General features: G+C 34.8%; 8 protein-coding genes across 10 annotated transcripts; 3 read left to right on the top strand and 5 right to left on the bottom strand.

Moving 5' to 3' along the window:
* Window positions 1-2,803: 2,803 nt before the first annotated feature.
* LOC143466797 (immunoglobulin-like and fibronectin type III domain-containing protein 1) lies at window positions 2,804-14,072 on the bottom strand. Its single transcript, XM_076964989.1, has 27 exons — window positions 13,937-14,072; window positions 13,707-13,808; window positions 13,394-13,556; window positions 13,133-13,198; window positions 12,876-13,051; window positions 12,529-12,670; window positions 11,991-12,136; window positions 11,447-11,677; window positions 11,091-11,301; window positions 10,542-10,705; window positions 10,297-10,426; window positions 10,027-10,175; window positions 9,797-9,947; window positions 9,402-9,548; window positions 9,127-9,270; window positions 8,870-9,027; window positions 8,632-8,782; window positions 8,372-8,473; window positions 7,591-7,791; window positions 7,213-7,400; window positions 6,924-7,038; window positions 6,733-6,821; window positions 6,024-6,216; window positions 5,798-5,919; window positions 3,741-3,918; window positions 3,281-3,442; window positions 2,804-3,208 (listed from the first exon to the last, which is right to left on the bottom strand). The coding sequence occupies exons 1-27, from the start codon at window positions 14,012-14,014 to the stop codon at window positions 3,030-3,032; spliced, it is 4,038 nt and encodes a 1,345-aa protein (XP_076821104.1). The 5' UTR covers window positions 14,015-14,072; the 3' UTR covers window positions 2,804-3,029.
* A 237-nt stretch (window positions 14,073-14,309) lies between these two features.
* LOC143459303 (alcohol dehydrogenase-like) lies at window positions 14,310-16,549 on the bottom strand. The gene is made up of 8 exons (XM_076956398.1): window positions 16,395-16,549; window positions 16,122-16,287; window positions 15,890-16,022; window positions 15,623-15,783; window positions 15,410-15,519; window positions 14,975-15,157; window positions 14,709-14,858; window positions 14,310-14,527 (listed from the first exon to the last, which is right to left on the bottom strand). Exons 1-8 carry the CDS (start codon window positions 16,488-16,490, stop codon window positions 14,417-14,419), a joined length of 1,110 nt encoding a protein of 369 aa, XP_076812513.1. The 5' UTR covers window positions 16,491-16,549; the 3' UTR covers window positions 14,310-14,416.
* Window positions 16,550-17,265: 716 nt separating this feature from the next.
* Window positions 17,266-25,440, bottom strand: LOC143459951 (large ribosomal subunit protein uL3m-like). Its single transcript, XM_076957275.1, has 10 exons — window positions 25,208-25,440; window positions 23,679-23,795; window positions 23,066-23,600; window positions 21,384-21,673; window positions 21,104-21,195; window positions 20,609-20,707; window positions 20,305-20,465; window positions 18,111-18,294; window positions 17,477-17,618; window positions 17,266-17,390 (listed from the first exon to the last, which is right to left on the bottom strand). Exons 3-10 carry the CDS (start codon window positions 23,188-23,190, stop codon window positions 17,284-17,286), a joined length of 1,200 nt encoding a protein of 399 aa, XP_076813390.1. The 5' UTR covers window positions 23,191-23,600; window positions 23,679-23,795; window positions 25,208-25,440; the 3' UTR covers window positions 17,266-17,283.
* A 1,645-nt stretch (window positions 25,441-27,085) lies between these two features.
* On the top strand, window positions 27,086-36,367 carry LOC143462543 (aspartate aminotransferase, mitochondrial-like). The gene is made up of 11 exons (XM_076960756.1): window positions 27,086-27,240; window positions 29,387-29,543; window positions 32,487-32,609; window positions 32,677-32,736; window positions 32,800-32,873; window positions 33,253-33,340; window positions 33,434-33,502; window positions 34,605-34,791; window positions 35,148-35,313; window positions 35,420-35,570; window positions 35,642-36,367. The coding sequence occupies exons 1-11, from the start codon at window positions 27,164-27,166 to the stop codon at window positions 35,762-35,764; spliced, it is 1,275 nt and encodes a 424-aa protein (XP_076816871.1). The 5' UTR covers window positions 27,086-27,163; the 3' UTR covers window positions 35,765-36,367.
* Window positions 36,368-36,926: 559 nt separating this feature from the next.
* Window positions 36,927-40,829, top strand: LOC143466142 (calmodulin-like protein 4). Of its 2 annotated transcripts, none has more exons than XM_076964775.1 (6): window positions 36,927-38,514; window positions 38,788-38,886; window positions 39,344-39,484; window positions 39,564-39,661; window positions 39,808-39,898; window positions 40,460-40,829. In XM_076964775.1, the coding sequence occupies exons 2-6, from the start codon at window positions 38,862-38,864 to the stop codon at window positions 40,555-40,557; spliced, it is 453 nt and encodes a 150-aa protein (XP_076820890.1). In that variant the 5' UTR covers window positions 36,927-38,514; window positions 38,788-38,861; the 3' UTR covers window positions 40,558-40,829. The 2 variants fall into 2 exon arrangements, with proteins under 2 accessions (XP_076820890.1, XP_076820883.1); XM_076964768.1 differs by having other exon boundaries at window positions 36,930-38,514; window positions 38,788-38,818.
* A 924-nt stretch (window positions 40,830-41,753) lies between these two features.
* LOC143471087 (ras-related protein Rab-24-like) lies at window positions 41,754-45,891 on the top strand. Its single transcript, XM_076969438.1, has 5 exons — window positions 41,754-42,121; window positions 42,670-42,817; window positions 43,071-43,238; window positions 43,364-43,492; window positions 45,468-45,891. The coding sequence occupies exons 1-5, from the start codon at window positions 41,996-41,998 to the stop codon at window positions 45,527-45,529; spliced, it is 633 nt and encodes a 210-aa protein (XP_076825553.1). The 5' UTR covers window positions 41,754-41,995; the 3' UTR covers window positions 45,530-45,891.
* A 1,317-nt stretch (window positions 45,892-47,208) lies between these two features.
* On the bottom strand, window positions 47,209-50,938 carry LOC143463133 (uncharacterized). Its single transcript, XM_076961515.1, has 4 exons — window positions 50,538-50,938; window positions 50,134-50,312; window positions 49,903-50,044; window positions 47,209-48,454 (listed from the first exon to the last, which is right to left on the bottom strand). Exons 1-4 carry the CDS (start codon window positions 50,677-50,679, stop codon window positions 48,303-48,305), a joined length of 615 nt encoding a protein of 204 aa, XP_076817630.1. The 5' UTR covers window positions 50,680-50,938; the 3' UTR covers window positions 47,209-48,302.
* A 135-nt stretch (window positions 50,939-51,073) lies between these two features.
* Window positions 51,074-60,608, bottom strand: LOC143463117 (inhibitor of nuclear factor kappa-B kinase subunit alpha-like). Of its 2 annotated transcripts, none has more exons than XM_076961505.1 (16): window positions 60,337-60,608; window positions 59,806-59,940; window positions 58,485-58,597; window positions 58,042-58,180; window positions 57,705-57,891; window positions 57,438-57,604; window positions 56,609-56,797; window positions 56,325-56,429; window positions 55,602-55,692; window positions 55,415-55,522; window positions 54,014-54,200; window positions 53,755-53,855; window positions 53,567-53,663; window positions 53,271-53,406; window positions 52,981-53,087; window positions 51,074-52,052 (listed from the first exon to the last, which is right to left on the bottom strand). In XM_076961505.1, exons 1-16 carry the CDS (start codon window positions 60,514-60,516, stop codon window positions 51,773-51,775), a joined length of 2,322 nt encoding a protein of 773 aa, XP_076817620.1. In that variant the 5' UTR covers window positions 60,517-60,608; the 3' UTR covers window positions 51,074-51,772. The 2 variants fall into 2 exon arrangements, with proteins under 2 accessions (XP_076817620.1, XP_076817612.1); XM_076961497.1 differs by having other exon boundaries at window positions 55,602-55,758.
* Between the last annotated feature and the right edge of the window lie 340 nt (window positions 60,609-60,948).

Below are 60,948 nucleotides of genomic sequence, written 5' to 3' on the forward strand. Positions count from 1 at the left end.
TGGGGGTCTCGACCCCCGGGTGGGTCGTTTGCCTTTTCTCTGGTGGTCGCGAAGACGACAATTAAATACCAATCACTATTACGAGAATGCCAATTAACAAATGCCAATTCAATAAATGAGTATATTTTTCAACAGAGTGGTATCATAATTTATGTTATTTTTAGTTATATTTTTTTGTGCTATTGCGCATACACAAATGTAATACATATGCCTGAATCAACATTTTTTGAAGGGGGTCGTTAGTTACATTGGGTTGTTAAAATGGGTCGCGGTATGAAAAAGTTTGAAAACCACTGAATGTAGCTAGTTGTATAAAAAGTGAAAAATAAACTTACCAGTGAAGAAAACTATCCGATTAGCGGAATCGAACTGGCAGGAACGGATGAAGGATTGAAACAAGTTGGGTTTGTCACCAAAATGAAGAGACTTATCTTAACTTAATTTATCTGTTGAATTATAATTATCTGACTCTATTGATGCGTGCGGTTAGAATACTCTATCCTTTTGTCAGCTGAAAGGTACAAGAAAAGGTTTTTATTGTAGGTGCTGTACACTTTCTCAATATTACGAATAACCAAGAACATGAGTAATACTACTGCTTATAAGATGTCTAATACATGAGTTACAATTGCCATGGCTAGCTCAGACAGCTCGTCTGTTGATTTCGCTGATTCACGCAGTTAACGCTTTCTATCTCGATGATTCACTTGCCTAAATCCCCTCGCTGGTAGAAGTGTGAGCTAATAAAGCGTGAAAGCGATGGAAGTTAAAATGCTCGACAAGAAAGGCGCTGCGAGTTGTTGCAGCTGTAACGGGCAAAACAATATTTTTACAATTAATGTGAGATACATGTAGTTAAAGCTGACACATTGAGATATAGACAAATAATAGTCAGTGTTACAGTTAAGAAGCGGGCATTTCCAATAAAGACTTCTTATCAGCACAGATGCTAAAAAACAACCTGCGGGAACGTTCTAAAAGGAATGTTCACACGAAGTTATTCTGAACAAGCTTCCAAATATCAATTGATATTTGAAGTGTTTGCCAAAAAACAAATTCATAAATTTCAATCAATAGCTAGAAAACACATTTGCAAGAAATGATGTAATGGTATTAAAAAATACCTCCCTCCTACAAACTTCAATATAAAGCATGTTCAAGACGTAAACATAAATTACGCTATCCTATCCCACACAACCAATCATTAATTATATTCTTTTCTAAAAACCATTGTACACTTTCCTGGACATTTCCACATCAGCTGCTCACTTTGTTGAATACTTAAACCATGGCTTCTTTACAGGGCCTTATGGTCTCCCGTGGGACCATGGGGGGCGTTCCACGGGGTCCACGAACAGATGCCTCACTAGTAAGCTATGCTGTGATAGTAGGGGAAAACGAGGCAAAAGGGGACACAAGTATCTCACGTTTTTTTGCTTGCTATGCAAAATTAGCGAAGGCTACTGCACAAGCAGAAGTGCAGTAAAACTGTTTTGGAATGAACAAATTTACATTTTTGATTAATGGACAGGGGGCCACGGATTTTTAAGGTCACTGTAAAGGGGCCACGATCTATGAAAGGTTGAGAACCACTGACCTAAACTGCTATTGATTAGTTCACGAACAGCAGCCTGTCAGTCACTGAGCAGCAAGCAACACCAGGGTACCGTTGGAAAATAGCAGGCTGCGGCACCAGCTCTTTTGGTTACCACCACGCCTCCTACTATTAGCGGCAAAAACATTCACGAGGTTACCGAACCAGCTAATCTACCGGAATGTCGGCGTTTGGGTACTACGAATGTGAGCCCTTTAGAGCCTATAAGCCCCACTGCTTCTTGTTCTTCGTGCCTTTTCAGGTACAGCATCTAACAGAGCGGCCACCACTCTTTTATTGAAACTCAATGCCAATGCTCAACGTTATACAGCGGTAAACGAAATCTGTGAAAACCATCGATTTCTCACATTCAAGCGGCAAGGCATTCTAAACAAACGTACTGGTCCCTGAACTCGCTCTCCTCGTCTTCGACACGACCTTACAAACGCCATCGTCACTCACATACAGCGAAAAACGGGATGCACGAGTGGAGGGAAAGCAAGTCCTTTATACTTGTAGCAAAGAAAGTGTTTGACCTGTGGAGGGCAGAAATATCTCTGGTGATTTCTCCCCAGAAGAGCTTGCCAGTTTCCTCGAGCAAATAAACCCAAGCAAAGCTCAGGGCCCAAGCATCATTTGCCCGAAACCCATACTAAAAGCTAGACTTGCCATGAAGTTTTTGCTGTGTAGCTTCTTGTTTTTCAGCTTGCAACACCACGATCTTCCTAAAATATCTTGATAAGAGTCTTTGCAGTCGCGTTATGAAACCTTAAGAAGCCGTATGGAACTCTAAGGTTTATCTAACTTTCTATATCTTAACGTAATTTGCATTTGGTGGCCGTGATAACGCTAATAACTTTTTAACATTCTCATATTGGTCCGTAATGCACATTTTTGCCCCCGAGGCCTTGTCACATTTGCCTGTCAAATTTATGGAAATTATTGTCATTAACTGCTAACATGTTTGCGACCACCTGCGTCAGCGCAATTTTTCGTCCCCCACATTGAAAACGAAAAATAAATGAATGAATGAACTTTGTAAATATTTCAAAATTGAGCTGGCTGGATTTCAACGTGGTAAGTCCACGGTAGATCACAGGTCATTCTGTGAGCCAAAACATCAAAAACATAGCTTCGAGGTTAAGGAAAAGGTCGGCATAAAATTTTGAAATCTAGCTTTACAGTCGCCTACGACCACAACACAATAGGCAACGACAGCGCGATTTTATTTGCTTCTGTTATTGCGATTCTTATATGGACCTAAGCCAACGGCAAATAATTCATTTTAGCGTAAGTTGAAATAACTATACTGTATAATACAGTAGGCTTTATACACCAAGCATCATATAATCTACACACATAGCTTCAATATTGTATCAGGTGCCAAACTAATAACTGAAAATTACACAAGCAAACAAAATTATTCCGCATTTGTTTAAAACTTTTCTGCAATGACTGTAAGGTTAGCCTCGCTGCAAGCTCTTCCAGTTGGATTAAGTGCTTCGCATTTATATATGCCAGCATCACGAGGGCGACAATCACTGATGGTAAGAGTACATACTCCATAATGATTTCGCATCGAATACTTGTTATTTGCTCTCAGACGCACACCATCTAAGAAACAAAGCAAAAGGATTTTTTTCTATTCTAAAAAACATTTATGCACATGCTCTGGACTTTAATTACCTTTATACCACGTAATTTCCGGATCCGGCTTTCCCATGACGGCACAAGTAAATTTCGCTGTGGATCTTTCTTTTACGGAGACTGGCTTCAATGCCAAGTTGATACTAGCCGCCTTGTTCAAATTTATTTTGCCATATTGAACTCTTTCAATCCTTAATGGAGCTGAACATTAAAAAATTGTTTTTATTTGATGTGCTTCAAACCTTGGTATGTTTACACGTCAGTAGAACATTTGTTCTCTAGGCAGTGTAGACAAGCCTGATTGAAACTGGGTAGGGCCACTCTATCCATGTGGCAAGGTATTAACCAACCTTGATCCTGCTTGGTGGTTTTAGCTCGTGGAATGCTTTATTCAGACAGAGGAATTCAGATTTAGGAAGTAAAAAGACAATTAAAATATTTTCCCGTCTGAAAATTGACAGCTAAAGTCGGTAACCAGAGCGTAACGTTTTATATTCACCTCGTCGTTGTACAACTGTTAATAAATTGGACTGGTGTCCGTCTCCTCGACCAAGATCGTTCTCAGCAATGATTCGAAAGTAATAAGTGCAACCTGGTTTCAAATCTCGCACGTGGAAATTTGTTCCTGTGATCTTGTCTTTAATTGTCTGGAAACTTCTGGAATATGCATCTCGTTTCTGTTATTATAAAAAAGCTTTTACCTTTAGTGAACACTTTTCAATCAAGAAACATAATGGTTAGTTAGAAGCCGTTTGTAAACAGGGTGGGCTACGTATCATTTTCCAAGTTTAGAGTCCTAGATTTAAGGAGGCCTAATTCTATTTTTATCGACTCAAACATTCGATTAATAAATAGGTTTTCAACGGCATTGGCTGTGGTGTTCGTTCTAACTCGAATGAGTCGTAACTACCAACATTTTGATCTTAACGTAATTATTCTTTAGTTTAACCATGTATTTTCTTGAGATCAATGATGTCACCAGAAAAAGCAAATTGACACCAAAACCAAGCCATTAAAGTACTCAAAGATATTTTATGCGATATATTTTCAATGCATTTAGGTACCTATGAAGAAAACGTTATTGCCAGTTTTGGCAGGATATAGTTGAAAACATTATGGAAAAAAAGTAACGCCAGCAAATTAAAGGCAACAAAGTAACACATCATGAAGAGTCTTACGCCAAACAATTTATAGCTTATTATCAGCCTGGTCGGATCTTATTGCACGTAAATTCAATATTGCACTCAGATCCTATTGCACTGATTTACTTTATTAAAAGCATAGAAAGCGCACGAAATAACTTAAAAAAGAATAGAAGGCACCCTTGATTATTATAGTCGGCAGATGAAATTTTGCTAAAAATTTACCGCATGAAAAGCCCCACTTTGTATAAGTATGAAAAGTGAAAACGGTTTCTTATGCATTTTCCTGCATTCATCGCAAGATCAATGAATATTCAAGCCAAACATTTTGTGCTATATATGATTTGATGATAACAGAGAAACCAAATGTTTTATAGCTAATTCACATCACACATTATTCGGTAATATGCTGGGGTCCATGTCGTCCCTATGCAAGCTGCAACACTTTACAGTTTACGCATAAAGAAATCTACGCATATCGAGTTACACCTCAAAGCATTAAGAGGGCCTATGCTAATCTGATGGGCCTCCTACTATATATAGGATAAAAAATTTTGTATCATCGAGCTAGTCTACAGATGATGGTGAAATATATTGGTAAGACCGGGGCAAGTCGTAACAATTTTTTTTTTAAATCGCATTGTCGAACAACTGTTCAGCCATATTAGACAAAGTCATTTTTTTAGAAGAGTAGTCCATTATTAATAAATCATGTGGACTGTTGATAATAAGAAATATATGGTGGGATAAATTGTAACATTGTTAACAAGACGTTCAACCTAACACTTCCAAAGAGTTTCCTTTCACACGGACTTAATTGCTAACATTTAGACGACAAAATAAGCATTTTCCAAAAGTACAGTACTATTCTGTTTAAAAACCAGAAAAAGTGCTTTTAAAATCTTACCACTCATGGGAGAGTCGCAAAGCTATGTATATCATGTTACAAGAAAATAAATACTAACACTGTATGGTGCAAAATATTTGTTCAATCAAAGTTTTCTATAAAAGTTATAGGGAAAATAACAACTACCATTGTTACTTTTGGCCCTGCGGTCACCCTTTTATTTAACATCCCCAAATCGGCAGATCCATAACATAAACAATAAACATATGCTACCCAGTTCTACGAAAGAATACTAAATCGGTTGTACTCCAGTTTACTAACTTCGTGAAAATCCAACATCGTCCCCTGTAATACGTGTCGGCTGTTTTGGCATTAAAATTGTGTTACTAAGTTATAATTATATCCTCAGTAGGCCTATACTGTTTATACAGTATACTAGTTTTTTTATATCCTCACTATACTATATATAGTATACACTACATGACTCTACGTCACTGGTAAATACGTTCTACCAAAGGTTGCAAATTAGCAAGACCTAATAGTTTGCAAGAAAATAGAAGAAAAAACCTGTAAACAGTAATGCTTTATGGCATTTCCACCATCATTTTTCGGCGGATCCCACGTGATTAGCAGCGACCCATCGTCCTGAATTTCACCAAGTTTAATATTGCATGGTGGATCGGGCGAGTCTAAAACATGTTTGGTTTTACAACTAGCGTTTATGGATTCATAACTTAGCATAGGCAAGCTTTAAGTGCCAGTTATGATAAACAAAAAGTAATGTAGTTCTTGCCTTTCACAACCAAGCGCACGGCCTTCTGAATAGTTCCACTCGGGTTATGAGCATCAAGCGTGTAAACACCAGAGTCTGACTTTGCTAAATTTCGGATGGTAAGCGACGTAACACCACCTTGTGTTTGAATAACACCCCGCTTGTCAAGATCAACACCATCCTTCCTCCAGCTAATTGTAGGGGTTGGTTTTCCCTTTAAAGTACAGTATTACGTTCGTAATAAACTCAATATAGCTAATATTGCAGTATATTAATGTGTTTAAACAGGGTTGCCCATGGGAATGGGACTCCCATGTGAGGAATCACATGGAATGGAATGGAATTGGACAATAGAAAAGAAATTTGTCCTACAGAAAGTTTTTTTAAGATATTGAGCTATTAAGCTTATAAAACATTTAGGCTGAGAAAATTGTCATGATTTAAATTTTTTATGGTTGCTCCACATGTAACAGTATTTAATAGTTTCTTTCCATACCAGAAATTGCCTAACTCTAGTCTACAGCCACAGAAGATTGGAACATTAAAAATTTTATATGCGCATACAAGTTAGTGTTAAACCAATATATGGGCTCATGGGACGAGATGGAGTAGTCACAAAGTGCTATAGGGTGGAAAAGAAATGTGACAGAAAACAATGCTTCAATGATGATGTATCACAAAGTATGATGTATAACAAAGTATGCACTCAAAGATTATAGTGGCTAAATACCGATACTGACGCCATAAGACGTAGTGTTCCACTTGCAACAACTTCGATTACTTGTCCGAGAGATGAGTCAAAAGATATCTTAGGCTTTTCTGCAAACCATAATTCATGATGATAAAAATGTTTTGGTAATTAATTGTGTATGATTCCTTCAGTGCAAAATCTTTGCTAAATGGGAAATAGACTATTCTTACCATGTAGTTGTTTAACCTCAATAAACTCGTTAACTCCGCTTGATGAACTGTATCCTCCGTCATTATAGGACCGGACACGAAATTTATATTTATCCCCAGTCTTAAGTCCGCAAACCTACAAATATAAAATAATGAATTCATATAGGTTACCTTGATCATTTTATAAGTCCATAAGTTAGGTTCAAAATTTGTGAGTGTCCTGATTCCATACTGCATAATGCCATGGCATAGCGTAAAGCATACTAAGTAAAATACTATTCTGGAGTATTCCAAAAACCTTATCTTTTACCATAAACTTTGATGATCTGATGGGTGTGGTGTTACACTTTTCCCACTGCTCCCTACCCTCCAAGCAACGTTCCACTGCAAATCCTTTGAAATTTTCAGATTTTAAATCGGATGGCGAAGTCCAACTGAAGCTTACGCTCTTATCAGTTTTGTCAGTAATCTGAAAATCGGTAGGTGGGGGCGGTGGGGCTGCAGAAAGTAATATGTGCAAACTTTTAAAATCTATCAACTTCTTTTAATTAACGCAGTGTGAAACCACCAAATCCGGTCAACAACTCGTTAGATCCTTTTTAGATTTTCTAAGTATCCAGACCTAATTTAAATGGTATTCTTTCATACAGGACAATTTGAATGTTACAAAACTATTGCTTCTACTCACGTATGGGATCCATTGCGGTAATGATTTCACTTTCTTTGCCATTCGGACCGCTACCGCCTTCATTTTCAGCAGTTATTCGAAACTGATATTCGTTCCCCTGTGATAGGTCTTTCACTTTCAATGTTCTTTCATGTACCAATCTACCACCATTTTGAGGAACCCAATTTCTCCTGCCAATCCGTTTCATTTCCACCAAATACCCTATCGAAATTCTAAAATTATACAATCATAATATTGGAAAACATGACGTGCAAACGATTCCACCGTGAAACAAATTATATCAATGCTCATGATATTGCTTCAAGACAGAAATAAAGTGTTTGCTATACCATGTTTTTCAGTATTAGACAAATATACGATATACGATAATATAGACTATTTTACAGAAAGTTTTGATTAATAGGAGAGACTTTTGAAATAACTTCGGTGGATAACTACCGGCATTAACCGCGAAATTTGTTGGTTACACCCAAAGTTTTCAAAGGATGTTTTTGGGTACCGAAATCATCTCTGAAATGTTTTCCTAAGGTTTCTTAAAATTATACTTTTGCAATTACAGCAGAAATTTAACAGTTCGTTTAGGTCGCAGTTTCTCAAAATTTCTTTTTTGTCGACAAAGTTATACCTTTAAAAAACTGATTACATCACCAACACTTATACTCCAAGTCATAATTCAAACAAAAGGTAAATTCAGTAAAGTCTTTAGGTAAATACATGTAGTTAGCCTTTGCACTGTATCTTAGTTTAAAAACAACAACAAGGAAAGGTACTGAAAAAATACCGGTTACTGCGCTTCCACCATCATCCGGTTCTGGCCAAGACAACACACAAGCGGATTTAGTTAGTTCTGAAATCTTTGGTGCTTCACATGCCGCTGGTGGTTCTAGAATACAGAAGCAAATAAAATACAAAACAATATTTGCTGAAATTTTTATTTGTCAATATTTTACTGTAAGAATCAATGTTAACCAACTTTTTGTCGATCATTCATAATAGTTACCATATTTTACAATAACTCTAAATTGGAAGCGCATCACTTACTGTACTTATCATCAGCCAAAATATCATTTGATATCAAGTAAGGGCTGGTGCCAAAATTGTTTGAGGCGTTAATCCGGAACTTGTATGACTTTCCTTTTTCCACGTGATCGGTCGTCATACGGAGATCTTCTCCAGGAAATACTTTTCCAAGCTTTAAAGCATAAATTGCCACGCATTCATTTGCACATTTTTCACAGAACTACACAAATATAATTTGAGTAATTGTCCTCTCGCTCACCCTGGACCATTCGTCGTCTGTTCCACACACGGTTTTTTCCACGACATATTGAGTAATATGTAAACCACCATCATCAGAAGGTGGTGCCCAACCAATGTTGATTAGTTTGGATGATGCCTTAAGAATCTTAACTGGGCCACCTGGTGCTTCTGGTGCACCTGTTAAGCACAGAAAAGGCTTTGTATAGTAGACGCAGAGACGCCAACCATATATGTTAAAGCAAACAACAAGGAATATGCAAGAAAATATCAACATACTTGTAACATTAACGGTAATATCTGCATTCGCTTCTCCTTCGCTGTTTTTGACGGTGACGCTATATGTTCCAGAATCCGATCGTTTTGCGTCAACCAGTCTAAACTGTGCCACACCTTTAACCACTTTCGCTTCAGCCCGTTCATCTTACAATTAGTTATTAAAATTAGGTTTTCAAGATGCTGACCTTAAGTTATATTGGAATCTTCTATCATTGTGATATAACTTACATATAACGAAATTATACGTGCTGCACGATGTGGTAAATGATAAAAACCTTTTAATTCTTTTCCATTGTGACTCCACGTCGTGGTGGGTTTAGGAATGCCAGATGCAGGAACTTTCAGAAAAATTTCATCTCCGGCTTTAAAATTTACTGGTTTAGCCAAACTTTCTTTTACAGATTCTGGGATTACAGGCGGTTCTGAAGAGATATAGAAAACAAATTAATAATTAAATTAGCCCAATGCAGTTCAATGTTACAAGCTTATATAAAAAAATTTGGTTCAGAGTAAAAAATTTACTTCCATTTATTTTAACTGCTGGTATAGATAGGGAGAGCATCGAAACAGCTACATTTAAACATTCTTTTATAACTGGCTTCCAGTTTATCGGGAAACAAATATCCTAACTTTTCTATCAATAAAATACTGTGCCATCATGCTTAACAACCTGGTGCGTCCATTGCAGTGATCGGCTTTTTGCTTTCGCCCCAATCACCTTTGCCAGTGGAATTCTTGCCACAAACTCTGAACTCATAATCTGATTCAGGAGTTAAATTCTCCAAAGAAGCAGTTGTACCTTTCACAGCGGAGCTTGGAACCTAATGAAAAGAATTACACCACATGCAAATTATCACCTTCTAACAAGTTATTTAAATTAGGCTCGGCGTTTTTTCTTACTGGAAACCACTCTCCACCATCCTGCCTAGCTTCAACATAGTACGCCGTTACTGGACTACCACCGTCACAGGTCGGTTCCTTCCAAGCAATACTGATAGCAGTGGAAGATACTTTTGTAGGTTCAGGAGCTGTGGGAGGACTAGGAGGGCCTACAAGTCATAAAGTACCTTTTGTGTATTGGTTTGCATAATAAAAAACTCAAAGCTTGAAAAATTTGAAAAAATATTATTGAAGGAAGCACCAAAAATAAAAGCTTCATAAGTAGCTTACCACTTGCGAGAACAAGTTGTGAAGTCAGAGGTTTGCTTTCTCCTTCCGAATTACAGGCTTTCACACGATATGAATATTTTAATCCTTGTGTCAAACCAGTGGCCGTATAAGACAACGTATCCGGGTCCACCTATAGTTTAAAGTTAGAAATTATTTTGACACTCAAACGCAATTTGTACAAATTTGTTTAATATTCAATACAAACACCGAGAAAGCATGTAGGCCTATACTAAAGTAAAACCAACTTTTGTCAATGGTGTCCATCCAGGTGATTTTGTATCTTTACGTTCAATCATATACCCATCAATAGAACAACCCCCATCAGCGGTTGGTGTTTTCCAAGAAAATGACATTTCCTTGGCGGAAACCTTTGTCATTTCTATTGGACCTACTGGAGGTGAAGGAACATCTGGAATGAACAAACGATATTTTACTTGGGCATAGGTTATACCTTGATTGAAACAAAAGTGTAAATTAAACGAGCACAAAGATAGGTGGCGTTTTCGTTTTCACATTTTTTAAACGAAGCTTTTTTTTAATATTTTCAGATAATTTAAAGGTTTGATCAAAATCTGTGAACGTTTGCAATTATATTGCAACAACAATTTGTCAATATAACAACAATAGCACTGTCTACAAAAATCAAATTACCGTCCCCAAAGGTCAAATTTGATTTTCTGTGTAAATGTGTATAGCCTATTTGGGTGCAGTGAAATCACACTTCTCATAAAGGGCTATTGTTTGCACTTTACAGTATAATATATTGTTACAAATTGTATTACAGTTGTTCTTACCAATAATGACAATCTTGAATGATGCTTTAGCACTTCCTTCTTTGTTCTTTAGCAACAGTGAGAATTCTCCCGAATCTGTTGCATTAAGCCCGCTGATCGTAAAAGATGTATCAACATCACTAGTTTCACTTACAATCCGCCCTTTAGTTGTAAGTTTCTTTCCGTCTTTGCTCCATTGAGCTATCGGAAGGGGAAAGCCAGTGTAGGGAATCTACAAAAATAAATAACAATTTAAAAAGATAATGCAACGCTAAGATGGTCCTGTCGGAGTCAGGATTTTCTCGATTTGATTTTATTTGAAGGAATATAGACCAACTCGTTCAGTCATTATAAAGTATAAGTCATCACTATTTTACTTTGAGGCGGAAATCTTTGCCAGACTTCAGATTTTTCTCTCCTTTGATCTTTTCCACGACTTCTGCATCCAGAACAGGAGGATTGGACGGCTTTTGCACCGTAACTGCTCTTGATTCTAGGGCTTCGCTCTCTCCTGCTGCGTTCTTTGCTTTGATGCGGAAAGTGTAGCGCTTGCCGACAACTAAACCTTCGACTTGAACGGTTTTATCGCCGGGTTTGAAAACGGCGCACTAAAAATAAAAATGTTCAAATCTATGCTATATACTTACACGGTTAGGCTAGCAATCATAACATCTGGGATTTCATAAATTTAGTTATTTCCGATAGGAAAGAGAAAACTTAACAAATGGCTCCCATAGGCCAAACCTACAAAATACGGCCCACTTTTTTGGTGAACATAATTTTCTTTCTTATTTAGTTAAATCAGAAGCCGAAAAGATTTAGACAATTTATCTTTTCTTGCATCCTACAAGAAAAACAAACTATCGCAATGTACGCAATATGTTGTCAAGCTTGAGGCTAAAAATCGTTTTAAACAAAAACCTGCTCCCAGTTGTTTCCACCGCTTGATTTCTCCACGACGTAAGATTCAACATCTCCGCCTTTGCTAGTTGTGATAAAGCTTAGTATAAAGTGATTAGCCGACATGTTGTCAAATTTAACATTTCCAGCTGGTTTGGATGGTATTTCTGATATGAAGGAAAAATATATGTAGGCTATACACAATTAATATAAAATATATTCTTGACACTTATATTCTGAAATTATGTTACCCTTTAATATCACATGTTGGTTACGTGTCTTCTTTACTTAGAGCAAAGATTAGCAAAGAAGCAGCTGCATGTATTACATAAATAACTTAATGACGTCACTTGACGATTAATGCAAGCCGGCGGGTTTCATTTTCCCATGAGCATATTTAGCCAGTCATATGTGATAATAGCACGATAGAAATACCTACTAAAAGTAGTAACTACGTTTTCATTGGCTGAAAAAATAGGAGACTCTTAAATATTAAAGCGAGACATTGTTAATTTTGGTATAGAAATTTTTGCTGTGATTATTACAGCTAATAACTTGCCTTGTTGTTCAATTATCATAGTGGAAGATTTTTGAACTGTCTCTCCTGGCACAGTCATCGTTTGAAAGTTAACACCCGATACATTGGAAAGTGCAACTTCGACAGGAACTTTGGTGTTTCCAAAAGCATTTTCCAAAAGAACCTTTAAATATACAATATGTTTGTTGTTTCATACTAAAAAGATTAACCAAAATAACAGACGGTTATATCAATATATTCAAAGTGTGGTAACAAACAAATAATTTGCAAGAGTATACAAACACAAAAATAAAACTGTCTCTGAAGAAGTACTTAGTTTAAAATAGTTGTTTCATACATTTAAAATTTGAAATTCGTTTTATTATCACCTCATATTTTCCACAGTGTTCCGGTTGAAAATCTTCCAAAGTTAGCTTGGTCTCCGATGAAGTTGTTACAATTTTAAATTGTTTGTCATAGGATCTAATTTTTTTGCCATTAAAGCTCCATGTTGCTGTTATGCCGGAGGCGCCAGAGAAGGGTACACGCAATACCATGGGGGAGCCTGCAAAATCAGCACGCGTTTCCGCAACAAAACTTTTCGAATTTCTTTGCATTAATGTGTATTTAATATTTATACTCATACCGGTTTTCAAGTCATTTAGTTCCTGGGCGAGACTTTCGAATTTTACTGGGTCGATTGCAGGGGGTTCTAAAAATTATAGTAAATAGATGAAAACTTGGTTAAAAGATTGAGTAATCTGAAATTTTTTATATTAACTTAATACACTGATTAGAAGTTTTAAAGCGTCATACACTAGGGTTTTATTTAATGAAAGTTTCCGTTGACAAAAACTGATTACATCGTTGTAGAGTATAAACATTAATTGAGATAAAAGTTTCGAACCTGTCACGGTGAGTTCAAAAGGCACTTCAACGTTTCCTTTATCGGTTTTAAATACAATCTTTCCTTCATCATTCTTCTTAGTTTTGGTTAACACCAGAGTGTGTTCAGCATCTGACTGAGATATCAAAATTCTTTTACCGTCATCCTGGAGTGGCATTCCATTCTTTGAAAATACATGATTCGGCGTTTAGAACTTATGAAACGTTTTTGTCTTATTTTCTATTGTTATCGTTAAATGCATTGGAGTCCAAAAAATGTTGTTACGTTGCTTGTGTACACGTGTTATATATAGTAAGAGCTGCAAGAAATTTACTTGTAACCATTTTCCTGTGAAGGAAGAATCCGGCAGCTCGCACGCAAAAGTTGCCTTTCCACCTTTCGAAACAACTATTTCTGACATCTTGGAGTGAATAGTCTGCAAGTCAACGGAGGTAACTGGACAAACTTACACGAATTTTCTTTAAAATCTTGAAACGCCTTTGACATATATCTTATAATCTATTGACTAACTATGAACTGGAAAGCTTAGTTTTGTTCACTTACCTGGAGTTGCTTTGATAATGGTTGGCAAGCTGCAGCCAACTCAGTCGGCTTATCGTGAAGACGAGCCTGAAGAACCATTAACGTTGACTATAAAAGGATACCAGCGTCTTATTTTCCCAAGAGGCCAATGTATTTTCAGATGGGAAAGCCGCGAATGCTGGATGGCGATTTCGGTATTAGCAATGTAATACGTTGGATGTTTTCCTTTTTTACTTCGCTTTTCAAAATTCATTTTCAGTGTTTTACAAATACATTTTTTCAAATAAGTTAAACTTTTTTATCATTTACTGTCACTTAATTCTGACCTATAATCTCCCGGTGAACAAGAGATACTCTTAGAATGAACAAAATCTCTAATACCAACAGTTGGAAAACGTATCGATTTTTTCATTTATTACGTTGCAGTAACACAAACCGAAAAAGCTTTAAAACATAGGCTTATATCATAGTGCTTTGTCGGAATCCTCTTGATCAGTAGATCTATTCGTCATATTTGATGATCCCACGGCCTTGCAGTTTTCCTTCGTTTAAGCGGCACATTCCTTCGTAAGCGTCGTCCAAGGAGAAGTAAATAATAGGTGGTGGAGTGAGCTGCTCATAATTTGGAGCACAGTTAAGATTGAACTAAGTTATAACAACTTTATGTTGAAACATGAACAATTTAATGGAAACATACAAATTAAGAAAAATACCCAGAATCTCAAAATGCCTGTGAAGAGGGTGGTACTTTATACTATGCATTTAAGTTGTTTTGTTAACTGTTGCGACTTACACTCTTCTTTTCGACAAGTTGCACTAACTCTCTGAGATCAGGCAAAACACCAGTAAGCACCCCTTGCAGAGTTCTGGCGCCATGAACCATTTGGGGTAAAGGAAGTTTAAATGCTCCCCCAAACAAACCTACCATCACGATGGTACTTCCCTGCAACACAGTGGACAGTGTAAGAAAAGTTGAACACACACACTTACAGTATGACATTACCGATCACGTAGATAACCGATTTATAACTCTTGATATTAAAAAAATGTTGCTTATACCCTATGTGAGCATCCAAAAGCTTTTTCAGCAGTCCATGATGAATTTACAACGTCGATGACACAGTCGTAGGAGCCATCGTAAGATTTTGATGCAGCCATCTTTGACGCCTCTTCCTTAGTCATCTCCAGATTCCAATGGATGCATTCAAAACCCTGCTCACTTGCAACTTTTAAACTTTTCTCCTGAAAGATTTTTTTGATAATTTACTTTTTCGTATACATTTTTATATTCACGTTCTCCAGTTACAAAGGTCAATTCAAACAAGACAATCAAAAGTTTCCCTACCAATTATTTGGAACTTCACCAAGAATTTCTATCTACAATTTTTTAATTAATTGCGCAAAATTTTCTTTGCACGCAGCATGTCAAATTTTGAAAAACTATACAGTACATTAAAACTCTGATACATTAAAAATAAAAATTTATCAAAATACATTAATATCTGCAGCAACAATTTTCGTTGTTGGGGGTAGAAGCGATCTTGCTAATTGTAAACACCAAAGCCCAAGCCCACCCGAACCAATAACGAGCAGGGAAGCTTTTCCTGAATGTTAACACAGAGAAAGTTGGCTTTACTTATTTATTTATAATGGCAAGGTCAATTTCCAGGTAATTACAAAATATTGAATGATGTTGTTGTAAATAACCTTTGTACAGTGTCGTTTTTTCAACGGCAACCTTCGCAACCTTTACAGCGCTATAGGTTGTCAGTCCAGAGCAGGGCAACATGCAAGCGACATTTAATGGCACAGAATCCGGAACCTTGACTATAAACTTCGTATCAGGAACTTGTACGTATGTTGCGTAACTACACAGTTATTGGAGATTACGCAAAAAAGTCAAAATATGTTCATGGAAGTGCGCAGTCATCTTACAACATAAATTTTCCATGTGTCAAAACCTAATATAGTTACCCTCCTGGTGCTCCGATTCCCACGCCGTGGTGTCGTCGGTCGCACAAAGGTGTATTGTTATTGACACAATATCCGCATGTACCACACCCGATCCACGGGTATACTACCACGCGGTCACCTACCTTGATGCTTTCTGTATACGCAATTAAAAAACAAGATATTCTTTTGGACTTGCAAGTATCTTTTCAAACATACTTGATCTCTAGTAATACAACTTTTTATTCTCTTATACCTGCGGATGCTTCCCCGAGCGAATATACAACACCCGAGATTTCATGTCCAGGGACTATTGGTAGAACATAGTTTGGGTTATCTGTAAAATGCTTCTTGAATTCGCCTTGGTCTATGTAATTACGCCACTGGTTCAAATCAGAGTGACATATACCACTGAAGCATGTCTGCAAAACATTTCAGTTACAAATTGCGCGATACCTAGCCTGGGAAAAATATTGCAAATGCTTCTGTGCAAGGTTACAAATACACATAATTTGGCCACACCACACACCTTAATTACTGCTCCGTTCTGTGGTGGTTTAGGAATAGATATTTCAGTTATTAGAAGGGGCTTCAACGGTTCAACTATTTGAGCACGCTTCATCATTTGCAGCCAAAACCTGCTAAACTTTTTACAGCAATCCTCATTCAATGTGGTGCACTGAGCAGCACTTCATTAACTAAAACATCGTGTAAGGACTTCAAAAATTATCGGTTAATCATCAACATTATGTCAATATTAACGTTTCTCATGCCAATTTTTATTCAAGTCTGTACGAACGTTTTCCCAGCCGTACATCATACGTTGCTTGTCATTGGTTTAGACTTTAGATTGACGAGCCATCATACTTGCATGTCATTGGTTCAGATATTGTCCAAACCAATGAGCGATCATATCCATAGTACATTTTTTGGTGGCTGCTGTTTCTCTGTTTGACGAGGCACACGTGAATAAAAACATTCTAAGCATTAAATTCTTTTAGTATTCCAAGACGAAACTTATCCCTTGGTAATCTACAACTCTACATGACATGTTTCATTATTTTTTGTTACCATTTCTAACCGTTAACCATATAGTTTGGCATGCATCATGCGTTGCATTCGCGACAATAGCAGTGCTCGCAATCTCGTTTGAAATGGTGACACCGTCATTGCAAATCAGTAATCACGAAACTCTACCAAACATCCGACAAAAGAAATCGTCGAAAGAATTTTAACATCTTAATTCATGTTGGCATAATATTTGCAAGAGCTATTTTGTTTTTCCGAGTGATTAACGACCTTGTCTGAGTTACCTTCTTGCAAAAGCATGTATGTTTCATTTATACCTTTTAACCTGATCTTTAAAATCACTAATATCAAAGCAATCGGACGGCCATAAGTAGACTTTAAATTTTATTTCAAGAAAAGGTGATTGAGGGCGCATGTAAAGGAACAACTGAATCATCGTATATTTCTTCAGGTAGGTCTTCGTTCGTTGACTCCGGAATATAGCAAGGAAATGGCCCTACGCAGAAAAACTTATTAGTTGCGAAAATGTTTGGCCAGTGTACTTTATCGGTTTTGTACACGCTTACGACTACATGCACAAACCTATGAGCTTCTTTGCTTGTTCTTCAGTTTTTGGTCGATAATGAGGTAACGAAGAATCGGCTATTTTAACAAACTGGTTGATATGACCTGGTATTCTTCCTTTCACGTATATCACATTATATCTGGTGTTTACCCGTAGCACCTGTAAATGATTGTGGCATGATACTGATGATTGCATTGAAAAAATACCATGCAACACCTAATTGCACCCTCCTGCCGGTACGCGATGACACAATAAGGTTACGGCAGTTGCAATAAATTAAACCAACGTGGCTATTTCGATTTATGAATAATATCGTAGCGTGTCTCGCATAATTGCATTTCCTGATTTTACACACATTAGTATATCAGTACTGTCACTACTAATTGCTGATGCTTAATGAGAAGATGATCGAAAATTTTTACACTTTAGCATCAAGGAGAAGACAATATACATTGTTTCAACCGTCAAAAAAGTAAGACATACTTAACACAGGCTAATAAAGGCAAACAAAATCTTAATGCACATAACGTTAGCTTGCATATGAGTAATAATTCAAATGATACATTAATTTGCATATCGACGCAACTGATCAAACAACCTAAGTTGTTGTTCATACTTTTGATGCAAATAACACTGTTAAAATGCTATTACCTTTAAACCTCGAATTGTTTCATATGTTCCTCCAAGCTGGCCAGGCATCTTTTTGCCTTTTTGGACCCAACCTCTTATGTGACTGCCAATTGAACCAACCCTTCTCTGCCAGTGCTTGTTTCGTCCAGCCGGACCCCCTGCCATGTGCCATCTTTGGACTACACCAGCCATACCATATCCAATGCTTAAAAAAAGATTCTTTATGAAGATTTACAATAAATGGTAAATGTTGTTGTAAGCCACATATCATCAACACTGTGCAAAACAAAAAACGTCTTGTGTGTATAATATATGCAGAGTTCACAATGTTCTGTTAACTTTCAGACCAATTGCCTTGGATCCGCAATATAAAGGATAAATGTGTCTATCCGTTTGTCTATCTCTATGTCTCGCTCTCGGTAGACAATTAGATTTATTATACCATTTTGTATAATAAATTAGATTTATTACAATGGCATCACTTGATTTGACTTGATTATATTTTAACTTGACTAGACTTGATCCAATTAGTCACTTGACTTGACTTAAGTCAACTTCCCAAATAACTTGACTTGAGTCGAGTCTTTAAAAAAATGACTGGTTACAGCACTGGTCCCAAGTCCCAACTACTGTGCCAATAATGGACTACATGCAATTTGCTACTGGATGTACTCAGCGTTTTTAAAAGAGCAGGAAACCCAGTGGAGTAGAGAAAATGATAACCAAAAAATTGAAAAACTAGAAAAGCATTCAGAGAGCACAGACCTTCGTCAAGAAAAACTTATTATATGTACAGCCTTACACTCATATTGTAATGTCAGAAATGTAGCTTAGTGTTATTCCAAACCGCTTTTTACAATTGAATTTTGGAGTTGTGTGTATAACAATGCTTGTTAGCTGCAACTATATTAGAACCTAAACTAAGTGAATTTATTACAGGAAAAACCTGATATAAACATATTCCTTCACTAATTGCTGTAGTTTATGCAAAACCAAATTGAAAAGGAAAATATCAAAAATTTGATGTGCTAAAACCTTTTGAATTGTCACCACTGACCAAACCTGCCTTGAGTAAATGCAATACTTTCAAGTCGCCGTCAACTTTAAGTTTACTACAACTTCACACAACCATTGGGCCGCACATTTGTATATACTTCTTCCCTCTTGTTCTCATCTGTCACAAAAGTTTGTTTTTTTCTTTTTTTGCCTAGAGGGGTGAGTAGGTAAAGCCTTGGACAAATTTTTATCACTTAGCATAACACCCAGTTTTCCAATCAACCCAAAAATTTTATCAGTGTTTCTTTTACCATTAGGAAAATGTGTTAACAGGTATTATATGCTATACCAGTTGAATTGCCACAAATAGTGACAAAACAATTTTATGGATTTTGAATTTTATTTATGGAAGGTCACTAATAGCGATGCTCTAGATGTACAAGTAGCTTTTAAAAAATGATGTAGCTTAAGATAGGTCGAACTGAAGATTACATTTCGTCAGAAGAAAAATGCTTTAAATATGCATGTTATCAATGTCTGCCGCTTCGAGAGCATCGTGACACAACTGTCCTGAACCAAACTGACCCATGGTACATACAATGTTTAGAACCAATGCTGAAGGGCCTGTTATAGGATTTTTAGCAGTTTTGAAAAGGCAACATGATGATTGTGATGAAGGTTGCATGCTGGACATCACTATAGAAAAAGTAGAAGTAATTCCATTTTAGCATGCATACGAGTATAATGTGTGATGGTTTGTTGTTGTTATGACGTTTGCTGAGTGTGGGTCTAGACTAAAGTTGACATTTTATGGTTCAAAGTCTTTTTGAATGTTATTTTTTGAAAAATGTTGTCGAAATGAAAGGAAAAAACTTGTTTAAAAGTTTAAGCGTTTGACGTAAAAATTCCAGATAAGAGAATTTTCTCAAAATACGGCATTTAGCTATGTTATCGTATGTCTTGGTGGATACAAAAACTAAGTTAGGTGAACGGGCTCGTTTCTCAGTGAATGCAAATCGTACTTTGCATTGTTCAACATAGAGCTTTATATAGGCTTACACCCCCTTAAAACAGTAAAAGTAATTAGTGTTTTTGAGTTCTCACTATAATTACTGCAATTTCTGTTAAATGGTAACATTAGAAATTAAAATTAAATATCAAGTATATTGAAGTGCTTCAATGTACCAAAACTTTCCTTCTAAGTTGTAAAGTTATTTACCTCATAGCTGTGCAGTCAACAAACTGACCAGTTCTAAAATGCATTGCATTGAGTTGCGTACCAGGCCTCAAAGCTGCATTTTCACTCAGATAAAATCGAAAGCACTTTGCTTTAATTGGGACACCAGCTTCCAGGCAGAACTCATGGTATTTTTCAGTGCGCTTCATTAACAAAATTACATTATAAGAAATTATGTCGACAAGAAAATTATAATAAAATATGATAACAGTACAGCAATGGCAATAAACAATCGTTTTTAAAAGTGTGTTCAATGTAATAACACTAAAGCAAATACAGCACTCACATAAAAAGGGCTTGCATTTTTTGCACCAACTAAAACAGCTGCTTTCTTGTTGTTGAATTCTTCTTTTGAAAAATTCTTTATCACATGACAATCTGTGATCTGTATTAAAACCCAACTTAAAATTTAGATTAGTTAACTAAAAAAATAAATTTTATTCTAAAATAAAAAAACACATACACTATATATACATGAGAAATAATGTGGAAAGTTCATGCAAAACTTCTACCAGTATGAAAGTAGATTTAAAGAAATAATTTAATTAAATATTTGAATGCAACACAATAATTTTGTAAATAGTATATTGTGGTAACTTTTTAAGGATAACACAAACAGCAAAATCTGCTCAGTTTAGCGACCTGCCTTTTAAAGTTGCTCCATGTTTACTGTTTTTTAGCATGAAATTCAAGCTTTGTTTCCAAAGGTTGAGCAAAATGAAAGTAGAATTGGTCTAATGTACTGTACAGGATATGTATCGTTTAGAAAGTTTATTTTAACCTGTAGTAGTGTAGTATTTGCGTAAGTTCCATCTTTAAACCACAGTGGATGAACTCCTAATTTAATACCAATGGCTCCACATCTGTATGAGCCTACAAAATAAATAAAGGAAAAAGATGCAGAATAATCGGAATCATAGCAATATTGTGATGAAATTTTACCTGCCTTTTCTGCAAAAACACATTTTCCACCTAACCTTTTCGTTAACATGTATACATCTCAAGCTTATTTTTGCAAACTGAATCCATAGCAGATTACTTTAAACAACCTGCAAATATACCTGGGGTCCATGATTGAATTGGCCATTCATCTTCTTTAAAAGGTGAGTTTAATTTTTGATTATATTCAGCAGTAATTTGTCCAGCAACGCTTTTTATAAATGCTGTGCTGTCTTGTGTTAAATCATAGTCCCAGTGCCATCTTGGGGCAGGCAATTTATGTTTTGGTATGAACTTGTCAGAACGCACACCATATTTGTCAGTATATCGATCAATTTCTTTTTCTCTACGTTTCACAGCATGCAATGTTTCCACAGGAGCATAGAGAAATTTCTTTTTTGGACGACGATATCTAAACACAAACATAAATTATCTCAGTAACTAAGCAGCATTGTCATAAATTATTATGTTTGCAGCTAATACAATGAGCCCACCTGACAATTTACGTTTACAAATTTTTACACTGAAACTAGATTGCCTTATGACCATTTTCTAAAACAAATACAACAGGACTAAATGCTTTTATCTGTGACTTGCATTTTCCAAAAGCAATGTACTGTATTTTTAGATATATTGAAACCTTATGTCCATTTTTTCCAAAATGGTTCAACCAAACAGCGTGGAGTCTTGGACATTTTATGTTGTGCAGATTTTTTTTATGCATACAAATTTCAAACATTAACAAACTTATGTTCAAAAATAGATCGGAAGGTACAAGCTTAAAAGAATAAAATTTTCTTAAATTCAAAAGGTCTGAGGTAAATAATGAAATATGAGAGTTCCTAGCTGTAACTAAATTTGCACATGTACATAATTAACAAAGTTCATATTTCAGTGAAAGAGCAAAACTTTCCAAGAATAATTATAAGTTTTTAAGGGTCAACTGAAAGCACAGATGAACTGTGGGGCTTTACTGCTTAAAAATATTAGCAGTGGGACAGGGGAGTAATCAAAAAGCTTAAAAGGAGAGGGTACAAAAATTTTGCTATAGTTATACAAACATCCTGTAACATTCAAGTAATGAGTTTGTCCATTGAAGCTTAAGTTCAATACTTATACAGCAAAAGTCGTTAAGTAAATCCATTTGTCTAATGAATCAAGTTTGCCTTGGGTCAGAATTTTCCAATTTAAAACACATCGGAAAATCCCTGGTTTAAGAAAACCCAGACATAATTTTATAAAACTATTTTCAATTTTATGTACACTGAATTTGCAAACGGAAAATGTCTCATTCTAATGAAACTGACTGTTTTCAGACATATCAATATTGGCATGATAAAGATATGGAGGTATTTAATGTTGTGAAAACCGAAATAGATTTTCACCTTAGAAAGACATTTCAAATTAAACAACCATTATGATATATTTTTCTGTGTGGTACCATCCGGGTTCATTGTTCTGTTGCTGGTCTAGGTGCACTGGATAATAAAAATACTGCTAATTAAAGCAGAAATTGGCTGGGTCTAAGATGGATTTATTAACCGGCATCTACTGCATAATGTATTTCCATAGTGTTACAGATAAAGCATTGTAAATTGTTGAACAAACATAAACTTAAAGCTACAGTATAATATATAATTTATTACAATGAAAATATCTTAAAAGCCTGAAAATATCATATTTTTAGAATCAATATTATATAAAAATTCTTTCAGAATCATATTAAATAGCCTCAAAATATTTTTTCCATTGACCAGCGAATTATATCTAGCGTAATTAACAATTATATAATATTGCCATGTACCTTTTAGCAAGAAAGCTTCTATTTCCATGGTACTCTCTCTGACATCTCAAACAATTACCAACATAATATAAGGAGTAGGAATAAAATCTGTTTGAAAACATTCTGAAAACTTTTTTATTAATCATGATTATTTACTACCAAATAATAATGAGTATTATTCCTATGAAATAGTTAACATGTATGTGAGCCAAGCATACAGTGCATTAGTATTTATTTAGGAGTAAACAGTAATTTTCTTATGAAAATTGGTCAATAAGCAATACAAAGTGACTATTTCACCAGTGTCCATTGCTGAATCTTACTGCGGTGAATCATGCTGACAGTGAGATTTTCACTGATGGGTTTATCACTTTCATTCTGGATGAGGGGAAAAAAGCACTGCGGTTGATTAGTGGTTAACGATAGGGTTCACATGCTGGAGGTTTTGGGTTTGAATCTTGCTGTAGACCCTTTCCGAATTACTGCCTGGGTGGCAAGATTTTTTCAATCGCCTATATTCAGGGCTGCCATCGGTCTGGACTCAAAAAAAGGAAGACTAGGAAACGAAAGAAGAAACAACCTAAAACAGTGCAATGTTCCTAAAAAAAGCGAGATACTATTTGCATGTTCTTACTTTTGGTATTTGGTACAAAATGGTGCCTACAAGGTACAAGCTACCACACTTCTGTAGTACGCTATTCTGAGAGAGCAATCAGTCCATTGTTATGATAGAATGCATCATTTTCATAATCTGGTCAAACAACTCATAAGATGAATGAATAAATGATTAAAAGCACTGTAAAACAATAACTAGACAACATATTTCTAAAATATTTTTTTATAGCGTAAAGGGATTCATATGCAACTATCCTGAGCAGAATCTTTACAATCCAATGCTCAGAACGTTAGTAATTTAAAAAAGAATCAACGTGGGTCAACAATTTTCATTGTTAAGTATATAAGAACAAAAAAATCTTTTCATCCAAAAAAATGGGCAGTGGTAACTCGGAAAAGGTTTGTTTGACTTCTTTTTTTATCCAAATTTATTTTTGATCGAATTTAGTCAGGAGATAATGAGAGTTTAGGTTGGTGGGGATTAGTTTTCAATTAATTTTGACACAGACTAGCCTAATTGCCGTTTACCACGTTCGTATTTTCTTACTTCAGTGAATGGCAGTTGGTAAAATAGAACTAAGTGTCTACTTCACCCGCCACCGTTTACCGAAGCAAGAATAGGCTACATCAACTGTGTAACCAGCTAGCTGTTCAACGAAGGAGCTTTGTGGGAATTCGGTAACCGGTGAAATAGATGCTGCATTTTAAATATCCTTGAAATAAATATGTATTCTCATATTTATACATACAATAACTAATAATTTATGGCGCATAATTTTGAAACGATATGTATACAAAATCTTAAAACGCTGAGTTGTAGCGGTCTGGGTGGTATTTTTTAATGTCATTACATCATTTCTTGCAAGTGTGTTTTCTAGTTATTGATTGAAGTTTAGGAGTTTGTTTTTTGGCAAACACTTCAACTGTCGATTGATATTTGGAAACTTGCTCTGAATAACTTTGTTTGAACACTCCTTTTAGTACGTTCCCGCAGGTTGTTTTTTAGCATCTGTGCTGATAAGTCTTTATTGGAAATGCCCGCTTCTTAACTGCAACACTCATTATTTATCTATGTCTCAATGTGTCAGCTTTAACTACATGTATCTCACATTAATTGTCAAAATATTGTTTTGCCAGTTACAGCTGCAACAACTCGCAGCGCCTTTCTTGTCGAAAATTTTTAATTCCCATCACTTTCACGTTTTATAAGCTCGTACTTCTACCAGCGAGGGGGATTTAGTCCAGTGAACCATCGAGATAGAAAGCATTAACTGCGTGAATCACCGAAATCAACAGATGAGCTGTTTGGGCTTGTTATGGTGATTGCAACTCATGTATTAAACATCTTATAAGCAGTAGTATTATTTATGTTCTTGGTTATTTGTAATATTGAGAAACTGTACAGCACCTACAATAAAAACCTTTTCTTGTAAACTATTTCTGTTGTAATTTGAAAACCCTTCGGCTGACAGAAGGTTAGAGAATTCTAATCGCACGCAACAATAGAGTCAGATAATTCAATAAGGAACTTAAGTTCAAATAAGACACCTTAATAAGTGAAAGTGCTCTTCAGAGTAACCTTCTATTATCCATAGGCCTATAGGCTATAGCCTATTGAAAAGTGTGACAACAGCCCACATGAGATTTATCTATCTGCATGTCAAACTTTTTTATCTTCACATCTGTATCTTCTGAAATCGTCAAATTAAAACAGGGACTTCACTACATTAAGTTCGGACTACAATGCTCAGCAGCATTCATCGCACTTCATGAAAACAAGGCCAGAAAACCATCTTTCTAACAACTCTTAGTTCGCCATAGGTTCCATGAGTTCCCTGGGTTCGATGAGTTCCCTGGGTTCCGTGGTTCCTTGAAGCAAAGATTTTTTAATGTTTTAGTTAAACCTGTAATTGTTTTACTCCTAATTTCAAGAAATGTAAGAAAATCTAAAAAATCCCATGAAATTTAAGACTAACCAATGAAATCAAGTGAATCTGGGATAAACCCAAGGAGCCTGATGAACCCAGGGAACTCAGAATACCCAGAGTGCTTAGAGGTGCCCGTAGTATTATTTTCCAATACACCAGTTTGCAGTTTGCATAATTACAAACAACGGCATTTAGCACTACATTAACGAAGTCGAGAAAGTATTTTGGTCGTATTTAGGCCCGCAACAGAGCAAAAAGTAGCTTGTAGCGCAAATCGTAAATGATTTGTGACTTGTGACGTGAGCACGTGCCATACTCGGTGCGCAAGGAGTCGCGTTCACAACAAATAAATAAAAATGCGAAATTATGTAGCGCCAGGTGGCACCAGTAAGCTGTTCTTACATCATCATCAAGTTTATTAGTTTATACACGCATGCACTTGTAGTTTTTCACCAAATTCGTCTTAACAAGTATTCGGTTATAGATGAAAATTACCGTAATACTCGACTTCTACTATAATAATGAAACAATCCAAACTACTAGATATTCAGAATGCTTATGTACGGTAAATAACTCAGCCTAACTCATAAAAAGTACGACAGAGCAAGACAAGTCGAGGCCACCAGTGCAAGACTTGCTCCACTGAAGCATGCATAGGCCAAGTTTCAAGGTCATCCCAAATGACAATGCTTTTATTGAAAACCTAAACCATTTAGTATGGTAGGCTATAGCTTTATGCCCTAATCATTATCCTCGGACTGAGAAAAGTCTTCTTTGCACAACTTCAACTCAGCGCTGAGGAACTCATCGCTCAACTATTGTTTAGCTCAGGGATGTCCAACCTTTTATTATAGTGGGCCGTATTGTCACTTGAAATAATTCAATGGGCCGCAGAGAATTTATGGCATAATTCCTCAATCCTAATGTGGGAATGGATAAGTAAAAGAGTCCTCAGTTGCACATCAGTGAAAAATCATGTCAACTTGAGTCATGTTTTTAAATAGCTTGACATGACACAAGTCAATTGTCCAAAAATACTTGACATAGCTCAAATCAATCTCAGAGTAACCCTAACAGCCAAAATTGGTGCTATATATATTTATATTAATATGAAAATATGATATATTTCCAAGGCAATAATATGAAATATGCTTAACAGAAACAGCCGTAATGAATGGGTACAACTTGATACAGTGCAGACTGTGATGTCAAAAAAATCGTGAAATAAATGCCTTTACTTGACTTGACTTGATTCATATTTTAGACTTGTTCGGTTTGTCTCCACTTATTCAGCTATTTGCCAACCTAATTGTATTGGTTCCCCCCTGGTGGATTTATTTTGCACCCTTGCCCTTCTTGTTCTTATAACGAGTTATAACAGTAATCGGTATTTACACTAAATTTATTATGTGTATCAGTGTTCATGTTATAGGCCTTTTCACAAATAATTTGACAAGTTAGTATCATAAACAGCCCCAGAGATGGATGGATTATATACTTTTTTTGTCTTATTGTACAGAGCTTGCTACAATAAATATAATTGTATCATATATATTGTAGTGAGGGAAGTTTGATCATGGCTCTGCATGTGAAACATGTTATGTCAAGGGTATTAAATACTCCAGTTAACTGCCGCATAATCCTACGACCAAGGTTGGTTAATTATTATATACATTCTAAGTGTGTGCACAATATTGGTTAGATTTATATACAGCATAGCCTGTAATTAAGTTGGAGGACTGACTTCTGTACGTTGATGTGTTTATGTGTAATAGTGGCAACGAAAAACATTGCCTGTTCTTTCTTAACAGGTTCAATTCAACTTTATGCAGCTAGAGCTGCATAGTAAATAGCATTTACAATATTTTTTGGTTGTATTACAAAAATGCTGTACTTTCCTTAAGAAAATATTAATTTATATATTTTGGAAATTTACTACATTTGTAGAGCGTTGAGGCAGTAATAATGCAAGGCATTATGCCAATAAGGTGAACGAAAGACATGTGCAGCTTGTATAGCAGCTATAATCTCTCGCGTTCATAGTTTTTTGATGCCTTAGCAGAAGAATAAAACGTGAAGGTCGCAGTGCATTATGTTATGCTTAAATGTTTTGGAACGGAAAGCAATAACTTGAGTGCCTTAAGCAATTTGTTAGGTTTGTAATTTACTTATGACATAAAATATTCGTAATTTCTGTTTTGTCCCTAGTGCAATGGCAATCAAATTTTCTACTGGACATCCTAAATTCAGCTGAATGGATGCCCACTGGGCACCCATTGTTTTCCAATAATGCCCTTTACCTGCACAATGGTTTACCCATGTGACAATTGTCCCATTGTTTAACCCTTTTTCTTTGATAGAGCATGCCATGCGCACAGCATGAAAAGATTGTTGGACAAAGTTGGGCATTTAACTTTTTCATAGGGCACCCATTTTTAGAGAGCCAGGATGCCCAATCCAATTCTGTCAATCAATTATTGGCAGTAAGCCAAAGTTGCAAGTCAACTAAATTGCGCTGGCATACGTAATACCACGATTAACTGATTAACCGTGTGGTGAAACACAACTTTTTACATCGCATATATTTACTTCACTTTTAATGACATATTTATCTGGCACAGTTGCAATTTTCTATGCTGCTCAGTGATCAAGTGATGTCACCCAAGTTTAATACATTTCTAAACGAATTGGCCACAAGCATGTGGTCTTCCATTACCTTTATGCATTGCATTATGTTTACATTTTTTCAAAATTCTTTTGCAATAAGACAATATATTGTTTTGGAGCATTGTGTGGGGAAATTTAACCACATCTCTTCGAGACACTGTTTATATTAAAACGACTGTTTAAAGAGGTTGAAAACTTAACCATAGGAGACAATTCAAAATGCTACGATTAATATAAATGATAACATAACATTCTATGGTAATCTTTTTGTAAAGGACATTATTCAAATGCTACGATGTAAATATCCAAAGTTTAATGTCCCCTTAAAACATTTCAATCACATTGATTGTCAATGACTTTCAACAACACGTCAAACAGACTTTAACAATGAATTCTTGTAGAAATTTCATTACTTTTGTTACATTAAGGATAATGACCTGAACAGTGGGCACTGTTTGTTGTACACATTGGATTAGGGTTATTTTAGGTCAAGCTCACATGTAACGTGGTTTCAGATGGTGTTGCTGCTTGAAACTTTGCAGAAGTCTTTAGAAATCTGTTGTTCAAAAAACAATAGTAAATCTTTTTGGTTAGCTTGTTTGTATGTTGCAATTGTTCTTTACTTTGTAAGAAATTTTAAACACCGAATCATAAAACTTTCTTTATGAATTTTTTGGCGTGAACACGAAAACAGTGTAAAAAGCAATGTTATACGCAAAATTGTTTTAGGAAGCAGTACACAGTTGATACAATCGCCCCCTTCACACCAATGAAGACAATTCACAGCTCCCCTGCCAAAAATTATGTGGCCTAAATAAAATACGGCCCCACGGCAAGCAGTTTATCCGATGGTATGCAAAATGCATTTGTTGCACCGCCTGGACCTACTGGACGCTTTATGTTGTCCTGTGGGAAAGAGTATTTTTATTCTTTAAGTAACAGGGTGGCCACGTCACCCTGTAGCAGTGGTCATGGGCTGGCATGGCCACCCTGTTACCCCCGTAAATCTGTGCCTATGAACATGTCTACACGTTATACAGCCTTAGTAAAGTTTGGATTAAGCAAATATTGGAACTTTGGAGATACAAATTGTTTACTCTTTCATGTTACTAATTTTTATTGATATGTTTAGTTCATGGTGGAGCAATGTGGAAATGGGACCTCCTGATCCAATTCTTGGCGTTACAGAAGCATTTAAAAGAGATACCAACCCAAAAAAGATAAATCTCGGAGTTGGAGCGTATCGTGGAGATGACGGAAAACCTTACGTTTTGTCTACAGTTAAAAAAGTAAATAGTGTGTACTATACAGTAAATTGTGAACCAGTTCAATAACAAGATATTTTCAGAAACTGTGATTTTACATACACACAAGATTGGACAGGGCCAAAATATGGAGATTAGTCAATGTGGAATATTGCTTATTATTAACTGTATGGATGTACGACCAATTTTTTTAGCTATTATAAACAACAGACCAACTTCTAAAAAAAATTTTGTGGCATTACGTGCACAGTATTTAAGTACCGTATCTATATCAAATAGAACCAATTTTACTTTTAAAAAAAAGTATGTCATACAGTCAACCCTCGATTTAACGGACAAATGCGGACCAGCAGCAGTCCGTTGCTGGAAAAAGTCCGTTAATCGAAAATACCGTACTCCCACTACCACGGGCGCCGAACTTGGGTGGACAGGGTGGATTTTTCCGCCCTGGATTTTTCTAACAAATAATAGCGATTTTATGTTCAAAAGGTTATACAGTCAAATCCGGTTAATTGCATTCTGGATAATCACATACATGTAATTCGTTTTATCGCATAAAGGGCGCAAGTCCCAAACTGTAGGCGTAGTCTATCATTTGTAAAGACAATACTTCGGTTTATCGCATAACGGTTTATTGCATAATCCGCTTAATTGAATAAAACTGAAGATAATTTATTCGATTATTCAAAAGTTTTTAAAAGATAAAATTGAAAACAACGCGCACTGGGAGCGCACACGCAATGCGTAAGCTTTGTGACTTGTACTGCGCTTTGTTACGAAACAATGAAACCAACAATGCTCAATTTAAGCATTAACACGTGGCTGTCAATACGCTCACATTAACATTCGCATTCGCACTGTTTTAGTTTCATTTAAGCGTTGCGTTAAGATGATGCCGTAATATGCGAAGAAGTTTTACGAAACAAACAAGTTGAAAAAGACGACAACAATAAAGAAAGCTCTGCTGACGCAATCGTTGTGACAACACCAAAAAATAAAGAAGTTCTGCATGTACTTCATACAATTCGCCAACGACTGATGTTTCGCCATTCGCTAATGTCTGAGACTGTTTGTTTTTTGACACCATACTGATCGCAAACACTCGCAACGCTGGCCCCTTTTTCAAGCTTTTTGATCAGTTCTAGTTTCTGCATCACCGACAAGTTCGCACGTTTACGTTTTTCATTTGGCTTAGACATAATGCACCGTACTAAACACAGGCAGGTTCTAACTGATTCTAAGGTGCACCGAATGAAGGCTCTTGCTAACAGAGTACAGAGTACGCTGATAGATCACAATACGCTGGTATTGTGACGTTGTGAGAGACAGCTTTCTAATCGTTTCATGCATTCACGAAAGTAGCCTGGCGAATTCCAAAACAATAAAAACCGTTCTTTTGGTACATTCTTTTACTCATAGATCTGCGCATATTGAGTCCGTTAAATCCGAAGTCCGTTAAATCGAGAGTTGACAATAACATTCAAAGAAACCAAGAATGAAATTGAGAAAGGGCGGCGACATTGCATAACAGAGAATTGGTGATATGTACAATTGTACCAGTACAGCCACATAAAAGTTTGAGGAAAATAGGAGTAGGACAATGTCAATTTGAAATTAAAAACAGAAGTGATCTTCTGTATTGGGAAGTTTCAATATATTTACTCTTAAGTTAAACATACGCATTACTAGTTGGGGAATTATGTCATTGCAAAAGTATAGCAACAATGTTTGTTACGTTATTGTTTTACATCAATGTAATTGTAAGCAATTAAGAATAGAAAACATAAAGCAAAAATATTAGAGCTTTTGTAGATATGCAAATTGTAGATATCTTGAGTAGTAGCTGTACTCATTTTCAATGCAAAGTAAAAATAACTAAATGAGGGGACTGAATTATATATAAAATTATTTGCTAGTTAAATGGGGAAAGTATGAATAAATTAAATGTAAAATCAAATGGCATAGAACCATAAGATAAGGTTGTAGCTGCAGAGATATTCGTCTATATTAGTGGTTATCAAACAATGTTATTCAGTGGTACACAAAGGCATTCTAGGTGGTAAACGAGCAACTTCTGGGTCATATGACAAGTTTAGTGTCAGATAATGTGTGAGTCTTTTATTTTAAATTTACAAACACCAGTGTATTTAAGGGGTATTGGGCCGTAGCCCCCTTATGAACCCATTTTTTGAGCTGTTGGTATTTTACATGGTTAGTCTGTTTTGTTCATTTCATCAGATTTCCTTGTTTGCAACTACTTATTGGCTATAACTTAGGAAAACATATATAGTAATAGGCGTCTAAACCGCGATTCAAAATTGAACAGCATAAGTTGTACGTCTAAACATAAACAACGGTATACCTTTCATTTCGAGGCATTTTAGAGTAGTTTTTGAGGCTTAAAAACCCAGAATTTTTCACATTTTGGGCAGGTGGGCAAGCTTGGGACTTTTACACCCAGGTTTTAAATACTTTTGGCCCCGTAAAGTCAAACTTATTTGCGCCACTGTTTACAAGTCTCTTTGCATCTCAAAATTAATTGTTGCACATGTTTACTCACAGTAAGTTAAACAGTTGTTGGTTTTTGTAAAATATATTTGTTTTTTGGCAGTCATAAATACGTTTGATCAAATTAACTCAATAAGTTATTCCTGAATCTAGTGGTACTGAGCTACAATAAAAAAAACGTCTACGCAAGCAGAATTATGTTGAGAACCACTGGTTTATATTGTATCCAACACCATCAACTTAAAGTTTTGCCAAGGTTTCAAATGCAAGTTGCTAAAATTGAGGTTATGTTGTCATAAGAATTGTATGTTGCAGTACTTTTTCTACAAGTGAAACTGCCACAAGTCCAAACTGACTTATACTAATATGTTTAAAATATTGGTAAACTTGTTGTTGATTTTATAAAAGCAAGAAGTTTTCAGAATACATTGTATGATATTAGATACTATTTGCTTTCAGGCACAGTCTCTTGTAATGGAAATGGACAAGGAGTATCTTGGAATCACTGGATTGCCCGCATTTACTAACGCTGCTGCAGAACTTGCTTTTGGTTCTTCCAGTTCTGTTTTATCTGACAAAAGAGTTAGTTACTTATTAAGCAGTTATTATAAAGGGTCAGCAGAAATTATTTTTATTTCTATTATTTCAGAATGTCACAGTGCAGGGTATTTCTGGAACAGGTTCGCTTAGAATTGGTGCAAACTTTTTGGTAAGGTTTTTTGTACCTTTTGCACTGTAAATAATATTTAACCATACTTTTTGCTACTTTCAGGAAAAATATTTTAATGGAAACAAAACAATTTATCTTCCTACTCCCACATGGGGGAACCATGTTCCTTTATTTAAGTAAGTTTGCTGGAATTAATATTTTCATATGGATACAACTAAATTTCACTGTTTGGATTAATACAGGTACTTAAGAAATCTTTGCACACATCCTGTAATGTGGTAAAACACACACACACACACACATATAATCAGTGAAGTCAGCAGAGACACTATTTTATAAAACTGTATCAGCAATGAATGTTTAAGATATTAACGTAATTACATAGCACCTTTATGGCGTATTAGCATGAAGCCATACATTTATAGAACTCACTGGATACTGAGCATAACATCAAAAAAATTGGAAAAACTTGAATAAAATGAAGTTTAAAAAGTTTGAATAGATGTAGCGTGACTTACCCTCAATTGCATCCATAAAATTCTAATTTCTGTGTAGACATGCTGGTCTTGACATTCAGTGGTATAAATACTACAAGCCATCTACTTGTGGTTTTGATGTGGAAGGGGCGATTGAAGACTTAAATGTCAGTATTTTTTCTTTTCCATGGCTATTCAAATTTATTTCATAAAAACTACACAAAAGTTAAAACTTCAACTGTCAAAATATGTTTTTGCAGAAAATTCCTGAACATTCAATCGTGATGTTTCATGCCTGTGCTCACAACCCAACAGGTGTTGATCCTAAGGTAACATTATGAATAACATAACCAGAAATCTGTTAGGTTGTTATAGTCAAGTTTTAAGAAGTTGCTGGCAATTTTACCATGCTTTTTTCTCTGATACTAATTTCTTAAGGAAGTATTTCATAAACTAAACTAAATGTGTAAAAAAAACTAAGTTAATGGCTATGTTTTACAGCATTCATAAAATTTAAGCAACATTGGAAGATTGTTTTTTAAAGTTTTACTTTAGAATTTAATTTTTTTAGTTTAGTTTTGAAGTAGTTTTAAAAGTTTAGTTTGTGGTTTGGTCAAGCAGAAATGGTGTTAGGGTTGTTTTATCTTTTCTTGTCGATTTGACCAATATGGAAATGAGAATAAAAATTGTTGTTACTGGTTCAATTTAACGTATCAATGGTGGTCATGGGCAAAATTCAATAATTTTTTTTGTCAATCCAACCATCAGCTTCATCAACATGCAACGGTATGTCTGATAAAAAGACTCATACCATAAAGTTCTGAATTTAGAAAACAATGTGTAGTTGTGTCTATATACTTGAGGAGCTTTAGCATAATCTTAAGCTGTACTTAAACTGCAACATTTCAATTATGATAACAGTTGCATGCACAATATTACAAGTAGAAATATTTTTATTCAAATATTTTTTGTTACGATATTGCCTAACTAAGACTTTTTAAAAATACAATAAGGATTTTAATAATTTTCTAGTGATCAGCTCTGCATTGGTGATAATTTTTTTGGATTTTTCATGCTTATAAACCTTTAACTTAAAACTCCCAGCACTTGTGTTATGTTAAAAAACTCTTTTTCGCCATAAACTTGTGAATTATGTGGAATTTGTGTTCATTTTGGGATGTACATCAAATTTGAACAATCAATAGAGTGATTATTGCACTAAGCATGCTTAATAAACAGTGATCGGGCTAAGTTAATTGTGGGTTAATTTATCATATGGTAAAAATCAGGTTTTCTTAATTTCTCCCAGCTTTAGTCAGTTATTAATTTTACTTTTGCCTTCTAATAACTTGGCATTTTAGTGCTGGTGCAGTAAATAACTTCCTTTTTTGTTATTGAATAATAATGAATATTATTTTATCGTTTTTGTAGCCTGAGCAATGGAAGGAAATGTCCAGTATTTGCAAGAAACGAAAATTGCTGCCTTTTTTTGATATGGCTTACCAAGGTTTTGCCAGTGGTGACATCGATAAGGATGCAGCTGCCATGAGGATGTTTGTTGCCGATGGTCACAACATATTGCTAGCCCAATCCTTTGCAAAGAATATGGGTCTTTACGGTGTGTTATCATTAATTTTCAACACGTGATTGTACATTCTGTATTGCAAGAAACTATGTAGCTACCCTAATCCTCATGCTGAAGTAATCCAATCTATTTAATTAGAATCATAATTCCTTGCTTTCTCAATACTGTTGTTCAACCTAATCTTAGCTCACTTACCCTAAAACGTAGTACTAAACAAAATATAATACTTTTTATACGCAAATTGAAATTTTTGTGTAGTGGGATTATTTTGCTCTAAGTGTATTCATTAACGCAGTCCTAGAAAAATTTTTGGCCGCTAACAAATAGTGGGATTAACTGATTATTGTGTCAAACTTAAGTCTATGAAGAAACCTTACACTAAATTGCAGGTGAAAGAGTGGGAGCATTTTCCTTGGTTTGTTCAGATCAAGATGAAGCAGCTCGTGTTGAAAGTCAGTTAAAAATTTTAATTCGCCCCTTGTATTCAAATCCACCATGTAATGGAGCAAGGATAGCATCTATGGTTTTAACAGATCCTGATCTTAAAGCCTCTTGGTACTACGTCTATGATTTGGTTTAAGCACAGTGTTTAGTTGCATGATTTTCACTAGGAATTAATTAGATTCTATGTGACTTTAAATTAAAGTTTTAAACCTTTCAGGCTTGCTGAAGTTAAGGGTATGGCTGACAGAATAATTTCAATGCGAGAGCAGTTAGTGGAAAACCTTAAAAAGGAAGGCTCACTTCGCAATTGGTCACACATCACAGACCAAATTGGCATGTTCTGCTTTACAGGACTCAACTCAGAAGAGGTCTTAACTTATTTTAAAATCCGTATCTACATCTGAAGTTAAAAATGAAATTAATTTGTATATTTAATTAGGTACAACGTCTCACTCAAGATTTCTCTGTTTATTTGACAAAGGATGGAAGAATTTCTGTAGCTGGCCTGTCTTCAGGCAATGTAGGTTACTTGGCGCATGCCATGCATGAAGTTACAAAATAACTGATTATGAATTCTTAATAATACTTCAGTGCAGGTTGAAGGAGCAATTAAAAGTGTTTGATAAATATTTGAAAATACTATACTTGTTACGCAGGCATACTGGCGTATCTACATTACATGCGTTTGCAAACTTTTTTGTTTATTTTGAAACAGCTCGAGATCATTACAGTTATGTTATCATATTTTATATATCGTGTGACCGGTGCCTTTTCAATGTACAATTTTCTGAGAGACACAAATAATTTTGTTACAAAGTTTATTGTGCGTTGTTAATGTCATTGTTATGTGATATGAAATACCATCAATTCCAATATCAGTCTCCTGAACTGTACTACATGTCAGTTGCTTTTGCTTGGCTAGTGACAACTTTTTGTAATGTACTATAGCAGATGTTGTAATTATTGGTGTTCTAGTTTATTCTTTATCTGTAATCTTTGTAGTTACATTTCACACATTTAATCCTCCGTGAAGTGTAGAATACATGTCAAACCATTTCATAGTACTTCTCGTCATAAAGAAATACGGTGTTTTTGAAATGTAAAATGAAGTTCCATGTTGTTGTGTAAAACACAAATTATTCGAAAATACAAGCCTAGATTTGTGGCTTTGCCTCGCAGTAAATACGGCTCGTTTTCGGTACCCAGTTGCGCTATACTGTCGTTACGCACTTGGGCAATGCACAACACTTGTTCCTGTTCGATGGACCTGGTGGACTATTTTTAATTTGGGCAGCACTATATACAACAACAAAAAATGTGTAACAATCGAAACTTGCACAAATGCTAGCATTGTAACCCGGTTTTGAGTCGTGCAAAGACTCCTCAGTCCGAAGATAAACAACTAGGTGATCATAGCAAGCATGCCGAATACGAGCCCAAAGGTGAACTTAAACAAGCAAAGCATGGTAGAGCTTTTTGGTAACAATGTTATTGCACCGTACAAAGCTAAAACATTGGATTTTAATATTTTATGGTTGCACAGATATCGGAAATACAGATATAAACACACAACATAGTACCAAGTAAGGACAGCTAGAAATAATATCAACCATGTGACACTATAAATATGTATGTGTTCATATTTCCGATGTCTATGCTAAGATGTTAAACTGAGGTCACGCTTGACCAGGCAAGTAAAAGTAGGGGAAGTGGTAAAGTGAAGGCACAGTTAAATAACACGGGTGGGTAATTTTTGCTTTTGGGGTTTTCTTCAAACCATATATGCATCAACGACGTGCAGCATTGGGAAGCTTTGTACAGCCATATGTGCATCAACTACGTACAGCATTGTGAAGCTATGTTCAACTTAAGTCTGAGGAAATTGTATTCCTGTTTAAACATTCCACAAAGTTTAGCTTAATATGGTATGGTATGATAATGTTTACGAAGTGACTATTTTACCGGCGTTCGTTTACTGACGTTGCTGAATGATAATACAGTGAACGGCATATTTCTCCTAATGGGTTTATGACTCTCGTTTTGCACGGAGAGAAGAAAGCAATATGTTGGCGTAGTGGTTAATGATGGGGCGTGTGTGCTGAAAGTTTTGGGTTTGAATTTTGCTATTGCTTTAGTTTTTTCTCCAGATTTAGTTTTGATCTAATTTAACCATGAAAGGCGAGAGTGTTGGTCGGAGGCTACTAGTTTTAAATTAATTTAGTCTTTGGAAAAAAATGTGATTTTAAGTTGAAAACAAGGGTTTATTTCAATTTGCAGCCTAGCTATGTATATTAATCATGACAAATGAAAGTTTGGGTCAGAGGAGATTAGTTTTAGGTTAAATTACACTTTGGAAAAATTAGTAGGTCGTTTTAAGTTAAAAATTAGAATATAAATTTTAATTCACCAGCTAGCATAATTGTCGTATACAGTATTTGTAATTTCCTACTTCGGCAAATGGTGGCCATTAAAATAAGTCTCTACTTCACCGCCTGAAAACTTTTTCAGATTTTGTTTTGATATGTTTTGCTTTGTTGATCAATGGCTACTTCCAAACTCAAGCAGTTGATTATGATAACGTTTTTTTTCTATGGCTAAATTAGTTAGTTTGAACATTAAAGCATTTGAGCAAGATCCTTCACCACAGCGTTGGATTAATTATTGGAGAAGTTAATGATTTCGCTCTTTAGTGGTGAAAATGTTAAATCTTGAACAACTTTAAAACTAGATACTTTTGAATCACTAAAATTGGTGTTCCTGCTTGGCAAAGATTAAATTCATACGAAGCTTTTTGCAGGTTTTTTTGGTAAAAATGTCCTGTACTGTTGAGAAAGTGTTTTATGGTATGAAATTGTTTTTCTTACAGTCCTTTGCTGGTGTGAGATTATATTATCTTGCAGATTTTTTGTTTGGGCAAGATTATCCATTGGATCAAGTGTTGAAGTGTTCTCTTGTTTTTGTTGTTTTAATTCATGTGAAAACTGGCTCCATCCCTTGTATTGTTTTACTTAGTTAACATTAGTTTAACAACATTAACACGAATTAGTTAACATTTCCCCTGGATTACAAAACCACATACCTAATAATTGGAATTTTCAATAAACAATTTTCCTACCACAGCTGTAAAATTTTATGGTTTTTCCCTAATTACGTGTTAATGTTCTGCATTGGTTTTAAAAATTCCATTAGGGTTCTGCAACTGAAAAAGTTTGGGAACCACTGCTATAGGTTAAACAACAAAATTTTGCGTTGCTAAAACAAAAGAGCTCTCTATCTTCCAAGGATTGAAAAATAATACAATACTATACAATGGTATGTATCACCAGTTTTTTTTAAACTTTGGATACCTTATGTTGTCTCTACATGCATTCATTTTCAGTTTTAATTTCCGTTTATTAACTTACTTTTCTTGGTTATACAATGCCACTGCCCACTGGCATGCTATGTTACTTCTACAAGTGGTAATGACATATCATTTTAAGTGATATATCATAGTATATGCTTAAAACTATAATTGTAATATTGGCCAAATTAGTTTAAAATATAATCTAATTTAAGTGTATGCTTGCTTTTTGATATTTGCAGGCACAGATTCCAAAAGAAAAGGAAATTGAAGGTATGCGCAAATGCTCTCTAACATGCAAAGTTAATACTTCATAATGAATAAAACTAATTTCGTTACAGGTATGGTAGTTGATAACTCTCTGGCCTTAGCTCGATAATAGTAGCTAAAACATAATTATGGGCATTGTGTAAATTACAAACAGTTTTATTGAACGGTCATCACAACATGTGCCTCAGCACTAGAAAATCAGAATGACATCCATATAAGTCATATGTCGGTTTTCGTGTCAAAAAGGAAAACCTTTGAAATTTGTGAAAAGTGCTGAATCTACAATAGAAACCTTTTTATGTTAAAAGAGGCCTTTTGTGCTATGCTATACAGCACTTAAGACACTACAGCTCAATCTATTAAAACAAGTAACAACAGTTTCTGGCAGAATTAGCAAACTAGGTTTATTTTTTATAATTATCAGCTACACTTCTTAAGCTTTTACATTTTTTCTCTTCTATAAAGTTGGAATTATCTTTGATTTGTTCTATAATTTTTTGTGCAATTTCGGTGTACTTTTGTTTACAGATTTGCGAGATTGCTTCAATTTGTATGACAAACAACACAATGGCAGGATTTTGTGTTCAGATTTGATTACAGTAATGAGATCTCTTGGTGCAAGCCCCACATTGCGAGAACTGAAGTTACATCTCCAAGAATTAAAGAAAGGTTTAAATTCTAGCGCCTGCAAAATTGAAGATGAGTGTGTTTTACGTCAGTAACAATTGCTTTATATGGTTTTTGGCAGGTAAAACTGATTACTTGGATTTCTCACAGTTTCTGAAAATATGGCAAAAGCAGATGTCAAAAGAGAACATAACAAATGAAATTACTGAAGCTTTGAAGGTACGATGCAATAAAAGTAGCCATTTTTTAACAGTTTTGTTAATTGTCTTGTTTGAATAACGTTTGGTATGTTGCAGCAACATTTAAAGTATAAAACAGAGTATGAGTGTTGTAGTTGTTTTAATCAAATCTTTTACATGCAAAAGTTGACTGATGACTCCAACAAGGGTTTAATAGCTGCCTCAGAACTAAGACGTATCCTCATGAATACGGGAGAAAAATTGAGTCACAAGGAAGGTTTGTTGCTTTTTCTCAATGTTTGGTAATGATCAAAGTTGGTTAGTGATTAAAAGGTCATGTGGTGATAAGTTTTAAAATATGGAATTAATGTATGTTCATTTAGAATGAATAGAAATCATGCCATTATAATCCGTTAAGATGTGAAAAATTGAAAGAAAATGTTGGGATTTGTAAAATACTAATATTAGATTTTCATATTTGTGCGAATCAGAATCTGCTCACTTTTATTATTGTACTTAATGAAAAGTATCTGATGAGCAAGAGAATCATACTTAAACTTGTCACTGTTAGTCATTGAAAATTAGTTTACAAAAATTAACTCTGTTTTATGTACCATATGAAATTTTGAAAACAAAAACATTTCACCATTCTTAAAGTCAGTTAGAAACTTAACAATTGGAAACTTCAATGTTTTGCTTTTGTTTTCAAACTTTTAACAAAGTAAGACATTTGACCTGAATCTGCCTGCAAGATTTGGATTCGTGAGAATAACAAACATAGTCAACATTTGTGCTTGATTTAATACATCCCAATTATTCATTGTACAATACTTTGCAGTGGATCAAATCTTTCGAGCAGCAAATGTGAGGAACAACGGTTATATTAAATACAAAGATTTTGTAACCATGGTTACCATTCCTATACCTGATTACTAAGGAAAAGTTTTTTATAATGGTGCAATTACTTTGTATTTGAAGTGCTATTTTGTTTAAATCACTGCGTATCAGTTATTTGCTGTGAATTAATGATTTGTAATACTATGTTTTGATTTTGTACTTTTACTAAATTTGGTAGTGTTATTGAATGTTGTTTCAGTGATTTGCTTTACGTTTTAGTATTGTTTATTCATTAGTTAATTATGTCAAGTGAACCTTATAAATCAAAGGTGCCTTTAATTATATCAACATTAAATGAAGATTTCCATAAATTTTGTTCACTTGTTGAGGTTAAAACTTCATTACTTGGGAGCATCAGATCAGTTTAGTGGTAATTAATTGGTTTTTATTTTTGTAAACATATTGGAGAAGATTGGTAAGAACTTCAGAGTGGGCTCACCGTTGAAACTACTCTATGCGGACGACTTTGTTGGTGGCATCAGAAGATGGAATAAAAGACAACTTGAGGTTATTGTGGGTGATGGTGCTAGAGATTAGATTCTTTAAGAAAGCATAGGCAAGACCGAATCTTGAGTTAGTTGGAAAACAATTAGAAATTAGGTGGTTATTTGGGGTGTCCCATGCAAAGTTAATACCAATTCACTTCTGTCAGGAGTATCAAAATCTGTCATAAAACATGATGGGGAGAGAAGCAGCTTTCGTTATCATGGCAGTAGACTAGAAAAAAACAAAGGTGGGCAGCCGCTACTGAAAAAGTGGTAGGCCAGCTCAACCTACTGCAACTTCACAAAACTAGCGCGCTTATCTTGCGTTACCGGTACTTTTTTCTCGTTGGCTTTGGATGTAGTTACATTGGTTAACACATTTTTTTAAGCAATGATTTTTGTAGTACAGAGCGCACTTTAAAGTTGTTTTGATATAACCTACACGTATAGGACTTTATAAAGTTTTATTTTATTGGTAAGAAACTAAGAAACAATAACGGCTGAACTCTGAGATGTATTTAAATTAATGGTATTCATAATTTTTAAACAGAATTTAAATATGGCATCTGCAGTATGATCTATGAAACAGTCATAAATACGCAAACAGGTAACATGAAAATGAAAAGGATGTGATGTTTTGTTGTTTACAAAACGTGCCAGGCTCGCTACAAGTTTCATTTCCTTCATTTTTCTGTGTGGCTGTAGAAATCTCACGACAAGGCTTACTTGATTTGCGGAAGTGCAGCATAGCTTACACGCTTCATTCCTTAAAACTCGCATCGAAATCATGCAGACCGCAGTAGGCTACACTATATAGCTTTCTAATCGTGATAGTAGAATTTAACGTTATGATGAGTTGGTAACTTTGAGATTCTACAGTTGTAGGCCTATATTCTTTTAAATGAGCGAAGGTTTTACTTAAAGTTTTCAGTAACCCATTTGTGTTATCTCCTCAACAACAAATGTGAACTAGGCTACTAAAGCAGCCAAGAATGGGAATTGACAATAATCGTGTGGATTGTAAGGTGGTATTGTTGGGGAAAGAATATGGTGGTAAAACCAGCTTACTGGAAAGGTTCTTGCACGAACAGTTTAACGAAGCCTCCCCTTATCAAAGCGTAAGTTGGCTAAAGCTATGATCGGAGTCCATATATACGCTTATTATCATACCAAGACAAACAAATTAAAGGTTGACTATACTATTGCTTTCCTGAAACAAATGGGCTATTTTTTGTTTTGTCTCAATTCGGCTTTCTTGCCTTCGTGGTAAAAATATCCGAGACAACTTCTAGCTAGGTCTATAGAATTTTAATGGCTACTGGAGATGGGTCTAAGCTTTTCATTGTTTTCGTTTTCTACGAGGTACAGTAACTTCCTTTACCAGAGGAACTGGTACAACATAGGCTAATCGTAGACAAGGTTTTCATGGTTCACTATTTCACTGTAATTTCGAACATCTCTTGAATGTTTAGTTGCGTATAACAAGAACGATATGCAAATGTAGGGCTATGTACCCTAACAGTAACCTAGCCTAACATAACAGTAGCTCCCAAGTTATAGTTCAAATACCCACTGCAAAATAAAACTATTCTCAGCTGACATATTTTTAATGGCGCAAATTGTTGTTATACGTTGTTCGACTCATATAATTAACATTTTGACAAAGACTATAGGTGCAGCGTTTGGAGCTAAACGTGTCGCAGTAAACGACAAGTTTGTCATCTTGGGGATATGGGATACTGCGGGATCTGAACGATATCAGGCAATGAGCCGACTTTACTACAGAGATGCCAAAGCTGCCATCGTGTGTTATGGTAATGAACAAAAATATCCGTTCGTTCCCGCAAATTCTGTTTTATGCACAAGAAATGAAGAAGCATGTAAAATGAACGTAATTTTGCATCATAAACTCGCAAATACTAAACATTATTAGACCTATATTACACCTTATTTCTTATACAAACCATGCACTATAGGAGAAGGTGAAAAGACGTTTTGGCCTAGACCTATAGGCTTATCTGAAAACTTTCAGCTTTCCGTAATACTATTTGCCTTGTTTTTTCCAAGATGTGACTGAGCAAACCAGTTTTCAACGAGCACGTTTTTGGATAGACGAATTGCTTCAAAACGAAGAAAATTGCAAAGTGTATTTGGCGGGAACGAAGATCGATTTAGTGCAAAGCCATACAAAACCTCGTTCTGTTGACCTCCACGACGTTTGCGATTACGGAGAAGGTAACTGCGGTGAATTTGGTTCACCAGAAAGTTAAATATTAGAAAGAGACCGGTGAAAGCTGCATGTAAAACAGCGTTGGCATAGTTAATAACGTTCACTAACACAATTTTTACTCATTAAGCAGCAATCAAGGCTGCTGTTTTGGAAACGTCCAGCAAAACCGGAGAGAACGTAAATGATTTATTCCTCAAAATTGCGTTCGATTTTACAAAAGATCCTTATAACTTCGAAAAACTTGAGGATGCCATATGTGGTAGGTTTGTGCTTATATACCTAGGCTACCGGTTAAAACAGACTACGGAGATTATACGCACTGGAGAGGACCATTCTATATACCAAAATGTAGCTAATGTAACTATTGTAGATAGACTAAACACCAAAGTTTAGCTAATCTAACTAACGTAGCTACTAAGTATCAAATGTAACTACTATATAAATGTCAAAATGTAGCTACATTTTGATATTTAGTAGCTACATTAGTTACATCACAATTACATTAGCTACATTAGTAGTACTTTTTGGTACTGTACATAGAATAGTCCCAAGAGCGAGAAAAGTCCTAAAACAAGTAGGCCTTAAGCTTAAAGGGGAACTGGAGTCCTTTTCAAACCATTTTCTAAAAAAGTATACAAATATGCTTATTCCAAAAATGTAAACGAAATTTCTCTATCTTTTTTCATTAATGAGTTCTTGGCAAAACCGTTTTCAACAAACTGTGCGGGGAACGGAAGATGTGAAGTCACTAAGGTTGTTGGTATTCAATCATGATTCAAGCGCATATCAGATCAATGGAAAGTTGCTGTTGCCCGATTCGTTTCGGCGAATTTAGTAGTGGTTTTCGACAGCTTTTTTTATATTTTTTTCGGTAACGGAGGATTGACTAATTCTAAGAGGCGTTTTTAAATAAACAAATGTTATCGGTTTGTGCATTGTGCGGCCTTAGCTCAAAGTAGTCTAATCCTAGTTTTTGGAAAACGGTTTCGCCAAAAACTCTTTAACGAAAAAAGATAAAGAAATTTCGTTTATATTTTCCGAATTAGCGTATTTATATTCTTTTTCAGAAAATGTGTTGAAAATGACTTCAGTTCCCCTTTAAGTCAAAAAAGGATTTTCAGTAACTACACCGGAGAAAGAATTTTGCATTTACATTCAGTGATATAGTAGTTTTTGCCGAAAATGTGTTGCAAGAAGGCAGTTAACTATTTGGCTGCTTAATACGGCATAGTCTATCATTACGTGGTTACAATTATGATTATGCTATTTAGTACAAATTAGGCTATATGTTTTGGGTGGGCGACAACTTACAACAAGAAATAGGTATGGTTAAAGCGTATAGGCTACACGTAAGTGCGTAACAGCAACAACAGGAATATCTTGCGTTGTAGCCTAGAGTACTTAGGATACAACTGGTGATTTTATACTGGTATATGTGGTAACACCAGTATTTGCCGTAACGACTTAATGCTACACATGTAGGCCTACAGCCGCCCCCTGTTACCTCATTACGTGACACCTGTGACAATTTTATACTGAAAAATAAACATCAACTGCCACTGATCGCCTCGTTGCCGAGCCTTCGATGTAAGGTTAACTTGTTTGTGGACTTGCACCTCACTTTACGCTACTCTTGTTGTAAAGAGCTTAATTGTTATGTTTGAAACCATTTAAATGCACTAAACTTCAGATCTTTTGCAAGTCTGCGTAGTGCTTATTCTTATAAAGACTATTAGCCGTTTCTGGCTCGGTGGCATCTATTTAAAAGAAACGTAGGAGAGCATACCTCACGCTAAAATAGGCCTACAGCGGAAGCTCGTTAGCTAGAAGATGAAGAAACCAATTAAAGTACGTTGAGTAATTCGTAGTTTGATTTGGATTTAAACCATTCGAGTTTTAAATTTCAGGCAATACACTTAAGTGCATTTAAAGGTTTTAAACTGAAACAGCATTAAAATTTGAGATTGAATTTTTGATTAAATTTTGAGATTTCAGGCGCTTGTAGCCGGTATTTATATATTTATATAATCATTGATATGGTTTGGAGACCACGAAACACTTGAATTCTGTTTATTGTTTTTTAGTTGTTTTCATGCATAATAATAGTCGATTTGCCTGGACCGGTGAAGTTTCTATGTTCTAACCGAAATTTCGACTTAAGCAAATTCGATTTCTCATTGTAAATTCTAGTGTTTAGAAAGCCATGTTCACTATCTAATTTTTTTGTTGTAAAGATGCCTCTGTGGTGAATGTTAGTAAAGCTGACAACAATCGCAAAAATTGTTGCCACCGATGAAACTGAAGGACGGAAATGGTCTGTCGAAATGTCTTTTGAGACTTTCCTTTGTTCTATGCAAATTTATTTCTAGCATATAGTTAATAATAGCTTGTAATCACTTTCTTATCTTCGGTGTGCAATGAGCGAAGGAATGACGAGCTAAGGTTTTTTCCTTGAATCACAATCATATTATATTATCTTGATTCAAATTACTATATTTTATAATTCATTTATGAAATGTTAAGGTGTACTGAAAGTGGATTGTGTAGAATAGGTATGCTAAATGAACAACTCCAACGTACGATATTTCACGCGTTTATAACGTCCGTTTGCACGCGTTTATTTTTGTGATTAAATTTAATTATAGCTTTGTAGACCTACATAGTCTGCTACAAACGTTTGTGACGATGTACGGTTGAAGTAATTTTACTGTGAACAAATATGATCTTAGTAGTATGACATATAATATGAGGGTACAAGAATAGTTTAGCCACGTGACTTTAAATACAATTGTAAAGCAGAAATTAAATGTTTAGAAATAAAAAAGGTCCAGTATGGCATATAGTGCACCCGAGACATTTTGGTCACCTGACTTGAAAGATAATTGTGAAGCAGAAAATGAATATTTAGAAATGAAAAAGTTCCAGTATTTTGGAGGGCCGCAACCGATATATTTTGGTTACGTGACATAGAGGTCAAACGAGTTCCTTGGAACTGCGTTTCGAGCACAAACAGAATCACATGACTTTTAAGAGATTAAATGAATTCGTTAGCTATGAGGTCACATGACATTATAGTAATTTATTAAGGTATAAAAATGACTTTAAGATAAAATGTCTTATAATATAAAAAGATAAATCAATCAAATATTTTAGATTCACCAGTTCCTGATATCAAAACTCCTGTATTGAAATCAACATCTTATAATAAGTCTCCACCAACTTTAAAAACATCAGCTTATAATGCAACTGCTAAATTTCGAAGAGGTGTTAATGAATTTGCTGACTGGTTGTTGAGATATACACCACAAAAAGTTAAAATAACAGTTTTTGAAAGTATTCAAAAAATTTTAATAAAATATTATAAAATAAAAAGAAATTAGCTTTAGTTAAATGAAAAGGTTATGATAGTCCTTTTAACAGTTGGATTTCTATTTCAGATTTGCAACAACTTTGAAATTTCAAAAAACATTCCCTCGGGAATGCTTTTTTGAATAACGTCATGGATAATTACAGATAAATCACGTTTTAACGCCATTGTTCAGAAAAGTTCTTAAAGTATAAAAATTACTTTGAGATAAAATATCTTATAATAATAAAAAAGAAAATGGCAAATCAACTACAAATTATTATTAGTTACAATAGATATATTTTAGACGGAGAAAAAAAAGTTTTAAATAAAGTTAAAGAACTATTTTCAGATGATGGCAAAACATATTTAACTCAATATATCCAGGTAATCAATATAATGATTTTTTCTATTGACAGTTTTGATGCTACAATAAAATATAGTCATTCAATAGATATAGAATAAAAGACGGCTTTCCTTCAATTTAAAATATTTTTTCCAGGTACTTGTGAGATATATATAAGATGATAATGATGATTGTCCAACAATATTATACTATGAACCAGATTTACCTATACGTGTAACCAAATTTTCTTTACCAGGAACCTTCCCGCTTTACAGCTAGTCAATTAGCTCTGTTTTCTTTATTAACATTTAATGGCATATCTCTTAGGTAAAAACATCCATGTTACTGCTATAAAACCCAAACGTAACTGTCCCAACTATTGGTCACCAAACTATCGTACCATTCACCATCATCAATCAACGAGGAAAAAGGATTCGCGGGTAGCGTGACATGCTTCGGGGAAGAGTTGTGGGGAACAAAGAAAAACGTGCACGTGTATATAGAACTACAATTTCCTAAAAACGATAACGGGCACAAGTGCCACAACGGTAAAATATTACTACACAACAACAAACTACAACCCAAACTAGTGCCTTAGCAATGGGATTATATAACATTAAAATGCAGTGTTTCTTAAAACAAGTGCGTAAGGATATTCTCGTGACATACGTACATTAGATATTGTAGAATATTTTTTAGAAAATACTTATGATATTATTAATCATGCAATTGAAGCTCCATAGTATGATATTTCATTTAATAATAATATTGAATTTTTAATGATAATGATAATGCTTCTGGTTATAAAAGTTTATAAGATTATTAGTAATTATACATATATAAAACAAGAAGAATAAAATAATTATCAATAATAGAGAATATTATTTTCATCCAAAATATAAAGAACGGATATATTGTTCATGCTATTACACAAGTTCCAACATTGGCTGTTTTAAATAGAGATAGACATTTCAAAATGACTGTTGCTGATGATTAGAAAACTATTTTTTTTCATAATTTCATTTCTAAATATTCATTTTCTGCTTTAAAATTATTTTTAAAGTCACGTGACCAAAATGCCCTGGGTGCGCTACATGCCATATTTGAACTTTTTTCATTTCTGCTTTACAATTATCTTTAAACCCGCGTTTCTAAACCATTCTTGTACTTTCATATTATGTGTAGTATGGCATATAGCTTACCCGAGTGACATTTTGGTCACTTGTGTGAGCCTGCGAGCATTAGTTACGCTATATGCCATACTATTGATACTAAAACAGCCTGGTGAAAATATGTTACTCTTTAGCTTAGTATTTACAATCAACCTTGGAAATGAAGTTTTTGGATTGCAACAACAAAATAAATTTGTCGCGAATTCTACATTAAAGTTAAACGTCGAGCGTAGTTGGGATAAATCCTTTTCGGGAGAGTCTTCACCGAGGTTATAGATTTACGGCTTGTAGTTGACATGGATTTAAGCTGAGAAATACCAAGATGATTTACGCTTTGTCCACAGACGTATTTTGAACCTAAAAGCAATTAAGTTTAACAATAGCAATAAGAAATAAATACCAGTTGGCTAATTAAAGTGAGTATAGGAGAAAGTCACCTACCATGATGGGACACTTTTATAAAAACTGCTCCAACTCAAAAACACGATGTGCTGTGTTTAATCTTTTTATGGGTTGTGCTAGATATTGCTTGGAATTAGGCACACCATTTTCAAGAAGTTTTCTTATTATTTATTGAGCAATTTACAAAATAAAAATGCTTTTTGTCCCTTCTTTGCTGACCAGATTCGTAACCGAGTCATCAAGCTCGAGTTGCAAGCCAAGTCGAGTGGTAAATAAAAATCGAGTTGAGTCAAGTAATATAAACCAAGCTAAACAGAAAGCAAAAACACCATTTCTGTTAACAAGAGACGTCTAGGATAATTACAATTTACAACGTTTACTTCAGTTGGTTCCACCATATGCATTCGTAAACAAATAAAATCATTTTCAGTTACACTTTAATGTATTCCGATCAAAGGATAGAGATTCGTATTTCTTTAATTCTGAAACGTAATCAAAAAACTGACTTGAGTCAACTCTGGCCATTTCAAATGATAACTAGAGTCAAGTTAAGTCATTTATGTACTTTCTTAAAAAGGGTCGAGTCAAGTTGAGTCTTTCCAAACAAGTTTCTGACTCAAGTCATTACGACTCGAGTCAGAAAGTGGATAACCATGATAAATCAATATGAGACGTTCCGTATAAATCCTTTACAATAAAACCTTGTTTTAATTAAACAACAATCTTTGAACAATAACCTTGAAATAAAATTGCTTAACTTTAAAACAAAATTAGAATGTAAAATGGACGAATAAATTCATTTGTCACATACGAACAACGAAAGATGATCTTCTAAAAATCTGTGTGGCTATTTCTTTTCTGCGTTTATCGTTGTTAATCATGAAAAGAATGTTTTTCTTGGCAAATTATGTTATAAAAATATATAAATCGGTCTCAAGATCATAGAGTTAAAACGCTGGTCCCTCCAAGTCAGGGCAATATTAGAGTTACCATTAACTTACACTGTTAATAAACCATAACTGAATGACAAACCGCTAAGTCTGCCAATTTTTATCATATAATAACTTAATCCAAGTATTTTGATTGTTAGTATAACAAAAGAAAATCAACTGCAACGTCAAACTAACGTAAAACCTAGTTATCATGCAGCAAAATCTTGGTAAAATTTAAAATTTGGGGTCATTTTTCTTTCGATTAAAATGAATAGGCTAAGCTACCGGTATAGTCTTTTTTCACTATATCAAAAGGAACGCGGTAATGTATTTGATTTATAACAAAAGCCGATTTTATGCTACCTTACGGCTGAAAGAAATTATCATGGTGTCCCATCTTACGCAATGTCTCCTCATGGGTGACTTTCTCAAGGCTAAATAATTTTCATAGTATATGCTTAAAAACTATACCTTTGCTTTTTCGTTGATTAAATGTGTTTTTTTCTTGAATAGTTTTATGAAAGTGGAAATCTGGATAAATTTTATTTACACCCAATAGCAGAGGAAAGTATAAATCTTTGCAAGTTTCATTGGTGGAAAATTCGGTTTCATTCTGAAACATTATACGGTATACAATTTTTACAACTTAAGACCATAGTATAGTGCTCGATCAAACAAAAAATGAATAATAATGCAACAAACCGTTTTGCTTTTGGAAGACCTGGAGAAGGATTGCGATGTCGAGGCGTTGCTGATCATAATAGGAAAATTTCTTACTGCTGGTATCACTCGTTTTTCCATTAATATGTATGTACAAAGCGGTTTTAAGTAACTCAGTGCTCTTTCCTGACCCGCTGCGGTACTAATTCCCATTAACAGCCCTGCAGAGTATCATTGTTGTTGCAGGATAATAAACGCCCTAATTACTTGTCCCGGAACTGTCTAACACCAAATAGACTTAAGAACTTAGACACTGCTTATTTCATCCATTGTTGAATAGCACATTCGGTAGACGTTTGTATATACTATATATTGTATATAATATACTATTCAAATTGGGCCTGCCAAATTGCGGCAATCAATATAAAATGGTTCTCTTATTTTACCTGTTTCATCCGCTAAATCTAATCCTTGATGAGCGTATTCCAAAAGACATCTTCGCTTAATATCTGCGACAAAGTTGATGATTGAACAATCGGGATTAAAAATTTGATGATTATCTTTTCCAAAACGGATTGTAATAAACATGATTAAATTAAGCACATAAGCTACCTAAATCATCTCTAAGCTTAAAGCACTTGTTCAACACCGTCCAGTTTGAAAAATATGTAGCGTATCTTCCCAGATATTGTTTTTATAATTTGTAAGGATCAAACACAACTTACTTAGAAAAACTGTTATGATAGGGAAAAGATGGTGGAACAAAAGGAAAAGATAAGCCCTTAAAAGTAATGGGAAACTGTTTATACGCGCACGGCGCACCCAGCACAGAACCTGGTACTGCGTGCCACTAAGTTAGGTCCTTTTTTTCATTCTTTCTTGGGCACAATTGGCATTACATTACTATCCTTCCCTGGGCGAAAGCAATCAAATTTTAAGGCTTTTCGTCCACTAATGAGACAAATAGTAATAAGCGAACCTATGACCTGCATGGGAGGCTTTAAGGCCACCAACTGCTGTATTTTAATGATTAACAATGTCGTTATCTAACGGAGTAACGTAATATTGAACAACATTGTGCAGATGATTTCACTGTCGCTAAAATTACGCAAAATAAAAAAAGCAAAAACATTTCCAAGGTGGAACTTCTATCACAAATGTAACTAAGTCACTGTACACAAAGAACATTGCATGCTCTGCACAAACATAGAAATAGATGGAATCAAGCAGCCCACACTAACATATAAAGATGTGGAGTTTAACACAAAAGTAACAGTAGAAGCGATAACGTGTTGTCACAACACCGACATTTTCTGCGGCCATTGTCTAGACTAGAGGGTTAAAAGTTGGAACAATGAAGGAAACCTACACGAACTGCGTTCGAAAATATACCATTTTAACTTAAAAGTAAAAATTAGGTAGTATTATCTTTTTCCCAGTTGTTTAATCCTTTTCCCATACTTAATACAAATATCAGCAAAAATGATACAGCACAACTTTTCGTTTGACATTTGGCAATCGTAATGATCATTAAAAAAAACGAGTGCAAAGCAAACCGGTGTTGATCAGTTGTATACGACAAACGGAATCTTGGAAGTATGTAACTAACAGAAATATATAAAACCAATCAGTGCAACTGGTGCCTGGGGGTCCGGGGCTAAAACGCGATTAAAGCAAATAATCAAGTAACATTTTTCGGGTTAAGTCGTGGCCCAGAGGTAGGCGGTTGATCGACACTTCCTTCAGGAGAAACTTCAAGACTCTGCTGAGGTACGTTATTGCTAAAATTTTGATTTGCTTCGGATGTGGCCTGAGAAGCACTATCCTTGGCCACTATGGGAGCAGCAACACGTTGGCTGATGCCAGACTGCGAGTCCAGACCATCTAGATAGCCCCATTCCAGCATGTTGATGTCACTTATTGGATTATCATTTACAATTTCTTCAACAAGTTGACTAAACCTACATGAAATATGAATGAGTTTGCTAAACGTAACGACCATGCTGTGACTAAAAAGACCATGTCACCTTAGTATACTAAAACATAAAAGGCCAGATAATTTCCTGCCTTTGTTTCTTATCCTGTACTCTGCACGTCAGGCATCCAGTATGCAGGAATAGTATCAACCGTATCATATTTGTTATCCTCGGACAGAGGAAAGTAGTAACACGACTTAAACCAGGCAATGATTTTTCTTCGGTTGAACCCCGGTTACCGAGCTAGCCTTTATGCAAGTTCCGATCGATACAAACATTTTTTATATCAAATTATCCGAATTTGGAAATGTTCACCAGGAGCAAGCTTGATTAAGGACACATGAAAAGTTTGGACTTTTGAGTAACAATATAAAAGTGTAATTTCGACCAATCAGAGGTCAGTATGACCAGTGTTGTTTTTCAGTCAGGGAATTATCTTAGCGAATGGCGCGTTGAAACTTTCAGCTTTCACGCATAAGTTAGGTTAACATGTGCTTGAAAATTGATGAAATTTGATTTTTTAATCCAAAATTCTAGTCTTGACTTTAGCAAGCTATTGCAAGACATGTTAATTTATTAAGATGTCATGAAATAACTTGAACCAATGCTTGTAGGTTGAATTGCCTAGGTTTAATCGTAAGTTGGTTAAGTTGTCCAGAGTTGAATCGTCCGCGGGTTGAATTGAATTAACAGCAATTAAAAATGCATATATCGCCAAGAACGTGGTGCAAAATTTTTTATATCCAGAAACGGGAGATCTTTAGCTGAATTCCTACGAATACAGCAGCACCTAGGTAAAATTTCTAAGGAATAATTTACAGTGTAATCTTGCTCTTTAGTGGGCGGCACTAGAAGTTATCTAACACAAAATTCATTCCTCTCATGCTTATTCAATAACATAAAAATAACGTACTGAGCATGGTTTTGATCCATTTCTGTTGCAACATTGGCTCTGTGTTGAGGTGCAAGTAAGCCTGACATTTGGCGGCATAAATCGGCCTTTACTGCGTTGGCAATGTACTATGAAAAAATGTTAATACATTTATCATTCATATAATATATTTTGTATTTGTACACGGATTGTATGCATATAATAAATGATGATATATATGAATTGAACGAATAATTTAAGACAGGCAATAAATGATACAATACATGGAAATAATAAATTTCTACCAGAACAACAAATTTTGAGTAACGTACAACGATCTCCCAAAGTTGTTGCTGTCTGGTTTGTTGATAGTCTCGCATCTTCGTACAACAATCATGAATGTTTTGTTTCATCTGCAAAACCTCAGGTACTCTATCTTGAAGCTTTTGATGACATTCCAAAAGATTCCTTAAACAAAGTGTGTTAGGTCGTTAGCAGGGCATATAAATACTCAACATTGATAATAAACATGAAGTAACCGCTCACTTGAATAAACACACAAAGGTATTGATTTTGAACTTTATATTGCATCTACTGCCAACTCAAAACAAAAATAACGAATTTTCACCTTGTTTGCTCTCCAATGGTTTTTAAAGTATCAACAAAGAATTCTTTTAATGGACAAACAAACTTTCGCGCATAGTCTTTCATAGTTTCTTGCAATTCTTAAAAATTACCAAGCATAAGTCAATATACTCAATAGTATGATATAGAATCATCACGTCTCACAACACAACCATATAGTATTCACATTACCGGTGACAAGATTGGCTTGTTGGTTTATTTCTGAATGATGTTGACTTGCATTTCGAATTTTCAATTTAATGCTGTTGTGCATTTGATGAGAGACCTTCACCCTTCCAACAAATAAATGTTTAACTTTTGCATTGCAGACAACAACAAGAAACACATGACAAACTCTTAAACTATGAGAGTGAACTCTATTGGAAGTAATTTTGGTTTTATTAACAAAAAGTCATAAAATAACAGGGAAAAATGTCTGCCAGTCGCATACTTGTCATTCAATTTTAGTTTAGTTTTTTCAGCAAAATCATTTGCTCTTTTGAGTAAACCATTAGCTTGGGACAGGTCAGCAGAGACAGAATTGTGTAGTTCACCAGCATGTTCAGCCACAGATCTCCATTCTTTAAGCTCTTGACGTTGAAGATACCACTCATTCATAACTTTATCAAAATCATCATCTACAAACATCAATGAACAAATTCAATCTCTCACAAAATAAATGTAAAAACATTGGTTATTTCTACACAAGTTGGATACAACTGATTATAATATCATATTGGACATCCCAGTTTTTACTTGTGAGTGATTTGTATATTTTGCTATATTTCGGATGAAAATCAGATATGTCAGATTTAAAGTGGATGTTCATGTTCTACGACCATTGACCTGCATTTCTAGGCAGTTTTTGGGGACTGAAAAGGTCTCTTAAAGTGAGGGGCAAGTCCAAATAAAAGTTGATTTTAATTGAAAGAACACTACTCACTCAATATTCTGGTAAAATATCTTTGAAAAAAGTTCTTGGATAGATAATTGTAAGCAAAATAAAATCGCAAAATTGGCCTTAATTTTGACATAGATGAAGGCTCTTGTGATGTCATAAGTATTCAGAGACAACATTCGCAAATTTGTAAATTTAGCAATACCTACTGTATATCACGGATGTATCTGTTGCAGCTGTATAGATTGCTCTAACTGCCAATAACTTGATTGGTTGACAGCCTATAGGCCTAGCCCAACCACGACAACCAGTACAGCACCGGTTTGATGAGAAGCCTATGCTTTCCAAAGGATACTGTAACTTTACAGATGCAAATGACTGGGCTACTGTATTTTTATGTTTAAAACAATTGTAATTTATTCAATTACAATACTTCATGTTGCTAATTTCTTCACATGATGCCTAATTGGACATAGGCTAAACTCCTATGACCTAAATATCTGACTTCAGCTGACTACCGCGCAAAGAAAGCAACAGCAGTAGCATGTTGTCAAGTAACTGGACTAATGTATGACATACAAGAGCCTACTGCTGTGTCACAATGAAGGCCAAAAACTGATATCTTTTTGCGATTTTTCTTTGCTGATCACTACCTAATCACAACGAATTTTTCAAAAATATTTTACCAGAATGCTCAGTGAGTAGTGTTTTTCAATATAAGATCAACTTGTTTTTGGGCTTGGCCTTCACTTTAATGTTCTCCGATGGTCTCTCAAATATTAAATTGCAAGTATGTATACAGCAGAAAATTATCAGTTAGTCTTTAAAAGTCATGGCTTCTTAAAACTTCTCATAGGTGCAAAAGCCTAACCTTAAAAAACTGTCTATGGCTATGTTTTCGCCAAAATTAGATATAGGCCTATACTACTAGTACTATGGAAGACAGGGCACTACCTGTAAGGCCTTCTTCTTCGAGCTTGGAATACTGTTCAATGTCACCATGCAGTGACAACTGATTCGGTTGTAGATAGCCCATAAAGAAGAACTGACTTTTCATCAATTCTTTAAACAAAATATAAATTTGGAGAAACATAAAAACAGATATCAAAGAAAGATGTAAAAATGTTTTGAAAAGGCTTACCTCCAACTTCTGAATTGCAGTAGGTACACCGCTTCTGTATGCTAATGACTAACGCCTGAAGTGAGCAGATAGATGAGGAACACACTTTGCCCTGGTTGCAAATGAAGTTGGTTGAAGCATTTAAGATATTTCGTGCTTCTCGTTGGTTAAATTTTATCTGTTCATAGCAAGAAGCACCACGTTTCAAAGAAATGAAGCAAACAATGTCTAATATCATTTGTGCCCTTATAAGTCTTTACCTACCAACTACCACGATATGACTATCTAACCATTTTCATTCGATCATAAACCTTACAAAAGTACATGGTATTTTTTTCAGAAAATCATATCTTGTGAATAACAGAGATACCATATTTTGCTTACGGTTAGTTACTATGTGCAGGGTATTGTGTATCTTGAATAGTTATAACACATTTAGCAGGTATTCTAAAAAAATTGATAAGCTTTGTTGCTTATGGTAACCAGAGAAGTCAACTACTACTTTTGGAAATCTCAATTAAGCCTATCAAAAACAAAAACAGGAACATTGCGGTACGTACTTTGCAATTGGTCACTTTTCTTAATACATATTCTAAAATGAGGCACAGCATGATAAAGATTACACGGGATATATTTCTTTAATGGAGCATACTGTGGATTATAGAGCATACAATTTTCATGCAATGTAGTTGGATTTTAAAACCAAAAAATGTAGTTTTTTACTGCAAAGTTAATGGTACGTACCCTGGGCTCAGAATTTAATCTAACTACATCTGAAGGTAGAGAAATTTGGGGAGCGTCATACATCTGATGAAGGGGATACACATAAATAGTCCATCCATCAGGGGACTGTGAAAAACACAAACAAATTGTAGTGAGCAGTTGAAAAGTTACCATAACAACCACTAATCATCTAGAGATATTATAATAAGTTAATAACTGATCTTTGCCAAATCTCAGATTATTCAATACGTATATATACCACTTTATGGACTAAATAAAAAAACGCATTTTATTGTAGCACGAACCGGTTCCTTCCAACATTGATCAACAGCTTTGACAGTAGGATTAGGTGCAACACCATTCTTAAACAAAAGCAAACTTTCAAGTGTGTTGGTCCGTTTCCGAATGATTTCCGTTAAGCCAGGCATCTTCATAGAGGCTGTAGCAGGAATTGAAATCATCTCATTGCACTGAGTGTTAAAAACTTGAATGTGCTACATAACACAAATGTTTGGTTGGTAACTACAATGACTTTATGTATAAAAAGCATTGGTTTTTACAAAAACATCAGACAAAGATCAGTAAAATTCGGCAACATAAAACGGAAAGAATGTTTCTTTGCATGTTAGTTAAACCAAATCTGATTAACAAATATGTTACCTAACGCCCAACAGTGTATTAATTGGCTGAAACTAATAGCAAGGGGGAAACAATCCAAACAACCACGACAAGTTAAGTGTATCCAATAACAGTGATAAAGTGTACTAAAAAGAATACACTGATCTATTGCATTTCACAGATATGCTATATGCAATAGTGGAACATAAGCTTGATTATTACAGAGGTTTGACTGTTTCAATTATAACTGTCATTAGACTGAAACTTTTTGAACAATACAGCTTTCAACTCTATTAAATATTCTTCTAACTTGACTCAACAATAATAAAAACATCAAAGACAAAAAAAACAGGGATAGTTAGTTTCCATTATTTTGAAGCTGTCTTATTAATATGAATTAGTAGAATAATTTTATTGGTTAAACTTGTGATGCTTTGCAGTTTCATCTACATAATAAGTTAAATGCTTTTTAATCAGGAAGTTAATCCTAATATCAATTTTTCTAAAAAGACTTACTTTCTCCTGAAGAATTTCCTGTAATTGTGTGTACCAGCTTTCTCCCATACCTCTTATGGTTGGCTCCATTCTAAGCATGATTTGTAACCAGCCTTCCAATCTCGCAGCCAAATTGGCATTTAGAGCATGTGGCCGTGGAATTTCCGACAAATATCTGAAGTCGCTTTCTAAATTTTAGAAAAATAAAACATATATAGCCGTTTTTATTCCATTCAGCATTTACAAATTTACTATGTAATATGATTTTAAACACAAAATAATTATTACCACTGATTTGAATGGTGCATATATGCTCATCACCCTTATGAGCTTTAAGTGATGGCAAAGCCTGTACTGCATCAATGTGAGGGTAGAATGGTCTTCTACCAGTGATACATTCAAATGCAACAAGGCCAAAGCTCCAGAAGTCCACAGTTTCATTGTACCTCAAATTTGGGGAAAAGAATTCAGGAGCCTAGAATTGAAAAATTCATGCTGGTAACAAAAAGAAAAAAATCATACCAAAACAAATTTCACAATTCATTAGAAGTTCCAATGAAATTCCAGTTTAAAATACATCAAGCACATTGATCAAAAACTTTGTATGATTTCAAAATCAACATACCAGATAATGAAGTGTCCCCACAAAGCTGGTACCACAGCTATACTGGTTAAGATCTTTTGCGTAACCAAGATCAATTATTTTGTATTGAAGTCTGCCTCCATCCAAGTGTTTCATTACAATGTTTTCTGGTTTTAAATCCCTGACAACAGTATAATATACTGTCTTTTAAAATAAATTTAAACAAACAATCAACATACAACCAGTGGCAATCATGCAAAGCTGCCAAAAGGCACCACAGCAAGAGACAACTTTGAAAAATCTGAGCTAGATATTATGATATAACAATAATGGTATAATATTAGTAAATAAATTAAAACATTATTAACCTGAAGAACTGAGTCTCAAAAGCAAACAAAGCAACGTCAAGACAAACTTAATATAAATTGTGAAAATCTATTTTGCCTGAAAATTAACAAAATAATTATAACTTTTAAGGTTGTTACCTGTGTATGATATGTTTTTTATGAAGAAAACTAATGGCAGACCCAATATCATTCAGCAAGCATCTCACTTGAAATTCAGAAAGTCCACAACAATTTTCTGGCTCACTTAACATCTTGGTATAAAAATACAGGGTTCTTTAAGATTTTAAACTGATGTATCTGTGAACCAAACTAACTTAAAAAATCAATATGGAAACAATATCATTAATCCTGCATAGTATCCAAAAAAATTAAAAAATAAAATAGTCAGGTTAATTGAAACAAGGATGTACATTTATAAAAAATAAGAAATCATTGCAAACCAAATTTTAATAGACCCAAGTTCAATTTTTATTTTTTCTGGTTATATGTAAACGCTTCCCCTGGCACATGCAGTAAGTTTATTGTTGTTGTGCCACGTAACTTGCATAAACGTGAAATTTAATAGGTCACAAAGCAGAATGAAGCGCAGTACACATTAGCAATTAGGACTTTAGTTATAAGACACTCTACACTCCTTTGGCATAATTCTAATACAGTACAGTCCATTTAATATGACCACCCGCTTTATAGGAGCATTTTGGTACAGTCCCGAATGTTGCCATATAAAAGTCTTCATTTACTACGACCACTGTCCAGTTTTAAGATATTATGACCATCACTTTTAAATTTTTCTTTCAATTTTGCAAAGTGACAATGAAACTTGTGCCACATCCTTCCTCAATTCACTGACTTTAATGTTAATGAAGTAAATGATAAATTGCATGCTTTTTTGGCATGATGTGCCTAAATTTCATCAATCCTGGTGTGGTTGAGTATTGTAGCAGTTTCGGTTATTGTAAACATTTGAATATTATGACCAAAATGGTCTGGTCAAAGGTGGTCATAAGAAAGAGAGTCTACTGCACTCTTGTCTGTTTCAAGATTGGCATATTTCCAATACTTGCAACTGCTTAAGTAATGCAACATTGTGCATAACAACCTAATTTAAACTCCAAATTTATGAACAAAAATTAGCTACCAAGCAGTGGCAGATCTAGCCTAATTGTTTCAGGTGTTTCAACTCCTCCCTTTGAGGATTAATTGAATTTCCCAAATGCTTTCTTTGCCCATTTTTTGCGCATATTATTCAGCCAAAATAATCCGGAAATATAAAATATCCGGTAAAGTAAAGAACAAGTTTTGCGATCCAGCAAGTTTTTTTTTGTATACTTATTTTGAGGATCAAAATGTTTCAAGTTAGTATACATGTTACGTTAGTTTCCCTTCTGATGTATATAGGTAACATAGGGATATTTATTGATAGATGTCAGATTTCACTGTGTAAACATTCACAACTCACCTTTCTTAGGTCACCCTTTTCGCAGTACTCCATACCCAAAGCTACATAATTTCTAACATAATTATCTTGGATTTCCGTGGGCACATCATGATATTTTACAATACCAGGATGATCCAACTTCTTCATTATTTCAACCTATAATATTTCAATAAAAATGAAATATGGTGTCAATAAGAGCCTGCAGATACCTATTACACAATATGAACAGTAATGCCCATAATAAGCATATAGAATTACAGTAGAACTTCTCAATCTGAGGCCCATGAGACATTTTTAGCAGGGCACACTCTGACCAAAACCAACCCAAACACATTAAACTTTAATAAACGTTACACAAATATACGAAATGATAAATAATCACTTGAGTCAATTCAACAGAGGAACATTTAGAAACGCTTACGATAGAAATATCATTTCCTTTTAATATATGCCCTAAAACACCATCGAATAACTAAAAGGGCAAATATAATTACAACGTAAAGCCAAAAAATTCAAGTACCAGGTTTGTCTTAGTATGCAATATAACTTTACCTCTGTTTGCCACCTTTTCAAGCTTCTTTCTTGCAACTGTTGCTTGCACATTTTTACAGCAATTTTTTCCTTACTCTTCACATTTTGCCACAAAGACACTTGCCCAAATCCGCCACTTCCCAGTATTTTCAAATTTTCCCAAGATCCATATGCCATTGGTTTGGCCATTGGTTTAGCCATGTCAACAAAAACCCGATTGACTTGTTCACTTTACAATTATTATCAATTAATAATACTAATACTTGAAGACTATAATGCCATACAAAGCACATTCATCTACAAAAACGCCAGTACAACTTTGAGTATTGCTCAATCATTTGCATTATACAAAAAATGTGCACACAGAATAATATGCTGTGCCCAATATTTTTACAAGACTTCCTGTCCCCATTCACCTAAAAAATTACACTGCAGATTTTGGGGTGTATTTTTTGCCTTGATGAATTCTGTCAAAGATAAACAAGAATTTCCCTTGTTCAAAATAGATAATTTAGACAAACATGTTTCTGCAGACTATAGCTTATTTCTCTATTTCAAGTGCATGTTAATTACTAGCTTTCAAGATATATCATAATGTATGCTGCAATAGGTAATGCTTGCCTATGAAATATA

The sequence above is a fragment of the Clavelina lepadiformis genome, chromosome 1 (assembly GCF_947623445.1).
Source record: "Clavelina lepadiformis chromosome 1, kaClaLepa1.1, whole genome shotgun sequence".
In the NCBI taxonomy this organism is placed as follows: Eukaryota; Metazoa; Chordata; class Ascidiacea; order Aplousobranchia; family Clavelinidae; genus Clavelina; species Clavelina lepadiformis.

Excerpts from the sequence above, each read along its gene's own strand:
- LOC143459303 (XM_076956398.1), bottom strand. The coding sequence starts at position 16,490 with ATGATGAAGCGTGCTCAAATAGTTGAACCGTTGAAGCCCCTTCTAATA. Across the intron at positions 14,859-14,974 it reads CTTTTGGATGCTCACATAGG|GGAAGTACCATCGTGATGGT; the intron begins GTATAAGCAACA and ends ACTGTGTTGCAG. Across the intron at positions 14,528-14,708 it reads AACTTGTCGAAAAGAAGAGT|CTCACTCCACCACCTATTAT; the intron begins GTAAGTCGCAAC and ends AATTATGAGCAG.
- LOC143463117 (XM_076961497.1), bottom strand. The coding sequence starts at position 60,516 with ATGGCTAAACCAATGGCCAAACCAATGGCATATGGATCTTGGGAAAAT. Across the intron at positions 56,430-56,608 it reads ATCAATGTTGGAAGGAACCG|TCCCCTGATGGATGGACTAT; the intron begins GTTCGTGCTACA and ends TGTTTTTCACAG. Across the intron at positions 55,759-56,324 it reads GATTAAATTCTGAGCCCAGG|ATAAAATTTAACCAACGAGA; the intron begins GTACGTACCATT and ends TGCTATGAACAG.
- LOC143463133 (XM_076961515.1), bottom strand. The coding sequence starts at position 50,679 with ATGTTTATTACAATCCGTTTTGGAAAAGATAATCATCAAATTTTTAAT. Across the intron at positions 50,313-50,537 it reads AGATTTAGCGGATGAAACAG|GGCTGTTAATGGGAATTAGT; the intron begins GTAAAATAAGAG and ends GATACTCTGCAG. Across the intron at positions 48,455-49,902 it reads TAATCAACGAAAAAGCAAAG|GTTCAAAATACGTCTGTGGA; the intron begins GTATAGTTTTTA and ends AATTGCTTTTAG.
- LOC143471087 (XM_076969438.1), top strand. The coding sequence starts at position 41,996 with ATGGGAATTGACAATAATCGTGTGGATTGTAAGGTGGTATTGTTGGGG. Across the intron at positions 42,122-42,669 it reads AAGCCTCCCCTTATCAAAGC|ACTATAGGTGCAGCGTTTGG; the intron begins GTAAGTTGGCTA and ends ATTTTGACAAAG. Across the intron at positions 43,239-43,363 it reads CGTTTGCGATTACGGAGAAG|CAATCAAGGCTGCTGTTTTG; the intron begins GTAACTGCGGTG and ends CTCATTAAGCAG.
- LOC143459951 (XM_076957275.1), bottom strand. The coding sequence starts at position 23,190 with ATGATTAATAAAAAAGTTTTCAGAATGTTTTCAAACAGATTTTATTCC. Across the intron at positions 21,674-23,065 it reads AGAAGCTTTCTTGCTAAAAG|ATATCGTCGTCCAAAAAAGA; the intron begins GTACATGGCAAT and ends GTTTGTGTTTAG. Across the intron at positions 17,619-18,110 it reads AAACAATTCGAGGTTTAAAG|GTGCTACGGGTAAACACCAG; the intron begins GTAATAGCATTT and ends AATCATTTACAG.
- LOC143466797 (XM_076964989.1), bottom strand. The coding sequence starts at position 14,014 with ATGGTTCTTCAGGCTCGTCTTCACGATAAGCCGACTGAGTTGGCTGCA. Across the intron at positions 5,920-6,023 it reads CGTGCGCTTGGTTGTGAAAG|ACTCGCCCGATCCACCATGC; the intron begins GCAAGAACTACA and ends AACATGTTTTAG. Across the intron at positions 3,209-3,280 it reads GGAAATTACGTGGTATAAAG|ATGGTGTGCGTCTGAGAGCA; the intron begins GTAATTAAAGTC and ends TTTGTTTCTTAG.
- LOC143462543 (XM_076960756.1), top strand. The coding sequence starts at position 27,164 with ATGGCTCTGCATGTGAAACATGTTATGTCAAGGGTATTAAATACTCCA. Across the intron at positions 29,544-32,486 it reads TTTTGTCTACAGTTAAAAAA|GCACAGTCTCTTGTAATGGA; the intron begins GTAAATAGTGTG and ends ATTTGCTTTCAG. Across the intron at positions 34,792-35,147 it reads AAAGAATATGGGTCTTTACG|GTGAAAGAGTGGGAGCATTT; the intron begins GTGTGTTATCAT and ends ACTAAATTGCAG.
- LOC143466142 (XM_076964768.1), top strand. Across the intron at positions 38,819-39,343 it reads AAAAGAAAAGGAAATTGAAG|ATTTGCGAGATTGCTTCAAT; the intron begins GTATGCGCAAAT and ends TTTTGTTTACAG. Across the intron at positions 39,899-40,459 it reads AAAATTGAGTCACAAGGAAG|TGGATCAAATCTTTCGAGCA; the intron begins GTTTGTTGCTTT and ends AATACTTTGCAG.